The following is a 72,089-nucleotide window of genomic DNA, read 5'->3' as shown; positions in this document are numbered from 1 at the left end:
AAGACAATCACTTTACAATATTGTGTTGATTTCTGCAGATGTGGACCATTTTAAAAATCTATATTGAATTTCTTGCAATATTGTTTCTGTTATTTGTATTCTGTTTTTTTGGCCCTGAGGCAGGTGGGGTCCTATTTCCAGGGGTTAAACCTGTACCCCCTGCACTGGAGGTGAAGTCCTAATCATTCGACCACCAGAAAATTTCTGAATTAATTTATACTTAAATTTCAAGGTATGTGTGTATGCTCAGTTGCTCAGTTGTGTCCAACTCTTTGCAAACCATGGACTGCGGCCTGCCAGGTTCCTTTGTCCATGGAATTTGCTATTTAAAATGACTGAAAACTATAAGGACTTACTGTATAGTTTAGAGAACTCTGGATGTGAGAGTTGGACTGTGAAGAAGGCTGAGCGCCAAAGAACTGATGCTTTTGAACTGTGGTGTTGGAGAAGACTCTTGAGAATCCCTTGGACTGCAAGGAGATCCAACCAGTCCATTCTGAAGGAGATCAGCCCTGGGATTTCTTTGGAAGGAATGATGCTAAAGCTGAAACTCCAGTACTTTGGCTACCTGATGTGAAGAGACTCATTAGAAAAGACTCTGATGCTGGGAGGGATTGGGGGCAGGAGGAGAAGGGGACGACAGAGGATGAGATGGCTGGATGGCATCACTGACTCGATGGACGTGAGTCTGAGTGAACTCCGGGAGTTGGTGATGGACAGGGAGGCCTGGCGTGCTGCGATTCATGGGGTCGCAAAGAGTCGGACATGACTGAGCGACTGATCTGATCTGATCTGATTCAATACTCTGTAATGACCTATATGGGGAAAAAAATCTAAAAAAGAGTGGATATATGTATAACTGATTCACTTACTGTACATCTGAAACAAACACAACATTGTAAATCAACTGTATGCTAATAAACAATTTTTAAAAAGTGACTACTATATTCAACAAGACAGGACTGGTGCATGAGAATGGCATGTCATCTAAATATACGATGACAACATTTATTATGTGCTTTGAAATAGAAATGAAAAAAGTGCTTTGAGAGCTTATATCAGAGGCACCAGACCTCATATAGGGGAAGAGGAAGGCTTCCGTGGAGAAGAGGTGTTTGAGATCTTGAGAATCTCCTCAACTTCAACTCAATGGGGCCCTTCCAATATATTAGCATGAGGGGTCAGATGCTACTTCGTTGTACATGCCTTTAATTGTCCTTGCTTTCTTCTCTTTCTAGGACAACTCCTATCACCTCCTTGTTAGCTCGTTTGCCCCTGGAAAAACATTCCTATGCAAATAAACCCATAAGAGGAGCCCTGAGCCCGCCAACACAAATATTTCATCACCATATTTAGGTAAGTAAAAAGACTTCACCATATATTATTTAGAGGTTATCACAGGATATATGCAATTTGTGTGCTATTTTTTAACCTACTATAGTGTGAATATATTCTCATGTTATTAAAAATTCTTCCTAATTGTATTTTTTGCTGGCTATCAGAACTTTCCATCCTCTGGCTATATACCATAATATATTTCATCAACTTCTTACCTTCAGCATTTGGGCACTATTTTCTTTTATTGCTATTATAAATAATGCTGTGATGAACATTCTTGGGCATAAATCTGTGTTTACATTTCTGATTATTTGCTTAGGATAGTTTCTTATAGGAGAGGAGGATTGCTGAATTGAAAGTTATGAGGGTTTTGATTGTAAGGGTTTTCAAACCATATTGCAAAATTGCTTTCTAGAGAGTTTGTATCAATTAATCATCCCTTCATCAATGAAAGAGAATTACAGTGTATTCTGAGGTTCTCTTTTAAAATCGTATCAACCATGTCTACATGTTGCTACAGAGGCTTTATAACTATCATTTGTAGTGGCTGCATGAAGCTTGACTGCCGTGATGTGCTGCAATCATCCTCTTTAAGAAGAGGTTGCTAATTGATGCTGTTCCTGCTGAGCTCTTCCTGGTCCTGCCAAATGGAGCGCCTCCATCAAGTCACAGCTGTTTGAATCCATCTGGCCCTCCAGGGCTGTTCTGTCAACTTTCCACATCCATGGGTAGTATTTCTTAAGCACATACTTTCCTTTAATGATATTTCAAAAAGTGGGGGTTTCTTGGAGCAGAATCCAACCCACGTTGGTGACATGGGTCTTTGGCTAGGACAAAAGATATCTCAACTAGTGCATTCATTCTGCCTGATGCTGGTTGAAATGGATGAGAGCTGGAATGGGAGTCAGAAGATTTGGGATGAGACTGGACATTTTTTGGTTACATCTTGTGTGCTGTGGCTACCAACTGGAGATTTTCTGGTTTCAGTGGACAGAGACTTCACTCATACTACTTACAAAGAATAATTCACTGTGTCATGTAAATGAAGGTATCAGGGATGTTAGTTTCAGGTATGGCTGGATCCAGGGTTTCTACTAATGCTACAGCCTTGATTTGTTCTCCAATATCTTCATTCTGTATATCTCTATATTGGTTCAGTTCTCAGAACACCCTTCTTATAGAGGATCACAAAAGTTGTTCTCAAATACCCTAGTACAAGAGTCAACAAATCATGACCCAGGGTCAAATACAGTCTGCTGCCTAATTTTTTAAACTAAATACTGGGACAAAGCATGCTTATTTGTATATATATGGTTTATGGCTACTTCTGTTCTAGAGCAGCAGAGAGTTCAGTAACTATGACAGAGACTATTTTTGGCTCCAGAGCCTAAAATATTTACTATCTGGCCCTTTACAGAAAAGTTTTGCTGATTCCTACTGTAATAAAAAGTATACTAATCCTCAGTCTCAAAAATTTCTCCACACTTGATCAATTATTGCTCCCCAGCAATCCTTGGTTTCATACCATAGTTTTTTCCTAACCTCTTGAATCCAGAGGCCTGTTCTTGGAACTTCTAACTGGCTCAGGCAATAATCATTCTATACTATTTCCCTTAGTTCCACCTACCACAGAGAGGACATGTGTGGTCTTGTTCCTACTCCTGATCATACTTCCCAGCTCCTGCCAGTCAGGAGGAAAGGGCACCTAGACTGTTCTCTCACCCCCAGGGATTCCAGTTGTCCTCTCCTGTTATGGGGCAGCTTCAGCTATGAAGATACCATGCCTGCAGGAGTCTAAATGCTTCTTACTCATGAGCATGTTGAGTTCCTGAAAAATGGCTCATGGTGTCTGTCTTTGAATCTAATACATGGCTATGGAGGTTGCTTAGATCAGTGATTTTTCAAACCCCATTCATGAATCAGACAAAAGTAGATTCCTTTTTTATTATTACTATTTTGAGTGAAGTTCAACAGAAAAAAAAAAAGGTAATATAAGTGTTTGATGTGTGTGTGTTAAAGTCATTAGAATCTTAACTGCCCTTCAATCTCATTTCCCTTTCCCCAGAAGTCCCTTAACTATAACTCCAGTGTTAAACCTGACACCAGCCTTAACCCTAATCTAACCCTACTCTTACCTACTTTAACATTACCTATTCTTATCTACTCAAACATTACCCAAATCTAACCTACCCATAACATTAACCTTGATCCAAGCTCAAAACCTTAACCCTAAACCTAAATCTTTTAAAAAAAGTTATTTATTTTTAATTGATGGCTAATTGCTTTACAGAACTAAACCTAAATCTTTTTTTTTTTCAGTTTTATTTATTTTATTTTATTTTTTAACTTTACAATATTGTATTAGTTTTGCCAAATATCGAAATGAATCCGCCACAGGTATACCTGTGTTCCTCATCCTGAACCCTCCTCCCTCCTCCCTCTCCATACCCTCCCTGGGTCGTCCCAGTGCACCAGCCCCAAACATCCAGTATCGTGCATTGAACCTGGACTGGCAACTCGTTTCATACATGATATTATACATGTTTCAATGCCATTCTCCTAAATCTCCCCACCCTCTCCCTCTCCCACAGTGTCCATAAGACTGATCTATATATCAGTGTCTCTTTTGCTGTCTCGTACACAGGGTTTTGTTACCATCTTTCTAAATTCCATATATATGCATTAGTATACTGTATTGGTGTTTTTCTTTCTGGCTTACTTCACTCTGTATAATAGGCTCCAGTTTCATCCATCTCATTAGAACTGATTCAAATGTATTCTTTTTAATGGCTGAGTAATACTCCATTGTGTACATGTACCACAGCTTTCTTATCCATTCATCTGCTGATGGGTTGCTTCCATGTCCTGGCTATTATAAACAGTGCTGCGATGAACATTGGGGTACACGTGTCTCTTTCCCTTCTGGTTTCCTCAGTGTGTATGCCCAGCAGTGGGATTGCTGGATCATAAGGCAGTTCTATTTCCAGTTTTTTAAGGAATCTCCACACTGTTCTCCATAGTGGCTGTACTAGTTTGCATTCCCACCAACAGTGTAAGAGGGTTCCCTTTTCTCCACACCCTCTCCAGCACTTATTGCTTGTAGACTTTTGGATTGCAGCCATTCTGACTGGCGTAAAATGGTATCTCATAGTGGTTTTGATTTGCATTTCTCTGATAATGAGTGATGTTGAGCATCTTTTCATGTGTTTGTTAGCCACCTGTATGTCTTCTTTGGAGAAATGTCTATTCAGTTCTTTGGCCCATTTTTTGATTGGGTCATTTATTTTTCTGGAGTTGAGCTGTAGGGGTTGCTTGTATATTTTTGAGATTAGTTGTTTGTCAGTTGCTTCATTTGCTATTATTTTCTCCCATTCTGAAGGCTATCTTTTCACCTTGCTAATAGTTTCCTTTGTTGTGCAGAAGCTTTTAAGTTTAATTAGGTCCCATTTGTTTATTTTTGCTTTTATTTCCAATATTCTGGGAGGTGGGTCATAGAGGATCCTACTGTGATGTATGTCGGAGAGTGTTTTGCCTATGTTCTCCTCTAGGAGTTTTATAGTTTCTGGTCTTACGTTTAGATCTTTAATCCATTTTGAGTTTATTTTTGTGTATGGTGTTAGAAAGTGCTCTAGTTTCATTCTTTTACAAGTGGTTGACCAGTTTTCCCAGCATCACTTATTAAAGAGATTGTCTTTAATCCATTGTATATTCTTGCCTCCTTTGTCAAAGATAAGGTGTCCATATGTCCATGGATTTATCTCTGGGCTTTCCGTTTTGTTCCATTGATCAATATTTCTGTCTTTGTGCCAGTACCATACTGTCTTGATAACTGTGGCTTTGTAATAGAGCCTGAAGTCAGGTAGGTTGATTCTTCCAGTTCCATTCTTCTTTCTTAAGATAGCTTTGGCTATTAGAGGTTTTTTGTATTTCCATACAAATTGTGAAATTATTTGTTCTAGCTCTGTGAAGAATACTGTTGGTAGCTTGATAGGGATTGCATTGAATCTATAAATTGCTTTGGGTAGTATACTCATTTTCACTATATTGATTCTTCCAATCTATGAACATGGTATATTTCTCCATCTGTTAGTGTCCTCTTTGATTTCTTTCACCAGTGTTTTATAGTTTTCTATATATAGGTCTTTAGTTTCTTTAGGTAGATATATTCCTAAGTATTTTATTCTTTCCATTGCTATGGTGAATGGAATTGTTTCCTTAATTTCTCTTTCAGTTTTCTCATTATTAGTGTATAGGAATGCAAGGGATTTCTGTGTGTTGATTTTATATCCTGCAACTTTACTATAATCATTGATTAGTTCTAGTAATTTTCTGGTGGAGTCTCTAGGGTTTTCTATGTAGAGGATCATGTCATCTGCAAATAGTGAGAGTTTTACTTCTTCTTTTCCAATTTGATTCCTTTTATTTCTTTTTCTGCTCTGATTGCTGTGGCCAAAACTTCCAAAACTGTGTTGAATAGTAATGGTGAAAGTGGGCACCCTTGTCTTGTTCCTGACTTTAGAGGAAATGCTTTCAATTTTTCACCATTGAGGACAATGTTTGCTGTGGGTTTGTCATATATAGCTTTTATTATGTTGAGGTATGTTCCTTCTATTCCTGCTTTCTGGAGAGTTCTTATCATAAATGGATGTTGAATTTTGTCAAAGGCTTTCTCTGCATCTATTGAGATAATCGTATGGTTTTTATTTTTCAATTTGTTAATGTGGTGTATTACATTGATTGATTTATGATATTGAAGAATCCTTGCATCCCTGGGATAAAGCCCACTTGGTCATGGTGTATGATCTTTTTAATGTGTTGTTGGATTCTGATTGCTAGAATTTTGTTAAGGATTTTTGCATCTATGTTCATCAGTGATATTGGCCTGTAGTTTTCTTTTTTTGCGGCATCTTTGTCAGGTTTTGGTATTAGGGTGATGGCCTCACAGAATGAGTTTGGAAGTTTACTTTCCTCTGCAATTTTCTGGAAGAGTTTGAGCAGGATAGGTGTTAGCTCTTAAATCTTAACCCTAACCTTCATTCTCAAATTTAAGTCTAGGACTTTGAGTTTGATAGCGATCATCTTAGAATAATTTCATTAGCCATGTTATTCAGTGGAATTTCCTGGTAATTTTTCACTGAAAGAGGTTAGTCAGAAGTTACATAAAAAAGGAGGGATGAGAAGAGTCATATTTACAATTATAAAGGAAGTGCATTGGTTGCTGGAAAAGCTTAGTATTTCCACAGACACTCTCAGGTAAATAATTATTTTAAGCAAGCAACAAGCATGTTCCCTTTATATCAAGATGAAGATATCACTTCTGCCTCACTTTCAGACCATGTGTAGAGTCCTCATGTTGGGGAGAAGTGTCTATTTGTGTTTTGAGTCATGTTGGATTGGAAGGTTATTTACCTGAATCTCAATTGAAGCTGGTAGGACTACCTCCTGAAATTCATGGTTCTCTAACATCCAGGGTCAACAAAATCCATGTAAAGGGAAACTATAGGAAAGGAAAGAATATATTTGAGAAGGTAGAATAAAGGAGAGAAAAAGGATGGGATGGGTGAGAAGAAAGGATGAGAAATAACGAAAGAGACATCCTAAGTCCCAGTCACTAATCTCAGTCTGGTCGGATGAGTCCTCTGCTTTCAGTTCTTCAATGGTTGTGCAGTGTCTACAGGATAAAGCCCAGGTTGCTTGCCAGCACACACAATGAAAATCATCTTGTACCACCCTATTCTGGAATCCTGTATTTCAGTGCTACCCATGTATATGAAGTTTCCCCAACGTACCATGCTGTCATACTTCTGTTTATGCATGCTGTTCTCTCTTTCTGGAATGCTCTTACTCTTTTTATCTGTCTGGATAGATTCTCCATTTGGCTCCCTCTGACCCCCCTCCATGCTCCTTCGCTGTGCCCCAGGCTCACGTCAATCATAGCACTCTTTCCTTCATTTAGCAAGCTCTACTCTGTGCCAGGTGCTGTGTTAGATGGTGAATATTAACAGTCAGTATCTCAGGAGGAGGAAATGGCAACCCACTCCAGTATTCTTGCCTGGGAAATCCCATGGACAGAGGAGCCTGGCGGGCTATAATCCATGGAGTCAGAGTCGCAAGGAGTTGGATACAACTGAGCGACTGAGCATATACCATCTCAATCCCAAGTAGTTGTGGAAACAGATAAGTCACCAGGAAGTTACCCAGCCACACTGTGATATGGGATATTCAAGGGTGTTAGGCTCCTGGAGGAAGGCGGCTCCTCCAAGCCTGGGGCTGAGTGCTCTAGGAGGGTGAGTAGCATGATGAAAGAGTGTGAAGAGAGAAAGGCCTTGAAACCTGGAAGGTGTGAAAGCAGTTTAGGAAGATTTAGTCTGTGGCGAGAGTTAGACAGGAGCCAGGTCATAAAGGGCTTTGCCAGCTGTATTAAATATTTGGATTCTATCCTTAGAACTGCAAGAAAACCACTGAAAATTTCAAGCAGAAGATTCACACAATAATAATGTACTTTGGCTATATTTGTTTTATTTTCTTGTTGTCTCCTACACTAATAATAATCTCAGCTAATGTTACTGGAGGAGGCCATAAGAAAGATATTATGTTGAACTCTTCATACAGATTATCTCAGTTAAGGCTTGTCCAGAATCACTGCAGATTTCTCCAAAAATCACTGCAAACAGTGACTATAGTCTTGAATTAAAAGATGCTTGCTCCTTGAAAGGAAAGGTATAAGAAACCTAGACAGCGTATTAAAAAGTGAAGACATCACTTTGCTGACAAAGGTCAGTATAGGCAAAGCTATGGTTTTTCCAGTAGTCATGTATGGGTGTAAGAGTTGGACCATAAAGAAGGCTGAGTGCCAAGAATTGATGCCTTCAAATTGTGATACTTGAGAAGACTCGAGAGTCCCTTGGACTGCAAGGAAATCAAACCAGTCAATCTTAAAGGAAATCAACCATGAATATTCATTGGAAGGACTGATGCTGAAGCCAAAGCTCCAGCACTTTGGCTACCTGATGTGAAGAAGTGACTCGTTGGAAAAGACCGTGATGCTGGGAAAGATTGAAGGCAAAAGGAGAAGAGGGTGGCAGAGGATGAGATGGTTGGAGGGCATCACCAACTCAGTGGACATGAGTTTAAGCAAACTCCTAGAGATAGTGAAGGACAGGAAGCCTGGTGTGCTGCAGTCCATGGGGTTGCAAAGAGTTGGACACAACTTAGCAACTCAACAACAACAACAAAGCTTGTTACTATAAGATAGGTACTGCTGTATAAGATTATTATTTCATCAAAAAGAGATTCAGAGAGATTAATTAACTTGTTAAATGCTTCTACCCATTAGAATAATTCAGCACTTCTTAATTATCTAAAATTGAGATATTCATAGTAGCTACTTGAGAGAACTCAGAGTATATTTACTTGTGTGATCTTATTCATCCACTTGATAGTCTTAGAACTCTTGAAAAGGTGTAGTTTCCATTTCGTGAATGATGACATCGAGGAGGTGATTTGGCCAGGTACTCCCAGGTGAGGTCTCAGTCTCTTGGACACTCAGCTCTTGAGGATTGACCCTATATTTCATTAGTCTTCATGGTGTGGGTTCCAGTGCACAGAAAGTATCTGGCTATAATGGTTATGGTGAGCACATGTCTACACACAGGATTGGAAGAATAAGGTTCTTTTCTCATTCTTGGGTGAGGAAAATGCTGGAAAATGAGGTGGAAGGGAGATCCCATCTCCACTGTTGTACCTGATGTTGCTCCAGTCAGGAAGGGGGTATCTGTTCTAGTCGGAGAAGCAAAGTACCTTAGATTTGGGTTTGTGAGACCTGGTCATCTCTGAGTTATAGTGGCTGCTTTAGGGAAATTCCCCTCTTTCTTCTTTTAATTCCTTCTTCCTTTTTTTGTTTTCCTTCCTCTTTCTACTGTTTCTTCTTTCTTCATCTCCTTCACCTGTACCAGTGTCATCAACACACACAAATACAGCAGCGTCACAAACACTGTTCATCATGGTCTTACCACTGAATCACGTGTCTTTGGTGTCATTGTAATCATCATCATTATCGTCTTCTACCATGTCAGTCTTCATTAGCATCATTAACATCATCAGCATCAGCCCCCAGGAGCAATACTTCTACCACATCATCCTTAACACATCATTCTCTCATCATGGTCTTGTCTTTACATCATTGTTTTCGTCATTGTCCTGTTTGTAATCATCATCATCATTGCCACCATCATCACTCCCTTTAATGTGCCAGACACTGTGCTCAGCTCTTTGTACGCAGTATCTCAGATCATTCACAAAAGTGACTTTTGTGCTTGACTACCCCCATTTTACAGATGACAACCCTGAGTCTCAAAAAGGTGAAGTAATTTTCCCAAGGTCACACTGTCAACCTTGTTTCTTCTATAAAGTTGAAGACTATTCTATAGACACCAGATGTTCCAGTTTATTCTTAGGACTTAAGGAAATTACAAGGCTGAGCTCTTACTCTTTGTTAACTGAGGCTGCTATGAATCCCATGAAGGAGATTTAGAGTTCATATTCTCTGGTAACAGTTGTTCCCTGATTCAGAAGGGCTGTTCTTCTTTTGATTAACTGTTAAATTTATGTTTATGATTATTATTTCTAAATGGATGTTTAGAGTTGAACTGTTTCAGATAATAAATCAGAGCCATGATTCAAGCCAGGATTTGCCTGACTCCAAAACACCATGCTATGTGACTTCCTTGCTGATTAAACCAAACATAAGTCCCATGGTTCCCAGTTCATGGTTATGTATCTTACCTGTACACCTTGTTTGACACCCTAGAGTATTAAAATACTCCATGGCAACAGTTCTCCCTGGAAACCATACCTGAATGGATGGCATCATTTCCCAAACTCCCTTTTCCTCCTTTAGCCATCATCCAGCCCTTTTGAGGGTTAGTGGTAGTGGTGGTGTTCAGTCGCTAAGTTGCATCCAACTCTTTGCAACCCCATGGACTGCAGCATGCCAAGCTCCCCTGTCCTTCACTATCTCCTGGAGTTTGCACAGATCCATGTCATTTGAGTCAGTGATGCTATCCAACCATCTCATCCTCTGCTGCCCCCTTCTCCTTTTACCTTCAATCTTTCTCAGCATCAGGGACTTTTTCAATGAATCAGTCCTTCGCATCAGGTGGCCAAAGAACTGGAGCTTCAGTTTCAGCATCAGTCTTTCCAGTAAATATTCAGGGTTGATTTCCTTTAGGATTGACTGGTTTGATCTCCTTGTAGTCCAAGGAACTCTCACGAGTCTTCTCCAGCACCACAGTTTGAAAGCATCAGTTCTTCAGTGCTCAGCCTTCTTTGTGGTACAACTCTCACACCCATACATGATACTGTAATATATGGTGGAAAGATAGATGAGAATTCAAGTCCAGGTTCTAACACCACTGGCTGCCTGACTTGGAATAATTTACTTCCATGGTCCTGAATTCCTTTATTCTTCATCTATAAAAGAGAAATAATGCCAACTGCTTCATAGTTATGAAGTTTAAATGCGTCCATGTAAATTGTTTGACATGTATTAGATGTCAATAAGTGTTGACGTTAACTCATCAAAATGAACTCACCCTTCCTTCTTTTTTTCCTTTCAGAATCGTGCACTAAATGGCTGGTTGAAATCCTTAATATATAAGAAAGGGAGAGATAAAGCTGATAGATCTGAAATGGTTCAATCTGTGGCTAGCAGAGGGTCCTTTGGCAAGTTGTTTAGCTTGGCTAAGAATCATTTTTCCTATTCCTTTAACATCCAGATGTCTGCTATTCACTGATCATATACTTTGAGCCCCACGCCCTCAGGTAAAATCCACTCACACAAGACTCAAGCACATTTACTAAAGAGGTTGTTGGGGAGACATAGCAATGAGCTATCACAATAAGTTACCACATCACAAGCAAATTGAAAGCTTCCCAAGTGTATTACTATTATATTATGTCTGTGTTTTCCTTCTTTGACACCCAATTTAGTGCTCTGGATCCCCTCCTGTTATCAGAGCAATTCTTCTCTGCCCCAAACTTGCAAATTCCACTCATAACTGAACTTGATAAAATAAGAGAATCAATGATTAACTGTGGTCACCTTTTATCCAAGCCACTTTGGTGTTCTTCTCCTGTGACTTGCGCATAACTTTTTGGCCTCATTCACTACTTCAAACTGTTAATTAAATTGTCTCCTAAATAAATATAGTGTTTTCTTCAAGAGATGTTATCATGCCAGTGGATAAGTGAATAAAATCTTGCTTCACCTCCTTACATGTAAAATGAGGGTTTTGGTCGGATGTAGACAGCTTCATTGTTTAAATCTGCTTATACTCCATAAATTGTAGGTTTGGGGATAACTGGGGAAGAGAAATACCATGGTGGTTTCAATATTTGTTTAAACATAAGTCTCAGATGCACACCCTCCCAGGCCTGGTTATAATTTCATTAGAATTAGAGCTCAGTATCCATTGTTTTCATACAGTGTCCATGTCTATTTTGTTCCAGGTAGACATACAAAGGAGAAGGCAATGGCACCCCACTCCAGTACTCTTGCCTGGAAAATCCCAAGGAGTCTGGTGGGCTGCAGTCCATGGGGTCGCTAGAGTCAGATATCACTGAGCAACTTCACTTTCACTTTTTACTTTCCTACATTGGAGAAGGAAATGGCAACCCACTCCAGTGTTCTTGCCTGGAGAATCCCAGGGACGGGGGAGCCTGGTGGGCTGCCGTCTCTGGGGTTGCACAGAGTCGGACACGACTGAAGTGACTTAGCAGCAGCAGACATACAAATGAACTTTGGAATTTAGCCCCATCTATGACCTTATTTCTGCTTTTATCTCTCTTATCTGTTCATGCTGATTAATTAATTAAGCCATTAATTAACTACTGCATGTTTATAGGGTATATATGTGCTAGGCACTGTACTAAATACTAAAAATATCGGTCTTTATAATTTTGTGTATGTATGTGTGTGTGTGCATTAATCAAATAATTACACAATCAGGACACAATTGTGGTATATGCAGGAAGGAAAAAGCCTATGTGAGGAAACCTGTCCAGCTGGAGATGTCCGTTAGAAGTTTCCTGAGCTCCATACCTCCATTGCTTGTTTTGAACCCTGACCTTTCTCTCTGGACTTAAATTTTCAGTTCTTTAGGCGATCACAACAGACTCATTGTGTGTTCTGGAGTGGGGATGATGAAAACACATGGACAGATGGATATGAACAGTATAAGAGGCAAGTTCCCGGGGCTGAGACAAAGCAGGTGCTCACCTGGCCTGGAGATGATCCGGGAATGCTTCCTAGAAGAGGTGATAACCTGGGCTGCTTTGAAGGGCAGTTAGGAGCTAGACAGGCAAAACAGGGAAGGGGATGAAAGGTGGTCCAGGCAGAGGATATCATGTGAGTAAATGTTCAGGGAAGAGACACCATTGTGGAATAGCGTGTGTGTGTGTGTGTGAACACAGGAAGTTTCATGGAATGGCAACATCCATGGTGAGCAGTGAAGCTGAAAGAGGTAGCATTAGCCAGAACCTGGGGTCAGAGCTGAGCATTACTGTAGAATTCTACAGAGAACACAGAAGGACAGCCTCGACCGCCCAGACACTCCCCTGCTTCATTCCAGGCGTCTCTTTCAACTCTTATTTGTTGAGTTCCGTTTTCTCATGGCTCTTTGTCTAAATATCTCTCCCTGTTTAGCCAGGTAATCTGGTCCTTTTCTGACAGTAACAAGGATGTGTATCTTGGGAGAGACTGCCCCGAGTGGCCAGAAATACTCCGGGGGGTGAGACAGTGGCGAAGTGTAAATCACAGAAGAAATATTGAACTTTGGGAGCCAGCAAACAATAATATGCCACTTTATTCCACTCCTGCCGGAGGTTTATATATGTTACTGTCACTTTTATACTGTTCTCCACCACTGGTAATTTTCTCTCAATCTAATTTTTATTTCCCAAGGGTCTACCAAGGTTAAAAGTGCTCGAAAACCAATGACTATTCTTTTGCCAAGGGATAGTAAATTAAATTAACCGTTGCTGGTGGCCAACTCTGGTCAGAACTATTTATATGTAAATAGGTGAAGCCCCTCAAGGCTTTTTGCAGTTATTAGTTGTTCATTCCAGATGTTGATCATAGTACAATAGGTCATGAAGAAAACTCTTGGAACAGGGGGAGGCATATCCCCCTGGTCTTCCATTGTACTAGCTAGCTTTCTGTAGCTCAAGCACCAGGAGCCCACAAACCTTTTCTGCCTGCTTAATGAGTTAAGAGTCTGAGAGTGAAGCTAATCTTGATTCCGGACTGACAGTGAAAACAAGAACAGAAGGGTTAAACCCTATTGCATAGGCATAGGTTGGCATCGTCCCGGGCTCTGTCCAATCAGAAGACTCATAATTTGCATAGTGCTCCCTGGTTGGCCAGTACCGATTATAAGAGGCTCCTCCCTTCACGATTGGGGTGCGGCTTTTCCAGTGGGAGGGTCTCTTTTGAGGACTATTTATAGGCATATAGCGCTCTCCCACTGAGTGGCACCATGCTTATGGAAAATACAATAGCCTGATATTCTAACTTGGTGTTTTTGGTTGGCTTTTCAATATTAGAGGATTACAGAGGATTGCTTCAAGTAGCAAATCCCAGAGCTTCATTCCAAACCTCATTCCCTTCTCCTTCTTTTCCAGTGTCAAAGAGACTCAACACTGGCATTCCTCTTTAAGCTCCCACCACCCATAGTTATCCTTTACTCTGTGGAACCAAATGATTTCTGGGCTGTTTTCCTAATTTATAGCCTGTTTCTATGCTTGCCAGTCCACTTGAATGGCTCATTAAATCAAGCTCTTCAAGAGAAGGACTTTAAAGAAGGAAAGAGGGGGCTTATTTGTTGAAATAAAAGACAGAAGGTAGAAATTGTACCAGTATCTCAGCCTTGCCTCTGTTCTGCCATTCCTGCCGCAGGGCGGATGACACTTACAGGTCCTGGCAGGTCTGCCTCTGGGTTGGGCATTGCTCTTATTAATGGCACCATTACTTAGCTGAATGGTTTACCAATTTCTCCATTCTCTCCAAAGGTATATCCTGAGCTTGTTGAGAGAAGTAGGACTACTTTATCTCGGCTCCTGTAGAATTGTTTTCCTTTGAATTCCCCTTAGACACATGTTGATTTTCACCAGAGGTTGACCTTTGCTTCGGGGAACCCAATAGTATTCCCATTGTTGAGAGTTTTGCCCATCCTACCTCCTGTGGTCCTGTCTGAAGCCCTGCATGAAAAAGTTTTAAAATTAAATCCAGGTCCTTGTGTACAGTCCTGCCAAAGGAGTACGTGAAAGCTGAAATCGAGCCAGCATCTGCTTGCTGTGCTGTTTTCTTTGACTCTTCCTGGAGGAAGAGATGTCTTCTTCCTTGCATTAAGGCTCAGTAAGCTTGCCTGTTCCCACCAGGGGGCACTTATTTTATTTTCAAATTGCATGTAGGCATTCTGTACTCAACAAGAGGAGCGTGTCCATGGAAGGGATGTGTGTGGAGGAGAGGGTGTTGGGGGGATGTTACTAGCTCTCCGAGGCGCACTTTACAGGTTAGTGGTGGTGCTTGCCCAGGAAAATGTCTGTTCTCCCTATGGAGCCAAATAAGGGATGAGGTTCCCCCGATGTCTTGATTGCCAGGGGTCTCAGAATCAGTTTGTATAAATATGCAGAGTTGAAATGTAAGTCTCTGCGTGATATTTTCCCCAGGTTTGTCCTAACATCTGAGTGCTAATCGTGCCATTCAGTTTTACTGAATTGGTATCCTGTATACTCTTTGGCAATAATTAAAGAAAAAAATAACTGATGCTGTGGCAAAAGTCAGTAGCCTGCAGAATGAAAGGACCAGGTACTTTTCAGCACAGGACGGTTGAAGCACATAGGAAATGCTTTCACCCTTCTTCTGCTAGCTCCCTACAGCAAAGTCACAAAGCAGTTCTCACTTTGCTCCAGGGTGTGGCCATTCTATGATAAACAGGGCATAGAGTATAAGTCTCACAGCAGATTACCGGGATGAGGATGTTGATAAACTCACATTAAGACTGAGTTTGTTGGGGGAAAATATTTTCCCACAGACACCATGAAGTTGTTTCAGAAAGAACGACGGCAGGAGAGGAAGCCCATTCTGTCACTGTCCTACCTGAGAGAGTGACCGCTGTGGACTAACCACCTCCTTCTTTCATCAGAACAGTAAAGAATGTTCCCCAAAGCAAAATTCCTGCCCAAATTGCTTTATACACCGAGTCAGTATCATTTAATTGTACATCCTTCTGTACAAATCAAACAAACCAGCCAGATACATATGTGAATGACTGTATTCATACAGGCAACGGAAGAGCGTTTATCTCTATACTGGAGAAATTGGTATAAACGAACTGTGAGCAAATCCTCCTTAAATGATGCACACGTGTTAGGCTGCAGGGCTCATAAATTAGCCTTTTGGAGAGTCCAATCATAATCGAATATGCTTACTATTCAGACATTGTAATCTGAGCATTAAAGATCTTGAACAAAGATCACGATCTTGGAAGGTATTAGATAAAAGAAATACTCCCCCAGAATTGCATTTATTAGCTCCTGATTTCTGATTTATGTTTCATTAGCCTGTGGTGATAAGTATGGAACCGTGGAAAAGAAAAGCACGGATCCTCACTTTGGAACATTAAATTCAGATTTTTGACGATAACCTATTTTTGTGCTGCTATTAGGGGAGCGCCAGCTTGTACCCACATCCAGTTATTAATCTGTGAAATGTTTTCTCTCTTGTGTGTTATGTTCTTTCTAAGTCTGCTGCACTTAACCGTCACCAACTAAGTGGGTTATTAAATGGGAGCAAGAAATGAATCAATCAAGTATATTCAAATGCTCCGTCTCCAGCATTGTTCTTTGACTTCATTATTTAGGCATTAAATTCCATGCAACACTGGATGTAATTGTCAATACAGAGGGGCTTGATTTGTGGGCGACGAGTTCTTTTTGGCAATTACAGCTTTAGGTTTACAAGCACACCAGAAATCCTTGCTGCATGATAATACCATTAGCATGGATTCCATAATCATGTCTTTCAGGGGATCACAGCTAGCTGTGTCGGGGGAGCTGACATTTTCATTAGAGAATGAGTTGGTCTTTGTAGTAGTTCATGAAACTCTTTGCACACCTAGCCACTGGTGACACTGCTTTGGTGTGGAAAGACACCTTGCTCAGCACCATAAGGCAATGGATCTTACTCTATTTACCCAGCTTAGTCAGAAAGAAAAACATGATCATGCATCATGTTAAGAGCCAGACTGCCTGGGTTTGAATTCTGACTCTACTGCTTCCTAGCTGTTTAACCTTAGGCAAGTTAACGTCACCTCTCTGTGCTTCAGCGTTCTCATGGGAACATGGGATAACAGTAATAATAGTATTGTCTCAGTTTTAGCTTCCTTGGAAGCAGACACTGAGACAAAGATTTGGGTGCAAGTAATTTATCTGGAAGGTTCAACCAGGCTCCTCTGCCTATGGAATTCTCCAGGCAAGAATACTGGAGTTGGGTAGCTGTTCCCTTCTCCAAAGGATCTTCCTGACTCAGAGTGAACCGGGGTCTCCTGCACTGCCGGCAGATTCTTTACCATCTGAGCCACCGGGGAAGCCCTAATTTACCTGGAAGATTCAGAAAACATGGGTAGGTGAGTGGAGAAGTGAGACAGGGAAGGGAAGGCAGTCCTAAAGGTGGTATCATTCTGCCTATTGCCAGTGAGACAGCAGTGAAGTCACTCCGGGAGGTGCTGATGGACACTGTGTGATATGCAGCTCAGAGTTATCCTTCTGGTAGGAGGAGTGAGCTGGGGTATTAGCTGTTGAAGGATGTTCCCAGGGCAGGGGAGCTGTGCATGGAACACGGAGGGATGAAGCCAACCTCAGCAGCCCAAGAACCCTGGCAAAAAATCCAGGGGCCGGAGGCTGGGGGTTAGGCTCACATGCCCCGCAGTGCTCCAAGCACCTACCTCCTCGAGTCATTTAACAGGCTCACCGAGCCCAGCTATGATAAGCCAGTGTAAGCACTTACTACCCCTACCTCCTGGGCTGGAGTGAGCACTGAACGAGACTGGGTAAGTAAAGCCTGAACCAGCACAGCGCTGGCAGAGATAAAGTGCTCTGCAAGTGTTTGTTAAACAAAATACCTACCTGTATTGATCTCTATGTGCCTTTATTTCATTAGCTTCTTTAATCCTCTCAACTAGCCCTTGAAGGTGAGTGTTAGTATCACTTTTTTCTGGAAGAGGTCACAGGAGATAAGTTAGCAATCAGAGCATAAATTTGGGGTCTCAGCACAGGAAGCACTATGGTTGAATCTGGCTTCTGCTTACTAGCTGTGAGATCCTGGACAAGTGGCTGAACTCTTCTAAGCCTCAGTTTCCTCATCTGTGCAATGGGTGCAGTAAAAGGACTTTCTCAAAAGGCTGTTGTGACCATCAGAAAAGATTAATGCTTGTGAAGATCTTCAAAGTGCCTAATAATTAGTAGCAAGAGCAATCATTGTCATTATTATCAGGAGTAGATGTAATAGTAAGAAACAGATGAAAAAGAATGAAATAATACAATTTGCAGCACCATGGGTAGACGTAGAGAATACTGAGTGATGTAAGTCAGACAGAGAAGAAATATCGTATGGCATCCCTTATGTGTGGAATCTCAAAAGAAATGATACAAATGAACTTACAAAATAGAAACAGAAATAGACTCACAGACTTAGAGAAAGAACTTACGGTTGTGGGGAAGGGGGGGAAGGTGGAGGGAAGGATAGGCGGAAGGGATAGTGAGGGAGTTTGTACACACTGCTGTTATTTTAAATGGATAACCAACAAGGACCTACTGTATAGCACATGGAACTCTGCTTGATGTTATGTGGCAGCCTGGATAGGAGGGGAGTTTAGGGGAGAATGGATACATGTATATGTATGGCTGAGTCCCTTTGCTGTTCACCTGAAACTATCATAACATTGTTAATTGGCTATACTCCAATACAAAATAAAAAGTTCAATTAAAATAGTAAGAGGCAGACCCAAGATTTGAACCTAGGTCTGTCTGACCATATCTTATCCCATTGGTTCTGACTAGATTACCTGATAGGTATCCTTTAGAAGGGCTTCCCAGGTGGCACTAGTGGTAAAGAACCCTTCTGCCAATGCAGGAGACCTGAGAGACATGGGTTTGATCCCTGGATGGGGAAGATCCCCTGAAGGAGGGCATGACAACCCACTCCAAAGGAGCCTGATGAGCTACAGTCCATAAGGTCACAGAGTCGGACACGACTGAAGTGACTTAGCATGCACACACACATCCTTTAGAAGGAATGGTGGGCAGCTTCTACAATGGCTCCCAGTGGTCCCCATCTCCTGGTATTCGTGTTCTTGTATGATCCTCTCCCCTTGAGTGTAGGCTGGTCCTAGGGCCTGGCTTCTGATGAACAACACAGCAGAAGGGATGGGATGGCATTTCCAAGATTAGGTAACTAAAAGGTTAGGTTGCTGCTATCCAGCCTGCACTCTCTTCCTCACTCGCTGACTCTGATGGAAACCCGTTGCTATGTTGTGAACTGTCAGTTGGAGGATGGAGAAGCCCCCTGGCACCAGTTTCTGCCCACAGCTAGAAAGGAACCTGAGGCCCTTAGTCCAGTACCCCCGAGAAACTGAATCCTACCAACAACCACGTGGGTGGTCTAGGGAGCGGAGCCTTCTCTAATCAGGCCCGAGATGACTGCAGTCCTGGCTGATATCTTGACAGCAGTCTTGTCAGAGCCTGAATTAAACAGCTCAGCTAAGTGATGCCTGGATTCCTTGCCCACAGGAACTGTGAGTTGATAAATGTTGTCATTCGAAGCACTAAGTGTTGGGGTAATTTCTTATGCAGCAGTAGATCACTGACTAATACAGAAGGTATTAATTTGTTCTGAGGTTTCTTCTACTTCCAAGAATTGATAAAAGTTGATGTCCAGGCGTAGGGGTCAGTCAGTTTGGTCAGTCAGCGGAGTACAAATGAAAGCTATAGTCCTTGGGTCTGGCTTCTCAATGTCCTAAAGGGCAGTTCCTTTTTGTTCTAATGGGACCTCGAGAGATGAAGGTCAAAATAATGATATTATGGTACAGCTCAAAAATGGTGCTTTACACTGGTAGCTTTTAAACCTTTTTGATCCATGGAACTCTTCGTTTGAATCAAATTTTGCAGGAGAAGGTCCACCATGGGAACTAGGAAAATAAGATGCTGTCCTAGTGGGAGGAAGATGGAGTCTGGGGCCTACTTGGTGTCTAAAGGCTCCCAGAGTGCACACATGCTAAGTCACTGCAGTCGTGGCTGACTCTTTTCGACCCTATGATCAGTAGCCTACCAGGATTCTCTGTCCATAGGGTTCTCTAGGCACGCATACTGGAATGAGTTGCCATGCCCTCCTCCAGGGGATCTTCCCGACCCGGGGATCGAACCTGCATCTCTTACGTCTCCTGCATTGGCAGGCAGGTTCTTTATCACTAGCGCTACCTGGGAAGCCCAAAGTGCTCCTGAGGAGAGGTCTAAAGCTGCTGCCTAGGCCGTGTTCCTCTAGAGAGACACAGATAGTGAGATACAATAAGCACAAGCCAGCACAGCTGCTGAGCAGGCAGGAAGGATATTGTGTCAGGGAGTCCGAGAGCCAGGAGGGCCGGCTTTCAGATGCGAAGACTTCCAGGCAGTCAAGTCTGGCACTGTCAGACAGAATACAGACCTGTGGGCTCTACTGTCTTGTCTTATGGTAGGAACCTTTGAAGGCTCTGGTAACGAGAGTGAGAACAGACAGTCATCCCTTGGGGTCTGCTGGGGGTGGGGTAAGGGGTGGGATAGGGATCAGTTCCAGGACACTCAAGTCCCTCATATAGAGTTTGCATATAACCTATGCACATCTTCGTGTGTCCTTTAAGTCACCTCTAGATTACTTAAATCATCTCTGGATTACTCACTTATAATACTTAATACAATGTCAATGCTATATGAATAGTTACTGTCATGTGGCAAATTCAAAGTTGTGCTTTTTTGTACTTTCTAGAATTAAAAAATTTTTTTTTGATCCGTGGTTGATTGAATCCTCAGATGTGGAACCTACAGATACTCAGGGCCAACTATATAAGGCTTCATTTGGAGGGTTGAATATCAACAGGGAGGGAATACATGGCTGGAAATGGAAAGGCCCTGCTTCCTATTTTAGAATGTGAGTAACTTCACCTGCTGAAGATTGCCCTGTGATGGGAAATATAACACATGGACACTTCAGATAAAGATGTGATAAACAGTTGGATGTAAATGTGTTTCTTAAGCTTGCCTGATGATCAGAGCTATGAGATAGACAGAATTTGATTCTCTAGGGAAGGGCCCTGAGATGCTGTAGTTTGAACCAGTGCCCTGGATGAGTACCAGTCCAGTGGAGACACAGGCATTTGATACAGGAGTACTTATTCCTGGTTTAATAGGCTCACCTATAAAACGTTTAATACAATGACTAGAAGGTGTAAGGCACTATAGTGGCTCCAGGAATGCAAAGAAAAATGATACGTGGTCCCTACTTTTTGAAGTGAAGTGAAAGTCACTCAGTTGTGTCCAACTCTGCCTCCCCATGGACTATACAGTCAATGGAATTCTCCAGGACAGAATCCTGGAGTGGGTAGCCTTTCCCTTTTCCAGGGGATGTTCCCAACCCAGGGACTGAACCCAGGTCTCCCACATTGTGGGCGGATTCTTTACCAGGTGAGCCATAAGGGAAGTCCAAGAATACGGGAGTGGGTAGCCTATCCTTTCTCCAGGGAATCTTGCTGACCCAGGAACTGAACCGGGGTCTCCTGCATTGCAAGCAGATTCTTTATTAACTGAGCTATTAGGGAAGCCCCTGCTCCTTAGGGGCCCACATATGGGTCTGGAAATAAAAAAGCAAGCATCTTTTCCAATGTGGCAGGATGAGATAGATCTATGACAGAGGGAATAAAAAAGCAAAGGCAACTAATACATACGATTGTCCCTAACTCACCTAAATTATTTCTTTGTGGTTATTTAAAGTGAATATAATATAATTCAAATATGTCCTTGTCCACTCCTTCTTGGGGATATCCTTGTTCATCTGATTATTCCAAGGATTTCAATGGCTGCACCTCCCTGTCCTCCTGGAATTCTAATTAGCAAGTCAAGGGGAATGGGCTGGATTTTCACACATCCTTTCCCCAAGAAGGACTTCGGTCACACAGTCTCAGTTTTCCTGCCTGCTGTGTTCCTTCCTCAGACACAAAATTACCACCAGCTCCAGGAAATGAGCCCCTTGAAGGAAAATGATTAGCCTTGGCCTCAAAGTCCTTGCAGAAGGTTTGCAAACAATACAACTAGAAAGTATGAAGAACGGGGTGGGTTGCCTTCTCTTTTAAAAAATGATTGGATCCCACTGTCTTCTGAAGATGAATATTTCTGCTGGGCAGATTTGCTTTGTAAATTACAAACTCAAGTGGCTTTTTTTTCTTCTTGCTGCTTCAGTGAACCAGGAATTAAACATATTTGAAATCAAATAAAATGTGAGGGCTCTTGACGGGTTGGAATTCTGACAACGCTGGGGCTCAGATGTATAGGAAGAATATGACAATGTTGACACAATTGTTCCTGATGTGCTTGTGGGGATCTTATGGGGGACAAGGTGCTGTATTAGTGATGGAATGATATAGTAGTGACTGAGAGAGACAGGTCGCTATCTTCAAGGGCTGAAAGTTGAGGGATGACATAGATTTTATATAAATCATAAGAAATAGAATATATATAAGTGCTAAGATGAAGAAAGCAGGCAGTCAACAAATTGAATGTCTGTCTACTCAATAATGCCAGGCTTGTTTCTAGCAGTCACCAAAATAGACAAAAATCACTGTCTTCATAGAAGTGTTTATTTCTGGGTGTATATGTGTCTTGTGGGAGATAAGTGCCATCGTTTTCTCATTTATTTTGATTGTCAAATGGTGAGTGTTGTGAAGACCATGAAGAAAGAGAGGGTAAAGAATGTGTGTGTTTTGTTTGCCTACACGCACGCATACATTTGTGTGTTTTGTGCAAATACATGTTAATGTGTGTACATTTGGTGGAGAATATAATTTTAGATTGGTGGGTAAATTTGTTTTCTCTTGTTGCTCTAGTAAGTTACCATAAATCCAGTAGCTTAAAATAGCATAAGTGCATTGTATCACAGTTCCAGAGGTCAAAAGTTTAAATGGATGCAGCAGGCCTGCATCCCTTCTGTAAGCTCTCTGGGGGAATCCATTTTATTGCCTGTTCTAGCTTCTGAAGGCCACCTGCATTCCTTAGCTCACGGCCCCCTCCTCCACTTCAAAGCCAGCATCTTAGCATCTTCCAATGTCTTTCTTTCTCTGACTCTGACCCTCTTGCCTTCCTCTTATAAGAACCCTTGTGATTACATCGGGCCCACCTTGATGGTTTAGAACAGTCTTCTCCTGCTGAGATTTAACTTAATCACGTATACAAAGTCCATTTTACCACATGGTGCAACCTGTTTATAGGTTCCTGGGATTAGGACCTGGATGTCTTCAGGGGACCATTATTTAGCCAACCACAGTGGCTTAGAAAAGCCTCATGAAGGAGCTATTTGATCAAGGTCCCGAAGGAGGGGAGGGTGAGAATAAAGCAGATTGCTGAGGGCAAGCAGGTTATAAGAAGAGGAAATAGTAGGTGAGTCTGGAGAGTGACTGGAAGGTTTGAGGAACAGCACAGGGTCCAGTGTGGCTGGAGCAGAGTGGAGTGATGGGGAGAGTGATGCAAAAAGGGTTAAAGAAATCATGGGACTCAATTATGCAGAATCTCGGTATAGGAACTGGCTTTCACTCAGAATGAGATGGGATCCAGTGAACCCATTGAGTATTGAGCTTCAGAGCTGCATGTGGGTAGAGCACCTAAGTCAGACTTAGAGGAAGGAAAATATAGACTAAGATCTGTGAGCTTCCCAGAGAAATCAGTATGAATTATAGATAGCAGTTATTGAGTGCTTTATGGCTTCCCAGGTGGCCCTAGTGGTAAAGAACCTGCCTGCCAGTGCAGGAGACATAAGAGACGGAATTTTGATCCCTGGACCGGGAAGAGCACCTGGAGGAAGAAATGGCAACCCACTCCAGTATTCTTGATGGGATAATCCCACAGACATGGGGTCGCAAAGAGTCGGACACGACTGAAGTGACTTAGCACAGCAACACACACATCTTCTATTCCGATAAGTACCTTCTAGACCTTGTAACACTCATGGAAATTGTTTACCCTTTAGATAAGTCCATAATGCCTCAGATTGTCTTGAGGCAGACAGATTTTTTGTTATTTTACAGAAGGAGAAGCTAAGGTTGATAAGGATTAGTATTAGGGCAAGTTGCTAATAAATATGACGAAGCCAGAATTTGAGCTTGGGGCCTTCATACTCTGGGGTCTAGATTCTTGTATCTATTGTTTTATTTGGCTGTCTCCCAGTTGAAGGAGGAACATGGGTCAGCCTAAAAGACCACTGGTACTTAGAAAGGAGTGTTGCAGACCTGATTCAAGAAGGAGCTTGCTGGGATTTCTCTGACAGTCCAGTGGTTAAGAATCTGTGCTTTCAGGCAGCATGCGTTCAATCCCTGGTCAGAGAACCAGGATCCTGCATGCCACACAGCACAACCAAAAAAAAATTTAAGTAATAATCTTAAAAAAAAAAAAAAGGACCTTGCTTTTCCTGTTGGTTTTGAAAATTTGAGAGCTAGGTGTGAAGTCAAGGAAGCAGAAGCATCTCAGGAAGGATCAAGAACCACTGTTTCGTGACCCATGTATCTTTTCATGAATTGGGATGCCAGCTGGGGAAGGGGCCAGAGGCAGGCACTTCTCTGGGCAGCCCAGGTGAGTAACGCTGGGGAGAGTGCCAGGTGTATTCATTTATCGAGTCCTGACTGTGCCAGGAGCTGGGGACTCATCATGCAACAGGACAGAAGGTCTTTGTGATCATGATCCTGCTCTTTGGGTGGAAGACACACAACAGTATAGGATGAGGAAAAATTCTGATTAAGTGATAACAGGGTACTGTGATGGAGAATAATTCAGGGACAATTTAGATGGTGGTCAGGGAGGGTCTCTCCATAGAGATGAGCTTTCCTTGAGACTGGAGAATGAAAAGGCAGCATCTATGGGAAAAGCCAAAGAAAAAGTGTTTAGAGGGAACAGTGCATGTGGAAGGTCTGTGTTGGGGATGAGTTCGGAGTGACTGAGGAATGGAGATTGGTTCCCATGTCTGGGGCTGAGTGAGAGAGGCTGGCGATAAGCAAGCAGATGTCAACCTGAACAGGCCTTGTAAAGCTTGATCATAAGTTTGGAGTTTGTTCTCCATGGGATTAGAAGATCAATGGTGGTTCAGGGCAGGGCTCTGCCTTAATCTGATTTACATTTTAAAAAGCTGGCTCCGGGTGTGAGGTAGTCTGGAGAGAGCTTGGGGTGGAGTGATACGTCAGGGGAGGTTAGGGAGACGTTGATGGATCACGAAGTAGGGAGAGGGGAGAAGAAGGAAGCAGAGGTGATTCTAAGCTTTTGGTTTGAACTAGGTGGATGGTGATGGTGATTGGAGAGGACCAGAGGAGAAAATTATGTGAAACCGGGGGAGGCAGGGAGCAGTAAAGCGAAGAATTAGGGGTCTCAGATGGAATTAGAAGGCAAGATGGAGGAACTTCCGTGGCGGTCCAGTGGTTAAGACTTTGACTTCCGGTGCACAGGGTCAGGGAGCTGAGATCCCACATGCCTTGTGGCCAAAATACCAAAGCATTAAAAAAAAAAAAAGAAAACAGAAGCAATATTGTAAGAAATTGAAGAAAGACTTTAAAAATGGTCCACCTCAAAGAAATCTTAAAAAAAAAAAAAAAAAAGACAACAAAATGGAGGAGTCAAGGTACATAGAGACACCCAGGCAGAGATAGCTGAGCTGAGCAGGATGAAGAGTGGGTTGAAGCTATGGTTGATTCATGCTGATATTTGATAGAAACCCACACAATACTGTAAAGCAATTATCCTTCAATTAAAAAAAAAAAAAAAAGTGGGTTGAAGGAGGCTAAGGTGGCCACCCAACAGGGCACTGCTGACCCATGCTCTCGACATCTGGCATTTTTAGGGAACTGAACTTACTTTTGCCAGCATGCGGGACTCCACCGAGCTGCTTGAAGCTCATCAAGGACTCTACCAAGGAGTGGATGTGGTAGGGAAAGAACTGGCAGTTTAAGGCATTTGGAGACTAGAGAGTGATAAAATCTACCTGGAAGATGCGTATGAGCCCTTCCAGAGGTGAGTTGGGGACCATTCCCACACAATGTGGAGACTCAAGTAAGCAGATATCCAGTGAGCTTAGCACCCCTTTGTTTTGAGATGGAGAACAGACTTTCAGGATGAGGGAGGGGAGTTGTTTACAACACAATAAGAACATCAAAACAGTAAACCTGGGTAGCAATTTGGGCGTTCCAAAGCACTTGCTGTTTTTCACTGGGGCTATTTTCCTTTATTTAACAGACTCTTGATTAAAGTATAATATATATTCAGAAAAGCACATTTACATAAGTGAGCAGCTCAATGAATTTTCAAAAACTGAATACACTCATATAACGATCACCCAGACCAAGAATTAAAACAGCTTTTGCCAAAGCACACTAAAATGACTATTTCTTTGAGGTCTCTCATGTCCATGCCCCAAATCAAGCAACCAGCCCCACTTAAATCAGTCAGCCCCAATGGGGTATGCGTGGAAGGTCGGTTCCCTGTGCCTTCCGGGTCAGTCTGAATCCCTCATCCCTTGCCTGTGTTCTGTTCACTTGCAGCTCACCTGACTTGCCCAGCTTTCTCAAATGAGATACCAGCGGGACTTCCTTGGTGGTCCAGTGGTTAGGAATCCATCATCCAAAGCAGGGGACACTGGTTCAATCCCTGGTTGGGGAGCTAAGATTCCATATGCCTAGGGGTAACTAAGCCTGTAGGCCACGACTACTGAGCCCCAGCACTCCAGAGCCCATGTGCTGCAATTAAGACCTGATGCAGTCAAACTGAATGAATACATTGAAAAAAAAAAAAAGGAGACACTAACTTTTCAGTTTCTTGGGTTCTTTCATTGATCAAGGACATAGCCCCCTTCACAGAGCCTCCTCCTTAATCAGCTTTATCCCAAACATGTAGATATGCGTATTTTACCTCTTCTTTGTTTCAGGTAGCTGGAAGCACTACACAGAACCTAGAATTTTTAGGACAAGCCTTCAATTTTTAGGTCTGAGAAGATAATGTGGGTGAAGAATGAACTGAATGAAGAATGAGGTATTTTAATTAAAATCTTTTTGGAGGGAGAGAAGTCAAAGATTCTTTGGTGTGCCAAGGAATGCAAAATGCTTCTGTGGTTTCTTCTTTTCCTCAGATTTGAATATCCTACAAGGCAGGGGGCATGGCATGCTGGCACCTGGTGGGGAAGACCAGGGGCCCTGGAGTCAGTGAGACTGAAGTTTAGGTCCTCCCTCTGATTCTTGCGAAGTGTGTGAACTTGATGATATTTTTTTTTACTGAAATTCTCCAAGCCTCTGTTTTTCCATCTTATAAAAAGGATATCATAACAGGTACCATTTCAAAGGAAAGTTATGACAGTTAAAGAAGAGATCACATGTAAAGGGTTTGGCACAGAATGTATTACCACTAGACTGATTATTCTGATCATTAAAGGGATAATAATTGCCATTAGAACAACGTTAAAATTACTGCTGGAGCTGTTATTATGGTTATTATTACTGTTGCCATTTGGCAGGTGGTGAAACAGACCCAGATTAAGTGACTTGTCCAAGGCCACAGGGCAACGCCTGTCCCTTGACTTTTAAGCCAGCGCTCTCTGTGCTCAGCACGTTTCCCTAATTAAGCCCACCCAGGCCCCCTTCCCAGCCCATCTGGTCACCAACGGCAGCTCTGATGAAGCAACAGGGGCAGCTGCCAGCCTGATAAGAGAGACTGGCCAGCCCTGTGTGCGGGCATCATTTAATTAGATGACCTCTGAAGCTGGCTTTTCCAGTCTACCGTCCGGCCTCCAGAAGAGCAGCATTAAGGAGTTAATGGGGCTTGGCGGAGGCAATGGGCCATCTGTTCTTAATTACCCAAAGTGCACAAGGCCGAGGGCAGGCTGGCATGAAGGTGGCAGGGCACTGCCAGCCTGGCTGCCCTCTGTCAGCTGCCTGGCCTCATGCCTCCCTCCATCCCTGGGTCCTCAAGTCCCTCAGTTTCCCTTCTCCTGTTTCTCCTGCCTCTGAGGCGGAGAAGCAGAAGTTCATGCTCAGGAACTGCAAGTGATGGGAGTAAGAGATGGGGTAACTTGCATTTGGTTCTCCAGATGCAGAGCCTGAGGCATGGATTCCTGTGCCAGTGACTTTTGGAAGATGAAGGGCTGAAAGGGGAGTGATGGAAGCAGGATGGGGCAGAGGAACCAAGCAGGATGGAGGTTAGTGTCACACTGGGGAGCTCTGGAGCTTGAATCCAGCACAGAGTTGGTCCTGCCTCAGTGCAAGAGGCTGATGCAGTTCCCTGGAGAGGACGGTGGGCAGCTGTGTGTTGCTGTCAGTGGAGACTCACAGCAGGTGGAGGAGGGGCGCACCCGCCAGAAAGGAAAGCTGGGTGGGGTACCAAGAGAAGGCTACCTGGCAGACCCTTGAGAAAGAATCTCCTTTGGAAAGGAAACAAGCCTGTTCTCTGCTTCCTTTTTCACCCCTGACAGGAAGGGGAAAAATTATGTCCCTCACTCCCCAAGCTTTGATCCGTATAAAGGCCTTTCTGCTTTTCCTCCGAGGCAGATGTTCTAGCTGTTGAAGAGGATGGACTTTGCATGCAGGTGTGGGTTTGAGTCTTGGTTCTTGTGCCCACTAGCAGCTGACCTTGGGAAACATACGTGACAATTCTGCTCAGTCTCCTTGCCTGTAAAATGGGAATAATAGTATTTGTTACCTTTTGGGGCTTTCTGTGAAGACTAAGTGAGGTGGTGCTTGTAAGGTACTCAGAACATGTCAGCATTAACTAAGAATTCCTTAATTGACCTCTCCTCTTTCTTTCTATTATTATTACTGTTGTTGTTGGTGGAAGTGGTGGTGTTGCTATCCCCTGGCAAGGTAATGGGCTTGGTCTGGAGTGGGACACAATTCCATTTAGGAGAAGAACCAAGACCCATTCCCAGATGATGCTGTGATTTTTTTTTTGAGATAGTCATCAAAATTTACATTTGCCAAGAGGCACATGAAAAGATCTTAATGTGTGTGTGTATATACACTACATCTTGTATACAAAGGAATACTACTCAGTCACAGAAAAGAATGAATTTTTTCCGTTTGTAAGAACATCATTGGGCTTGAAAGCTGTCATGCTTAGTGAAATAATTCAGACAGAGAAAGGCATATACTGTATATTATCACTTATATGTGGAGTCTAAAAAGTAAAACAAACTAGTAAACATAACAAAAAAAGAAACAGACTCACAGATGAAGAGAACAAACTGGTGCTTACTAGTGGGGAGAGGGAAGCAGGGAGGGGCAAGATAGGGTGGAGAATTAAGAGGTACAACCTACTATGTGTAAAATAAGTTACAAAGATAGATTGCACAGTGCAGGGAATATAGGCAACGTGTTACATTAACTATAAATGGAAAATAATCTTTAAAAATTGTAAATCAAAAAGAAATTGAAGATCACTGTGTTGTACACCTGAAACTTACATAATATTGTGAATCAACTAGACCTCAATGAAAAATCCATGTGTGCATGTGTTGGGGGCTCCTTGGTCTTCCCCTGTGACCCCTCAAGAGGAACTGTGATGGAGTAGAAAATACGTAGTCAGACAGCCCCAGGATTCCTGGGGGGGGACTCTGTCTCCTGTAAGCTGTGTGGCCTTAGACACAGATTTATTATCCATAAAATACCCAGCTAGCAGTGGTGTTGTGAAGAGTAAACAAGATGATGCCTCGAGCCTAGGTCACGTGCGCTGTGGAAATGCACAGTCTGGGCTTGTCTGGTGTTCTGGCACATTGTAGTTGCTTAAAATAGGTTTCTCTTCTCACAATAATGCTGGTATATTGTCACTTCTGTCTTGGACTGCAAACCATTTTGCTGATCTCTGGTCTCAGCCACAGTTTCCAGCCTCTTAGATTCTGAAGCCTTGGAATCAGGTCTCTGCTACAGTGCTTCTGATCAAGGCTTTGGCTGCTCCAGGCTACTGGGTGCTCAGGTATGGGACAGAGTTGGGTTTGAAGCCTTGCTCTGCCACTTTGTGAGTTGCTTACTTAATCTTTTGGATCCTGTGTCATCTGTAAAATGGAACCAATATGTTCTTCTCAACATTGTTGTACAGTTTAAATTAGACAGTGCAGTTTAGTCCAGGAACTATCCCATGATCAAAGGAGAACTAACACCGAATGATGTCATTAATGATCTCAAGGAAGAACCCCATCCTTGTGGCCGTTTGGTCAGGGCTTTTTAGTGATTCTCAATAGTTGAGTCAACATGCAGAGCTGCCGTGGCCACCTCCATTTGATGGCTCCAGGCTGGATCCATTTACACCCTTAGATCTTGGCTCTTGTGTCCAGCTTTCTGGTGTACACCACGGGCTGTGAAGATGAGCTGAATTGTGAAGGAGTGAGTGTCGCATGCCCCTGTGATTATGGTAGGGTTTGATGCGGGATCCCTGCGGTCTGATGGTGGTGTTTGGAGACGAAATGTCGGGCTTGTGAGTGGACTGTCGGGTACCTTGGCCAGTGTTACAGCTTGATTGTAAATTCACTGCAGAGCTCCTCGTTGCTGTTCTGAAAATGATATCCCTCCCTCCCTTCCCTTTGTCTGGCAGGAGCTGAGGTTGCCATTAGTGCTGTTTACCAGACATTTCCAACTTCCTCATTTTCAGTCCTTGGCTAGGCCTTTATTTCCTCATTTACTTTAAAACTGGATATGGACCTGAGACTTCCTGTGGTCCCAGTAAACCTCCACTGACAGGTAAGAAAGTGGTGTTTGCACTATCCACTGACATCTGGGGTTTGCTTGTTAATTCAGCATCACTGATGTATCCTGACCCACACACCTGATGGATGCTTTCAAGACCCACAAAGCAGGGGACTCTGCCCGGTTTGTTCACTGTCCTAATCCCAGGACCTAGCATAGTGCCTGGCACATCTAAGCAGTTGATCAATCCTTGTTGAAGAATGAAAGAAAGGCCTTAGGACCACCAGATCTGTTTGATCCTGTTTTTATCACTCATCAGCTATGTGAACTTTGGCAATTCACTTAACCTTCATAATTCTTAAATTTTCTAATTCTTGCAGTGGGAGTGTTGTTCCTTGCAATGTTACTGTAGGATTTATTCTGATAAAGTGGAAGTTTCTGGCACACAGTGGGTACCTAATACATGATGGTTAACAAAAGTCTTTTGCTTTGAACGGAGAAGGAAGATGGATGCAGGAGAGTGGACTGAACCTATTTAAGTATTTCTTTCTGTAAGAAGGATTAGGGTGGGAAGGGGCTTGTGGGTTGCACTGATGAGGGAAGGAGACCCCAGTGACAAACAGGTCTGAAAACAAGGAGTTTGGGGAGGGGAATGATGGAGGAGATTCACTTAGATATCGCTCTCTCCAGAGTCCAAGAGAACTAATTCAAATGGCACAAAACATCCCCAAATATTTGAGCAGAAGCCATAGCTAGTACGTTTTTAATTACCCTGCCAATAAAGGTTCCTGGGCAGAACAGTCTTCGATGCATAGTAATGTTTTGCAATGTTTTTAGTAATTGGGTTAAGATAATTTATTAGAGTCCTGACTGGATGTGTTTCAATAATTGCTAAGACTGGAATATTAGCCTTCCCTCCCTGAATGCAAATCACTCCCCAATGGGCCAAAGCATTGGAGAATAGAGTTCTGAATATGGAAATCATTTGGAGACAAATTCTGAGGGCTGACCATAGCGCCAATGTGAATACTGACTTTAAATTGCACTTGGAGGCTCCCTGAACTGCAAGCCCTGTGTTGGGGGCCTGTTCTGCTGGTGGGGTCACAAGCTGTGGCAGGGTGACCTCCTACAGTTTCTGTTAAAGGAAACCTGAGTGCAGATGGGAGGCGAGGAGGGTTGGCCAGGGCCCCGCTGAGGTAACAAGTGGCATGAAAGACAGAGCTAATGGCTGAAACAGAGATTTCCCTCATCTCTGTTTTCTCTGCTGAGCTTGTTGGGGAGAAAACAAGCTAACCCTCTTTAAGAAAAATAATCGGCAGAAGTATTAACAGAGGAATTGAGAGGATGAGGGTCTTGCTGGGGGGTGGGGCATGTCTGCAATCAAGATTTAAAAGTAATAAACTTCCTAAGGTTAATTTGGTTTTTCTGGCAAGAGCACAGCACTAGGAAAAAGAACCCAGTAAAAGTTTTGCATTGTTGGAAATAAGAATAGCAGTGGGAGTTGCACATGTGGAATGTTGATAGTGCCAGACAGGGTCCTGAGCACGTTGTTGTGGGCAACTCACTTAATCCTCCCTGCAGTGCAATGAGGGGAGGTGTTATTATCCCCACCAAGAATTTGCATCTTGGAGAAATGAAGCATGTTGACTAAGGTCTCCCTTTTTAACAAGCGGAGGAGCCAGAGTTTGAACCAAGATCTTGGAACCCTGAACTCCCGCACTGGACCGCCAGACCCTATTCCAGCCACCACTTAACAGTCACTGTGTTTTGGGTCCATTACATGCACTGGTACATTTAACTGTTGAAATGTTCATTCAGATGTCTGTCACTGCAGTTTGGAAGACAAGGAACAGAGGAGTAAGATCTGTGGATGTCTGATTAGTGGTGAGGTTGGTGTTAATGAGAAGGGTGGTAGTGACTTAAGTAGGAGTGGGAAGGCATATTGGGTGTGAGAGGCAGAGAAAATTTTAAAAAGTTGTAGACCTAGAAAAATACCCATAGACCTTACTTGCTCATTCATAAAATGAGCCTGATAATTGCACCAGCTTCAAAGGTACTTAGCGCCATGCTTGACACAGAAGTGCTTAAATATTGGGTATTAATATTGCTCATAGGGGATAATAATTGGGATATTCTTAATACTTAAGAAATGTGAAAGCACAATAATTGTTCACTTCCATTTGGAAAGTTGATTAACCTACATCTTCAAAGAGTAAATAAACCTTTGTAAATATATTCCAAGCACAGGAAAAACAATTAAGACATAATAGCCAACTGTAGGTCCACAGGAAAGGAATGAAAGTCACTGTATCCTGATGTTGATTGCGAAATAACCCGAGTCTGACCTTTATTCTTCCACTTTTAGATCTCTTGGGGCTGCCTGGGGGTAGATATGTTCATGGAAGGCCGTGAAAAACACAAGTAAGAATGGGGTTGCTGTGCAGAGTTACACTTTCCATCACCCTGAGTGTGGACAGCATCTCCTGTCATCCACACAAGTGTGCAAGATAGGTAAAGAGGAGAGTACGATGCCCACTGTACAGCTGAACAATGACATTTAAAGAGGACAGAGGACTTTCTTACGATTACAGAATGACCAAGGGCTAGAGGCTCAAGCCTAAAGTCTTCTACACTGGGGACTTCACTGGAGTTCCAGTGGTTGAGAATCTGCCTTCCAATACAGGGGGCACCGATTCCATCCCTGGTTGGGGAATGAAGATTCCATATGCTGCAGAATAAGTAAGTCTGTTTGCCACAACTGCTGAGCCCACGTGCTCTAGAGTCTGTGCTCCACAACTGGAGAAAGCCCCCGTGCCCCAGTGAAAGCCCCCATGCCCAAAATGAAAAGTAGAGTCTTCTCACTTTGGATCTCCTGAACTTTCCTCGTCCTTCCCAAGAATCCTGGGAGCGGGAAGTGGGAGATGGACTTGTTGGAAGTGTCATGAATCTATCACCGTCCCCATTGTTGCCATCACCATGGGACCCAGTGTGAAAACTGACACCATCACCACCTTCACAGTCAAGGCAGTTCTACCAGAGGATCTCTCATATCAGTTAAGAGGTTGTTCATCAGTCCCCTTATCCTCCCCCAGTGAAGAAGGAGAGTCTGTACAAAAAGAGGTAGTTACAGCTTCCCCCAAAGTTTCCTAATAGATAATAAATTATGAAGAGAACATTCTTTGCTGTGTAATTAATGGAAATTTACCAGTTTTAAGCTTCCTTTGGGAAATTTTCCATGTCAAATGAATTTGTCAATGGGGCTCGAGAGGGAGGCTATCATAAGAGTTCCAACGTGTTCTTCTTCATTAGTCGGCTGCTGGAGGTTAAATTTTTAGTCACGTCTTTGGATGGCTTTGATCTCTCATGACAGTGTTAACTCTATTTGCTCCTTGGTATCACTCCGGTATTTTAAAATAGTCTTTTGAGATAGCCTTGCTAATTATTTTGCTGGAAGTTTAATTAAATCTTGTCACAGAGGAATATGCTGTCTTGGGGAATGGCTGCTAAACATAAGTCAAATTGCTAAGAAAAAGGCAGGCAGAAAAGATCTATATGCCTACAAAGAGTCGTGCAGAAGATAGATTTCAATATGAAAGGACACGTGATTGATCGAAGTTCAAATCCGTTTCTTTGAACTATTCCAAGATTGTTTTAATTTATATTTGGAACCAGATGTAATCCATCAATTCATGTGTTTATTTAGTTCTACTCTGGGATCATAACAATAAATAGGCAAGATCACCTCCTTCATGGGGTGCATAGTTATGGTAGGGGAGGAATACAGACAGAAGCGTTGTGTTTTGAATATAGAAAGTCAGATGTACAAGAATATTCATTGGGGGTGGTGTTGGTGATGGGAAAATTCTGGGGGAAAAAAGCCTTCTAAAAGAATGAGGTAGGTTCAATGTATTATAAGGAATGTTCTCCAAGATATATTTAAGAAGAAATAAAAGGAACTGAATAGTATAGAAAAGGGAGTGACAAAGTTTTTCTTGAAAGGTCAGGTGGTAACTATAATATTTTATGATCTGTTATGATCTGTGCTTTTCTCATGTGAAAGTATCAGTAGACAACATATAAAGGGCTAAGCATGTGTTTCAATAAAACTTTATGCATACTAGAATTTGAGTTTCAAAAATTTTTTGTATGTCACAAAATATTGCTCTTTTTTCTCCCTAGTCATTAAAAATTATAAAAATCATTCTGAGTTTGCTGGCCATACCAGAAACAGGAGGCAGACTGGATTTGACTTGGAGCCATAGTTTTGCATACCCCTGATGTAGAACTCTTGAGAGTCCCTTGGACTGCAAGGAGATCCAACCAGTCCATTCTGAAGGAGATCAGCCCTGGGATTTCTTTGGAAGGGATGATGCTAAAGCTGAAACCCCAGTACTTTGGCCACCTCATGTGAAGAGTTGACTCATTGGAAAAGACTCTGATGCTGGGAGGGATTGGGGGCAGGAGGAGAAGGGGATGACAGAGGATGAGATGGCTGGATGGCATCACTGACGCAATGGACGTGAGTCTCAGTGAACTCCAGGAGTTGGTGATGGACAGGGAGGCCTGGCGTGCTGCGATTCATGGGGTTGCAAAGAGTCGGACACGACTGAGCGACTGAAGTGAACTGATGTAGAATATGTTGTCACTTGTGTATAGATGCACTCTCACACACCACACACACTTATACCTATACACGCCAAATATGATAGGTGTAATGTGTTTGAAATACCTCTTGAGCAAACCTCAGCACATTTAAGAGAAGGGAAATTAACCGCATCTGACCACAATGACATGGAACTAGAAATCAGTCACAGAAAGAGAAAGGAGAAAACATGATTACCTGGAGACTAAAAATCATGCTACTAAAAACCAGTGGGTCAATGATGAAATCAAGGCTACAATTTAGAAACACCTTGAGAAAAATGAAAACACAACCATACAAAATCTAGAGCGTGCAGCAACAGCAGTTCTTAGAAGAAAGCACATAGGGACACAGACTCTCCTCAAAAACAAGAGAAATCTCAGATAAACAACCTTGCATACCACCTAAAAGAATTAGAAAAAAGAACGAACAAAACCTAAGGTCAGCAGAGGAAAGAAAATCATAAATATCCGAGAGGAAATAAATAAAACAGAGATTGAAATACCTCTTGGGGATTCATTATTCCTTCAGAAGCCAATTTCTTTCTTCATGGCATCCTTTGGGTTATGAAGCTAAGCCACAGGGCTTTTGTCCTGGAGGAGAGAGCCACATGGAATGGAACAGAGAGATTCAGTCTTGAGTCTCAAAGTGATATTTCTTTTTTGCCCCAATGAATGGCAAGAAAACAATCTTTGAAGCCAAACTTCACTGAGATGAAATTTTGTATATTTTTTGTTTGCCCTTTCTAAACTCCAAAAAGCTGTTTACACACCAGGGTGCAAGCCTGGCCAACTGAGAGCATGGAGTTTCATAGCCAGTCATTGTGTCCTGCTTGCTGGAGGTGCTATAGGAAGCCCCTGTGGTCCTGGAAGGAGCAACAGAGATGATGGGAAGGAGAAAGACCTGTGTGTCTCAAATGCATGCTTCCTGATGGATACACCAGAAGTAGCATTAGAATCAGGAAGATAAATCTGGGGGATCTTTCAGAGCTTGGTGGGGCACTTTCCTGATTTCCTGCAGTGCAGAGTAAATATTTTCACACCCTTGGCATTTGCCAGAGAGGAGTATGGGGGAATGGATTCCCTGAAGCCCTGTGTCCGGAGGTCCCCATGAATTCCAGCAGGGGGATGTGAAGATGCTGGGGGAACTTATGGACCATCTGGGGTCAGAGCCAGGAGGGCTCAGAATATACAGACTTGGCAACAAGAGGCAAATGGCCCAAATTACAAGTGGGTCCCAGGATGACAGTCCAAACGTTGAGAGATCCGCCTTCCCATCTAGAGATACCAGAGACAGACCAGTCCCGGCCATACTGTTGCAGGTTCCAGAAAAGTCCAGAAGGATGTCAGGTGGGCCTGAGGGTTCCGTCTCCTACTCCTCTGAGGACGCGTACACATTCTTCTGACCCCGGGTAAGTTCTTGTGGAAGACAGCAACAGTTTTGTATGGAGTTTGAACCTCAGACTTGATTGAATACTGTTCCTAAAAAGTCTGAACCAACTGTTTTAAACTTCCTGATATGAGGATAAAAAACAAAACAAAACAAAAAACTGTCACATTATGTTAATAAGGCCTAGGCCAGTAATGGCACATTGAGTGGCCTGGCAGTGAAATCTTTTCAGTCCTGGGAATGATCAATTCCTAGCACTATGGGGCAAAATGGTCATGAAATGCCCTTCATACCATGGTCAAATCTATGATCCTGAAGGGACCCTACCAACTGAAAATTGGCACTTGCCTTCCATCTCTGTAAGGATTAAATCATGAGCCACTGCAGCTGCTGACCTTCAACATCCCCTGAAAGGAGTTCAGGGTGGCGATCAGGAACGAGGCACTCTGGGGAAGACGGGCAGAACAGGCCTTCAGAAGATTTTGTGAGTCCAAATTCTTGCATCTTTTCATATCCAGAAAAGCACTAAAATCACTAGCGTGACATCTGCTTTGGCTGTTGGGGAAAGAAATGCTTTGGAAGTAAACACGGAATAACTGTGACAGTATTCTGCGTCAGACTCAGAAACCACCAGCTACCCTCAAAGCAGTGTCTGCTGGAGTTGTAACCGAGCAGGACGTCATGGATAACTCTGTCAAATTTAAGATTAAACCTCGTTACTGAACCTTTGTTCCTTTTCTTGTTCAAAACTTGTTCTCCTCAAGATTGAGCATGTCAAAGAAAAGGGGGAGAACTGTAACTGAGCAGGACCCAGTGGGGCTTTCCCAGGACCAATGTTGCCCCACACCCTCCACTTTAGCTCCTCTCTGAAGTCCCTTGATAGCAGCATTTGATGAACATTTCTAAGCTGTTTTACAGATATGAAAACCCCACCAAAGGGAAGATGTTAACTACTTGATGACCAAGAGCACGTAGCCCCCAGACCTCCCAGACTTCAGGGAGCCTAAGGACTGATAATGTTAGCCCCTGTGACAGCACCCTGCTACCTCACCATCAGCCAATCAGAGATTTGTGCATGAGGTGATCTGACCCTATGATCTGCCTCTCTCACCTGGCCTTTAAAAATGCTTTTCCAAAACCCTTCAGGGAGCTCAGGTTTTTGAGACCCTGAGCCACCCTTCTCCTTGCTTGGTCCTGCAATAAACCCTTCTCTGCTCCAAACTCAAAAACAAAACAAACAATCCCGCCTCCCCCCAACACCTGACACATACACTGTTTTTCACATTACTGGTGGAATGGGGCTCTGAGCAAGACTAAGTTGGGGAACATAAAGTTTGCTAATTTTAAAACAGATTTTATTTTATTTTTGAAACTGTTTAGGTTTACGGCAAAGTTGAGAGGAAGATACAGAGATTTACTGTACACTTCCTGCTCCAGTGCACAGCCTTCCTCGTGATCAACACCACTCACCGAAGTAATACATTTTTTAAAAATAAGGTTGAACCTATACAGTCATCAAAATCATCCAAAGTTCATAGTTTACCTTAGGGTTCACTCTTGGTGGTGTACATTCTGTGGGTTTTGACAAAAGTATAATGACATATCCCTGGTGGCTCAGATGGTAAAGAATCTGCCTCATATGTTGGAGACCCAGGTTCAATCTTTGGGTCGGGAAGATCCCCTGGAGAAAGGAATGGCAACCAACTCCAGTATTCTTGCCTGGAGAATTCCATGACAGAGGAGCCTGGCAAGCTACAGTCCATGGGGCTGCAAATGGTCGGACACGACTGAGCGATTAACACTTTTAACTTTTTTCACTTCATAATGACATGTATCTACCTTTATAATATACAGAGTATTATCAATGCCCTAAAATCCTCTGTGATCTGCTGATTCATCTCACCCACCAGCTGTACCCATGGCAATCACAGATCATTTTGTCATTTCTGCCTTTTCCAGAATATCATATAGTTGGAAGCTCACAGTATGAATGAAGCCTTTCAGATGGGCTTCTTCCATTTTGTAATACACATCAAAGATTCCTCTAGGTCTTTTCATGGCTTAATAGTGCATTTTTTTCATGCTAATAATATTTCGTTGTTTGCATGAAATTTAGGTTATTTATTCATTCACCTGGGGCTTCCCAGGTGGCACTAGTGGTAAAGAACCCACCTGCCAATGCAGGAGACATAAGAGACTTTGGTTTGATCCCTGGGTCAGAAAGATCTCTTGGAGGAGGGTATGGCAACCCACTCCAGTATTCTTGCCTGAAGAATCCCATGGACAGAGGAGCCTGGCAGGCAGGCTACAGTCCTTAGGGCTGCAAAGAGTCAGAGACAAGTGAAACAGCTTAGCACACAGGCATTCATTCACCTGCTGGAAAGTGAAAGGGAAGTGTTACTTGCTCAGTCATTTCCAACTCTGTAATCCCATCAGCTATAGCCTGCCAGGTTCCTCTGTCCATGGAATTCTCTAGGCAAGAATACTGGAAAAGCCCTCACCTACTGAAGGACATCCTGTTTGCTTTTAAGTTTTGACAATTATGAATAAAGATGCCATAAACCTCCACATGCAAGTATATGTACAAACAAAAGTTTTTGACCCCTTTGGGTAAATACCAAGGAGAGTAGGGAAAACAACTAGACCATTCAGGTATGACCTAAATCAAATCCTTTATGATTATATAGTGGAAGTGACCTATAGATTCAAGGGATTAGATCTGATAGAGTACCTGAAGAACTATGGATGGAGGTTAGTGACATTGTAGAGGAGGCGGTGATCAAGATCATCCCCAAGAAAAAGAAATGCAAAAAGGCATAAGAGTTGTCTGAGGACGCCTTACAAATAGCTGAGAAAAGAAGAGAAACTAAAGGGAAAGGAGACAAAAAAGATCTACCCATCTTAATGCAGAGTTCCAAAAAATAGCAAGAAGAGATAAGAAAGCCTTCCTCAGTGATCAATGCAAAGAATTGCTAGCAAAGTAATGCTCAAAATTCTTCAAGCAAGGCTTCAACAGTACATGAACTGAGAATTTCCAGATGTTCAAGCTGGATTTAGAAAAGGCAGAGGAACAAGAGATCAAATTGCCAATATCTGTTGGATCATAGAAAAAGCAAGAGAGTTCTAGGAAAATACCTACTTCTGCTTTATTGACTATGCCAAAGCCTTTGACTGTGTGGATCACAACAAACTGTGGAAAATTCTTCAAGAGATGGGAATACAGACAACCTGACCTGCCTCCTGAGAAATCTATATGCAGGTCAAGAAGCAACAGTTAGAACCAGACATGGAACAATGGACTGGTTCCAAATTGGGAAAGGAGTACATCAAGGTTGTATTGTCACCCTGCTTATTTAACTTACATGCAGAGTATATCATGTGAAATCCCAGGCTGGATGAAGTGCAAGCCAGAATCAAGATTGCCAGGAGAAATATCAATAACCTCAGATACACAGATGACACCAGCCTTATGGCAGAAAGAGAAGAGCCTCTTGATGAAAGTGAAAGAGGAAAGTGAAACAGCTGGTTTAAAACTCAACATTCAAAAAACAAAGATCATGGCATCTGGTCTCATCACTTAATGGAAGTAGATGGGGAAACAATGGAAACTGTGACAGACTTTATTTTCTTGGGCTCCAAAATCACTGCAGATGGTGACTGCAGCCATGAAATTAAAAGATGTTTGCTCCTTGGAAGAAAAGCTATGACCAACCCAGACAGCATATGAAAAAGCAGAGACATTACTTTACCCACAAAGTCTGTCTAGTCAAAGCTCTAGTTTTGTCAGTAGTCATGTATGGGTGTGAGAATTGGACCAAAAAGAAAGCTGAGCACCAAAGAATTGATGCTTTTGAACTGTGGTGCTGGAGAATACTCTTGAGAGTCCCTTGGACTTCAAGGAGATCAAACCAGTCAATCTGAAAGGATATCAACCCTGAATATTCATTGGAAGAACTGATGCTGAAGCTGAAACTCCAATACTTGGGCCACCTGATGCGAAGAGCTGACTCATTGGAAAAGACCCTGATGCTGGGAAAGATTGAAGGCAGGAGGAGAAGAGGATGACAGAGGAAGAGATGGTTGGATGGCATCATCGACTCAATGGACATGAGTTTGAGCAAGCTCTGGGAGTTGGTGATGGACAGGGAAGCCTGGCGTCCTGCAGTCCATGGGGTTGCAAAGAGTTGGATATGACTGAGGGACTGAACTGAACTGATAAGTTTTTGACTCCTTTGGGTAAATACCAAGAAGTGCGATTCCTGGATCACATGGTGAAAGTATGGTTAGCTGCATAAGAAACTGCCAAACTGTCTTCTAAGGAGTTCTACCACTTTGCATCCCCACCAGCAATGAATTAGTATTCCTATAGCTGCACATCCTTGTCGGTGTTGTAGGTTTCGGTTATTTTAATAGGTATGTAACAGGATCTCTGTCTCTTTAGTGTACATTTCCCTGAAGACAAATGATGTGGAGCCTCTTTTTATATTCTCATTTGCTACTTGTCTATCTTCTTTGGTGAGGTGTCTGTTGAGGCTTTGACCCACTTTTTAATCAAGTTGTTTGCTTTCTTATTGCTGAGTTTTAATGGTTCCTTGTATGCTTTGGATTATAGTCTTTAATCAAATGTTTCTTTTGCAAATATTTTCTCCCAGTCTGTAGCTTGTCTTCTCACAGGATTTGAAGTTTTTAATTTGAACAAAGTCCAGCTAATCAGTTACTTCTTTCATGGATTGTGTCTTTGGTGTTGTATCTAAAAAGGCATCACCAGACCCAAGGTCATCTAGATTTTTGCCTACTATATCATCTAGGAGTTTCATAGTTTTGTGTTTTCCATTTAGATTTATGACCCATTTTAACTTAATTTTTGTGAAGAGTGTGAAGTCTGTATCTAGATATATTTTTTAATTTTTTTGCCTGCCCAGTTATTCCAGGACCATTTATGATGAAACTGTCTTTTTGCCACTGTTTTCTCTTTTCTCCTTTGTCTAAGATCCATTGACTATATTTGCTGCCTTTTTTGTACATGTAAGTTGTAGTGGCCAAAGTTTGATGCTCCTATACATAATGCTTACACTCGTGTCTCACACCTCTGAAAGTATAAATAAGGTTTGCAGTTGTCTCTGGGATGTGAATCCTGGGGATCAGGAGGTGAGAGAGGACTTACTGTTTACTTCTTTCTCATACTACTTAGAAACGATTACTGTAGTCCAAACAAGAGGTGGCAGTAGTCTTTCGTATCATAGTTTGAAGCTTGGAATTAATTCTTTATGTGAAGGGTGTGAGCAGAGCAATGTCCTGGTGAAGGTTGTAACTGAACAGGTTGCCTGATCATTAATTGATTCCAATTTTAGTGTATATGTTGCTGAAGCGAGCACCTAATCACTAATTGAGAAAAGAGCTCAGCAGGGGGAATACTGGAGACAGGAAGGTCTTTTAGGAGGCTGTTGTCATCATCCAGGAGACAGAAGGTGAGGGTGGGAACTGGGACAGGAACAGCTGTGTGAAAAAGGAGGACAGAGATTTTCGCGGTAATAGGAATAAGCTCAGACCCACAGAAGACAAAGAAGAGGTCAAAGAAACAGTAGGCGTCACAGAAATTGTAAATGGAGAAGAGACAAAGTAATCAGATGCAGTGCCCGTCTCTTTTATGGTTGTGTGTATTACCCATCTCTTACATTGAAAGTAGTTTCAATCTATCTTTACTGCATCTCTGGAAAATGCTAAAAAGGGGTTATGTACATATTGTACAACAAAATCATCAGTCAACTTCTTTCCCCCTCCTCTCCCTGTCCTTCCTTTCCCTGCCTTAATTCCTCTCTCCGTTTCCCACCGCCACCAGCAGGCACAGCCGTGACCCCAATTCCTCATCATTCCTTCCAACCGTCCCCAATCTTTCTCTTTTCAAACTTAGTCTTTCTCAGCTTTTCTCCTCCTTGTCCCCTGACTCACATTTTGGATCTGTGCCGTTTCTGATATAAGTTATTCTAGCCTTCCTGGCTCCTTTCTCTTCTTTAGTTTTGCTAAGTGATTAGAACAGGCCGAGAGTCAGAATCCCTGGGTGTGCCTCCTGGCTCCACAACTCACCAGTTAAGTGACTCAGGCAAGAACTGTAACTCTCTAAACATCTGCATCCTCACGTGTGGAAAGGGGACAAAGGATCATAGCACCTCTTTCACTGGGTTGTTATAAGGATTAAATAAGATAATACTTATAAAGTTCATCACAGTGCTTGACATACTACAAACTTGGATTAAATAGTAACAATTATAACAGTTGATACTGCCTTGATTCACCCAAGAAATGCCCAGATTTAATCAGCAGCTGCTTGGGCAAAAATAAATAGTGAAACTTCCAAAACAAAATTAAACAAACAAAGAAACAAACAGAAAAAAAAAAAAAAATCTCCAAACAGAATGACTGCAAAACCCTTCTTATAACATGGATCCGAGAAAGACTTTGAGTACTCAAAGAGTTTGTGTTTATTTTCACTTAAGAATATCATATGTGTGGGATCTAGAAAAATGGTATAAATGAGCCTATTTTTAAACTGGAAATAGACACATGGTTGTAGAAAACAAACATATGGACACCAAGGCGGGGAGGGGGAAGGGGTTGGATGAATTGGAAGATTGGGGTTGACATATACATACTACTAGGTATAAAACACCCGTCAGGTCATAGATAAAGCAAGGGAATTCCAGAAAAGCATCTACTTCTGCTTCATTGACTATACTAAAGCCTTTTACTGTGTGGATCACAACAAACTGGAAAATTCTTCAAGAGATGGGAATACCACCTTACCTGCCTCCTGAGAAACCTGTATGCAGGTCAAGAAGCAACAGTTAGAACCAGACATGGAACAACAGACTGGTTCCAAATAGGAAAAGGAGTATGTCAAGGATGTATATTGTCACCCTGCTTATTTAACTAATATGCAGAGTACATCATGCAAAATGCCAGGCTGGATGAAGCTCAAACTGGAATCAAGATTGCTGGGAGAAATATCAATAACCTCAATATGCAGATGACACCATCCTTATGGCAGAAAGCAAAGAGGAACTAAAAGAGCCTCTTGATGAAGGTGAAAAGGAGAATAAGGAAGCTGGCTTAAAACTCAACATTCATAAAACTAAGATTATGGCATCTAGTCCCATTGCTTCATGGCAAATAGATGGGGAAACAATGGAAACAGTGACAGACTGTTTCCTTGGGCTCTAAAGTCACTGTGGACAGTGACTGCAGCCATGAATTAAAATATGCTTGCTTCTTGGAAGAAAAGCTCTGACAAACCTAGATAGTGGATTAGAAAGCAGAGACATTAGTTTCCTGACAAAGGTCCATCTAGTCAAAGCTGTGGTTTTTCCAGTGGTAATGTATGGATGTGAGAGTTGGACCATAAAGAAGGCTAAGCACTGAAGAACTGATGCTTTTGAACTGTGGTGCTGGAGAAGACTCTTGAGAGTTCTTTGGACAGCAAGAAGATCCTAAACCAGTCAATCCTAAAGGAAATCAACCCTGAATACTCATTGGAAAGATTGATGCTGAAATGGGAGCTCCAGCACTCTGGCCACCTGATGTGAAGAAGTGACTCATTGGAAAAGACCCTGATGCTGGGAAAGATTGAAGGCAGGAGGAGAAGGGGATGACAGAGGATGAGATGGTTAGATGACATCACTGATTCAGTGGACATGAGTTTTAGCCAAACTCCGGGAGATTTTGCAGGACAGGGAAGCCTGGAGTACCTCAGTTCATGGGATCCCAAAGAGTCGGATAGGACAGAGTGACTGAACAACAACAACAGGGTATAAAACAGATAGCTATGGAACAACTGCATAGCACAGGGCACTCTACTCGATGCTCGGTGGTGACCTAAATGGGAAGGAAACCCCCAAAAGAGGAGATGTACGTGTACATACAGTTGATTCACTTTGCTGCACAGCAGAGACTAACACCACATTATCAGGCAGCTCTACTCCAATAAATATTCATAAAAATATATCATAATGACTCTTTCCCTGTATTGCCACATAAGAAATGACTCCCAAACTAGCAGTTATAAGCAGCGCAGTTTCTGTGGGTGAGGAATCCAGGAATGGCTTAGCTGGACCCCATGCTTCAGAGTCTCTCACAGTCTGCAGTCAAGTTGTCAGCTGGAACTTTAACATCTCGAGTTCAGCTGGAGCAGAGTCTGCTCCCAAGCCCACTCAGTGTTTCTTGGTGGGATTTTCTTCCTCATCAGCTGTCAGACAGAGTGTCTCAGCTCATTGCTGTCTATTGGCAGAGGCCATCCTTTCCTCTCTGCAGTGAGCAGACTCTGCTCCCAAGCCCACTCAGTGTTTTTTGGTGGGATTTGCTTCCTCATCAGCTGTCAGGCAGAGTCTCAGCTCATTGCTGTCTATTGGCAGAGGACATCCTTTCTTCTCTGTAGTGTGGCCCTCTCCACCAGAGCAAGCTTGTGAGAAGAGCCAGAGAGAATATGAACAAGATGGGAACCACAGTCTTTTGTGACCTAATAACCGAGGTGCAGCCCATCACTCTTGCCACGTTCTGTTTGTTAGAAGAGAATCTCCCGACTTGGCTCACACATAAGGGGAGGAGATCATTAGGGGATTATGTTGAAGCTTTCTTCCATTGTCCCCTAATCTCTTCTCCTGTGTCCCATCCCCTAATCCCAGTTGTCTTCTAAGAATACATCCCACTGCACCTGGATCCCACTGCGCCTGATCACTCACTGGATATTATTGTCAAATTTCAGGAGCTTCTCCATCCTGATCTTCCCTGGTGCCTCCCTGGAGTCTCCTTCTCTCAGTGTAAATCTGGAGATTAGGACAGTGTCAGTCCCGCTGCAGAGAGGGGCAAGGTAGTCTGGTGCCATTGGTGATTGCTCAGTGTTCTGACTCCTATTCTGAAAAAAGTGAGGGAATTGACATCAGGGTGGCCAGTTGAAAGGCCATTTGCATGTTTCTGGAAGATGCTACAATGAAATTTCCCTCTTCCACAAAGATCAGAGATGGGAAAAATGAAGAATGCTCATAGTGAGGGGCATTGATTATGGAGAATTATGTATATTAACTGTCTATTATCATTACTGGTAATTATCATTGTATTATGAGACTGCTGGTGAGGAGAGAAGATGGGCTTGTCTTTTCTGAAATTAGACTCATTTTTTTCGCATTGGGGCTGCTGCTTTGAGACATTTCCAGTGAATCCAGCATCAGGAAAGAGGAATTCCAAATGCAAATTTAAAACTGGAGCTAGGGCTTCCCTGGTGGTTCAGTGGTAAAGAATCTACCTGCCAATGCAAGAGCCATGGGTTCGATCCCTGATCCGGGAAGATCCTATGTGCCTCAGAGCAACTAAGCCCTTGCACCACAACTATTGAGCCTGGGCTCGAAAGCCCTGGAACTGCAGCTACTGAAGCCCGAACGCCCTACAGCCCATGCCCTGCAACAATAGAAGCCACTGCAAAGAGAAACCTGCGCAACACAACTAGAGAGTAGGCCCTGTTCACTGCACTGAAGAAAAGCTCACACAGCAACGAAGACCCAGCACAGCCAAAAATAAATTAAAAAATAAAATTATTAAAAAAAACAAACCCTGGAGCTAAAGTAGGGACAACTCAGTGTGCCTCTGAGGCCTCTAGTCAGACAACAAAGGACTTAGACGTGGTTTAGAAGAGACAGCAGGAAAGCAAGAGAAACCTAAGGCATTCTAATAAGGAAAAACTACTACTGTAGTTCTCCTTCGAATAATACTAATTAATCTGTGCTCTCAGGTATAAGCAATAGAAAAATTCAGACAAGACTTAAATGAGACTTTTTTCACATGTCAGAAAGTCTAGTGGTGTGTAGCCACTGGTGTTGTTTCAATAGTTCAATAATAAGAGGCCAGAATTTTGTGATTCCTCTTCCCCCATGGCCACAAAATAGCTGCTGTGCTCCTAACATCAGATCTGGGTCCAAGTCAGGAAGAAGGAGACAGGGATGGCGCCAGCTGCAATAGTTGCTTTTATCAGGAAAGCAAAAACGTTTCTTACCTGTCCCTTCTCTCAATACTAGGGTTGCACCAAGATGCAAGGAGATCCAATTGAGTACTTAACTTTCTTCTGTTGTAACAGTGGGAGAAAGTTAAATATTCTGCATCCCCCTGTACCTTGATGCAACCCTAGTAATGTGATAGTAGAAAGTGGCAAGAGAACATATACTAGTATGCCAGGCTTTGACTCACTCTCTGCCTATTGTCCAGAGCCTGATCTTTTGATTATGATGCAATATTGCATGATTCTGCAAGTATTTACTGAGAGGCTCCTGCCTGTCAGCCTCTGTGTTGGGAGCAAGGAACATGAGAATTCCTGTGCTTGAAGTGACATTGTAGAACCAGGGTTGAGGCAGGCAGGGAGGCCTTGTTGCAGGGACTAAATGAGGGCACCTTGGTCAGTGCTTAACGCGTGCTTATCATGTCATCATTTGCCAGATCAATGGTCATTTCTTTTGTCTATTTTTTTTTTCAGATTTTAGTTTTTTTTTTTAAAGCTTTTTACATTTTTAAAAAAGCTTTTAAGGTATAATTTACATATTATAAAATTCTCCTATTTTAATAGCACAATTATAAGTTGTAAATATATAGAGTTGTGTAACCATCATCACAACCCAACTTTAGAACACTTTCATCATCCTGAAAATATCCCTTCTGCTGTTTTGTGGTCACTGCCATTCCTATCCCCAGCCCCAAGTAACCATACTTTTTGTTCTGTCTCATGGATTGAGCTTTGCTGTATTTCATATGGAATTATACAATATGTGGTCATATGCATTGTCTAGCATCTTTCACTCAGCATAATATTTTTGAGGTTCATCCATGTTGTAGCATATTTCAGTGCCTCATCCCTTTTCATTTCTGATTTGTATTCCATTGTTTGGGTATACTTCATTTTGTTTATTTCTTCTCCATTTGTTGGGATTTGGGTGGTTTTAGATTTTTGGCTATTTTTGGTAACACTGTTGTGAGCATTCATCTGAAAGTTTTCTGTAGGCATATGTTTCCACTTCTTTTGGGTCAACACTTAGAAATGATATTGCTGGGTCCTTTCTACGTATGGTAAATTTCATTCAACATTGTAAGAAACTGCTACTGTTTTCTAGAGCAACTGAATCATTATAGATTTCACATATATAATAGCATTATATAGGGGTTTCCATATCTGATTGCGTCTTACTAGCAAAGGTAGAACAGAGTAGAACTCTGGTTTCAGGATCCAGTCTCTCTGATCTACTATTATGACTTGTGTGGCTTTGAATAGGCTATTGCCTCTGTTTTCTGCTTTTAAAATGGAAATAATAATACCTGCTTTGTATGGTGGTTGAGGGGACTAAATCAGATTACTGGTCCAGTGTCTATCATGCAGCCCTTCCCAGGTGGCTCAGTGGTAAAGAATCCACCTGCTGACACAGGAGCCATGAGTTCAATCCCTGGGTTGGGAAAATCCCCTGGAGTAGAAAATGGCAACTCACTCCAGTATTCTTGCCTGGAAAACGTCATGGACTGAGGAGCCTGGTGGGCTACAGCCCATGGGGTCTCAGAGTTGGACACTAATGAGTGACTGAGCACACTCACAGGTCTATCATACAACAATGTTTGTATTAGCTCTTGTCACTGGGAGTAAATCTATGTGCTCATTGGTTGGTTTGTTTTGAAAAAGTATTCTTACCTGTTGTAAAGTTCAGTTCAGTCTCTCAGTCATGTCCAAATCTTTGTGACCCCATGGACTGCAGTACGCCAGGCCTCCCTGTCCATCACCAACTCCCAGAATTTACCCAAACTCATGTCCATTGAGTTGGTGATGCCATCCAACCATCTCATCCTCTGTCATCCCCTTCTCCTCCCGCCTTCAGGTTTCCCAGCATCAGGGTCTTTTCCAGTGAGTCAGTTCTTCGCATCAGGTGGCCAAAGAATTGGAGTTTCAGCTTCAACATCAGTCCTTCCAATGAACGCTCAGGACTGATCTCCTTTAGGATGGACTGGTTGGATCTCCTTGCAGTCCAAGGGACTCTCAAAGTAGACAAAAAAAAAAACCCAACCTTCTATATTTGGATTCAATAAATTAGTGCAACTTGCCCCATTTGGGGAAGTGATTTGGTACAGGCTTCTAGTCTTGAGGACATACAAGGTATTGGGTTGGTAAATCTCTCTGGAAACAAAGTGGGTGACTTCATGTCTGACCCCTGCCCCAATTCCTCCAATTCTGCAGCCACATTCTTGGGCTTTTTTTCTGGGATCCCTGGGGGCTGTGTTCCATTTTTCTGTATCTGTTTTTCCCAGTACAGTTTTCTGCCCTTTCCCAGGTGGTTCACAGGGAACCATCTGCCTTTCATGATCTCTGCTCATCTTTGACCCAGGGACGACCTCCCCCCACCCCCCATCACTCAGGAAGTGCCATTGTACCTGAGTGCCAAAGTCATTTCTGTGCGATACGATAGTTAGAAAAATTGTACTGTAGTTCCTGAAACATAAAATGTGTTCTGCAACCGACGAGAAATAGAGCATCACGTGGCTCCAGTCATTTGGAACAACTGATCATGGCCTATCACGTGAGCTCATTGCCGCACACGGCTTTCAATTAAAGCAAACAAACCAGAAGAACCAAGAGAAAAGTCCCAGGAAAAAGCAATTTGCAAGTTGTTCAATATTTGTTTTGAATTTCTACCTTATTCCGAATGCCATCTTGAAACAAGAGCACGATTTCCTCTGTCTCCTGCCCCCTGTTTCCTTCCCTCCCTCCTTCTTTCTCTTTTTGCTGAAGGTGAGAGGGTCTGTCTTGATATCCTGAGGGATGTCCAACTGATGAACGTCTAGCTTGTTTCCAGCACACAGACTGTGTCACCTCAAGGTCGAATAGGGTTGCTGGCTCTTTCTTCCTTTAAAGAGGATTACTGCAAGTTGCTGTTTTAAAGAGACTCAGAGAATTCCACTTTGGGTGCAAATGCAAGAGAGCTGAGTTCCAGGCTCTGAGATGGTCCTGCTGGGGGTGCAGAGTTGGGTTCATGCACTCCCTTCATCTGTATTGTCCGTGAGTCTGTAGGCAGATGTATCCCTTCACCTCCGAGGGCAGGTCCAGTCATTCTCAATGGGACTTTTTTTGGCATCACTGCATCCCCATCTACATTTTTAATAAACTCACTGGTGACTAATATAAGGGGGTAGTTGCAAATAAATCCCTTTGAGAGCCAGGGGCTTGGAGCCTCCCTCCTCACTGTGGTCCACAGACTGACAAGGCTGGCATCACCTGGATCTTGTTAGAAAGACAGCTGGGACACTTGTAGGCACAGGACACTTAAAAAACACTCTGGAAGCAGTGGTCTTCAGCTGTATCTTTGGTCTCACCCAGGGGCTTGTTAGAAATGCAAATTCTCTCAAAGCATCCCACCCTCGGCTTCTCCCACTGAGTCCAAAAGTTTGTTCTTTACATCTTTGTCTCCTTTGCTGTGCTGCATGTAGGAGCATTGGTATCATCTCTCTAAATTCCATATACATGCCTTAATATACAGTATTAGTCTTTCTCTTGCTGACCTACTTCACTCTGTTTAATAGGCTTCAGGTTCATCCACTTCATGAGAACTGACTCAAATGCATTCCTTTTCATAGCTGAGTAATATTCCATTGTGCCGTATGTAAACCAGATGACCAGTGCAAGGTTGATGCATGAAGCAGGGCACCCAAATCCAGTGCTATGGGACAACCCAGAGCGATAGGAAGTGGAGGGAGGCGGGGGGGCGGGTGTCAGGATCAGGGGGACACATGTATGCCTGTGGCTGATTAATGTTGATATATGGCAAAAATGATCACATAGTATAAAGTAATGATCCTCCAACTAAAATAAATTAGTTAAAAAAAAAGAAATGCAAACTCCCAAGCCTGCTGAATCAGAAACCCTAGGATGGGTCCAGCCATGGAGATTTTAACAAGCCCTCCAGGGGATTCTGACGCATGCTCAAGTGTGAGAATCACTGATTTAGAGTTTTTTTTTTTTTTTTTTTAACAAACTGATTTCTCTCCAGGTGTGCTAGGCTGTATCTTGCATTTATATCTGTGAACACAGTAGTCTGACCTTTCAATTACTTCATTCACTTCCATATGCCCAAGTGCTCGGACTCCATGAGTAGGAGACAAGAATTAAGTAGGATTGATGGGCTCTAGCCCAGCAAACTCAATTGGTTTGTCTTTCCCATCAAGGGAAAGTATCTGAATGGCAGTTTTCTCAGAGAAATCTTGCTCCAGGGTGAAAATAGACACGTTGGAAAGGAAGGCATTTCCCCCTACTCTTCTGGGTTCTTCTGGCTGGTCTAAGGATTAAACTGACATGAGACAGAGTAACAGGAGAAAACCAAACAAAAGTTGAGTAACACGTGTGCATGGGAGAGACCCCAGGTAACTGGGTAGCTTGCTAAAGTGGCCGAAATCATCACCTTGAATACCGTCTTTAGCTAAAGACAAAAGGGGACGTTGGGGTAGCAGTTTTTGACTTCCAGAGGGGGAAAGGCAGTTTATATGGAGATGGAAAAACATTTGTTTGATAAATTTGTTTGGTAAACAAATGTTTGCTGGGTTGGGCAGAGACAGTGGGACACAGGAAGAAATTTTAATACAGGCTTGGCTAGGTTCCTTCCTGCCCACACACCTGCTTTGTACTATTGTGGAAAATAGAGCCCACTGGCCCAAACCTAAAGCATGGACTTGGAGACACGAGGTGCAGCGGGAAGCGAGGCTTTAATGATGGTCTTACAGGATGGCCTCTGGTGGGCAGGCACAGCCATGGCAGTTACAACAAGCATTTTATATTTTGGCATGCAAGGTCCCTCCGCCGGTTCCTCATTGGTTGAGTACTATGGGGTGAACATTCTTTCTGAACATCACCTAAGTTCATTCCCCTCGTCTTTATGGGCTGGCCCCCTCCCTAACATCTTGTCTCCCCCTTTCCTGTGCACTTATTCCCGCTCTTATGTTTTGAATTCACCAATAGAATGAGCCTGTGTGAAAACTCTAAGCATTCCACTCTCCCTTTGTTTGCCCAGACTCTCCCGCTTTGTAACCCTTATGGCTGTTACATCAGCAAGCTGTCACTCAAAAGGTAGCAATCCTTGAAAATGGATCACTTTAAGTTTTTATTTCTTATACTATCATGATATATGGTGATGCTTCCTTCCTGGAACAGGTCCTCTATCTACATTCTTTTTAGGCAGTAAGGAGAAGGTCAAAGGTTCTTCCTGAGTTTGGGGGAGTGTCTTAAAAATAATCAGTTTTGGGACTTCCCTGGTGGCCCAGTGGCTAAGGCTCCATGCTCCCAGTGCAAGGGGGCAGAGTTTGATCCCTGCTCAGGGAACTAGATCCCGTATGCCACAACTAAGAGTTCACATGCCACAGCTAAAAAAGATCATGCATTCTGGAACTAAACTATCCCACAAGCAGGAACACAGATCCTACCTGCTGCAACTAAGACCTGGTACAGCCACATAGTTTTCAAAGTAATAATTAGCCTAAATTAATCCTCATGCCAAAGCGATGCTGGTGGCATGCTGTAGGGCAGTCTGACCGTAACCTGGTATGATGTGGCATGCTTCTTAGGGCATGTCTTCAAAAGGCTGATCTCATTTACCCAAAGAGGAGAATGCTGTTGCCTCTCTCTCCTAGCTGGTAGATCTCTTGTAAATTCCAAAAGGATGTCTGAATGCATAAATACTTGGAGAAGTGAAAGATGCTTTATAAATACACAAAATTATGCATGTTATGAGTGGAATGTCGAGTAGGATGGAAGAAAGAATTGGAGCTACATGTCTTGAGGGAAGGGAATTTAAAGAAAAAATTATCTCCATTATGTGTTTAACACTGACAAAGATATGGTCCCCCACAAAGTTCGTGCCTGAAATTAACTCTATTTATTTATATAATTGGGGCTTCCCCAGTGACTCATTGGTAAAGAATCTGCCTGCAATTCAGGAGATGCAGGAGACTCTGGTTTGATCCCTGGGTCAGGAAGACCCCCTAGAGGAGGAAATGGCAACCTGCTCCAGTATTCTTGCCTGAAGAAACCCATAGACAGAGGAGCCTGATGGGCTGCAGTCCATAGGCTCACGAAGAGTTGGACATGACTGAAGTGACTAAGCACACACACATTTATGTAATTACTTGTATGCATTTTAAGGTGTACAACATGATGTTTTGTGTATGTACACATATGCATAAGTGAAATGATTACTATAGTGAATCTAATTCACATTTCTATCTCTTCATCTCATTCCCAATTTTTGCCATGTGGACTTTGATTTACACCTGATAATCAGGTAGGGGCAGTTTTACAGCTAGGCACACAAGCTCTGCCATAGACTCACTACATCAGAATTTCTGGTGTGGGGTCTGGAAACCTGTCCTTAAATCAGCATTCTAGACTATCCTGTTGGAAACTACTGCGTTAGCCTCTGGGTGTCAGGGATTCAAGCCTGAGCTGTGTCATTGCTCTCCTGCCCTGCCAGAAATCACTAATCAATCACAGCTCTCTTCATTTTGGCCCAGACATGGCCTCTGGGTCCTTCTGAATGCCAGGCAACCACTTCTGTTAATCAAGGTAGAATGCCAGAGAACCTTTGGTAGGGAAACTAAGAGAAATCTATTTTCTTGGAATGGGTTAGTTTCATCTCAGTTTTGGAGAAAGGGGACAAAAATTGGTTTTGGTTGTGGGTCAAGTTAAAATAAAACAGATTGAAGTTAGGATAAGGTCCAAGGATATCTTCATGGCTCAGGGATAACCAAAGGGGTCAACATGGCCCTGCTGGAGGGAGGGGTGGGTAGCAGAGAGAGAACCTTCTGAACTGTAGGGAGGAGGGGAGAGAGACACAGATGACCATCCACTTTGTCATGGATTCTGGTCCTCTTGCAAGAACTTTGGTACCAGTTATGAACTGAACATGGTCTCCTTCCCAAATTCATATCTTGAAGCCCTGATTACCAGTGGGTTGTTTTAGGAGGTAATGAGGAGGTAATTTAGGAGGTAATAAGGTTTTAGGAAGAAGCTTAAATGAGGTCATGAGGTGGAGCCCCCGTGATAGGATTAGTGCTCTTATAAGAAAAGAAAGAAACACCAGAGCTTCTTCCCCCTCTCTCTCTCCATCATGTGAGCACACAGTGAGACAGGTGGGGATGTCTGTGACCCAGAAGTGGGCCAAGAACTGAATCTGTTGGCACTGTGGTCTTTGACTTCCCAGCCTCCAGAACTGTGAGAATTAAATCTCTGTTGTGAAAGCCACCCAGTCTATGGCATTTTGTCATGAGATGACTAAGGCAGTGCTGTTAGTGCATTAGACAGAGCAGAGAGGTGAAGACCATGGCCTCGGGTTTGCTGCTTTGCAGCCTCCGAGCCTTGTTCCCAGACGGTGGGGGTGAAGGTGAAGAATCTTTTCTAGATGAAAACATTCTTTTAAAATATTTATTTATTTCTGTACCTGGCTGTGCTGCATCTTGGCCGCAGCATGCAGGATATTTAGTTGCAGCATGAGAACTCTCATTTGCGGCATGTGGGATCTAGTTCCCTGACCAGGGATCAAACTCTGGGCCCCCTGCATTGAGAGTGCCGAGTTTTAGCCACTGAACCACTGTGGAAACCCCTAGTGAGAAGATTCTTGAGAACACAGTCCATCTCCTTCCATTTTATAGAAGTAGAAATTCCTGTCTGGGGAGATGATGTGACCAATGTAAGGTCACAAAGCATATTTGTGGTAGAGCCCAGATGAATATATATGGTTCTCAGCCTCCAGCTTATTGCCCTTCCTCTTCCTTTCTCTGGTGCTCAGAGTGTTTCTGGAACCTTCAGCTGTATTTGGATCTCCAGCACCACTCATACAAAACTTTCCCAAATAGCACTGAAGTGGACATTTGCTAATCACAGTCTCCTGGAAACATTCACAGTGAGATTAGAGAGGGAGTTGTACAAGGCTCCATGGTCTCCATTGGGACTGAAAATGGAACCTGCAGAGTGGGAAATTAAAACAGGGTCTTTGGGTAGAGAAAAGAGGGCGAGAAGAAGGCGGCTTCTCTTATCTTCCAGCCACATGTGAAGTCTGTCATCAGAGCTTCAGTTTTTGATAAGCTCAGCACGTCTTATTGCTGCCTCTGACACAGGCATTGATCATTTCTTAAACTGTGCTCTGGGAGGCACCTCCCCACCCCCTTGCCTTTGGATGCCCCTTGCATCGCCTTTTCATCCCTCCCCCTTTATTTGCTGATGTTGACTGTACGTGCAGAGAAGGCAGCTTTCAAAAATACATCTTTTTAATAACTTGTCTTCCAGGAGAGGAGGAAAGGGGTACTCATCTATGCTTTGGTGGGTTGCTGAGATGTCTAACATCTCCTCACACAGGGAGCCTCTGACAAAGAAAAATGGGCCTTGCGTTTGATACTTACATCCAGCCCAGTCAATGAGGCTGGATTGTGGATACAGCAGTGGAAAGGCCTGGATCAAGCAGCCCAGTTGCAATGGATTCCACGGAAGACTTTATTTTATTTTATTTTTTTTTCACAGAAGACTTTAAATAACTCTGATGGGCCACGCAGATGCTGATATCATACTTTCATTTTCTGTTGTTTTCTCAAGAATTAAAAATCCTAGTCAAACATCTTATCATCAGTCAGGGTGGTGACTTGAAAAAATTTGATGACTCCTCAGCTTGTGTGACCAACTCTGAAAGCAGTGTATTACTGTTCCATAATAGTAAGGCATACATACAATTCAGTTTTATGCTCTTTAGGGATGGGAGTGTTCAGTGCTTAGTTTGATTGATCAGGTGGGATGGAAAGATTTCGAGAGCTAATTACCTTCCACACGGGAAACCCTTTATTACTTGGATGACCTTTTTGGAAACCAAGGACAACTAATGGCCCTTCTCAGATTTTGCTGGAAGAATAGTGTAGCCAGAAACAGCGGGAATGGAAAGAACGGCTTTGGATGGAAGCATGAATGATTTCATGTGTTGTTTCTGCCTTTATATGTGGTTACTGCTTAATATCTACAGAGCACTTTAGGTTTACTGAGTCATTCTACATTTTCCACTTAGAGATTTTAAACATCTTTGAGATCTTGGTAGTGTTGTTATTAATGCTTCCAACTGACAGATGAAAACCTCAGGGAGGCCAAGGGACTTGTCTAAGATCACACAGCTGGCAACTGGCTGAGTTGTGAATTCAACTCAGGGCTTCTGAATTATTTTGTTGTAAATCCCACCATTTTTTCCCCTCTAAGGTGGCTATTAATTAAGCTTTTTGCAGATGTCCTCTATTTATGAAATGGAATGGGCTCAGTAGTGAAACAGATATTAAGGAAAATGGCCGAGTATTCTTCAAGAAAGCCCAGGAAGAGTCATGGGTGGCTGTGCAAGTTGCTTACTGCACAGTAGTAACACTGAAGTCCAGCCTGTGATCTCTTTGTCCAGCCCTGAGCACTAAAGTGAGGTATGTCCACCTAGAGCAGGACATGGCTCGGCTCTGACCATCAGACACAGTGTGCCTGTTGCATCGCATGGTGTATCTGCAGGGATGAGGCAGCTACTTTCTAATTTGCAAAAAGATTCCATATGAGCTCTAAATCACCTTCATTGTTGTTTGGCTGATAAGTTGTGTCTGACTCTTTGTAACCCCATGAACTGCAGCACGACACGCTTCCATGTCCTTCACTATCTCCCAGAGTTTGCTCAAACTCAAGTCCATTGAGTCAGTGATGCCATCCCACCATCTCATCCTCTGTTGCCCCTGTCTCCTCCGGCCCTCAATCTTTGCTAGCATCAGGGTCTTTTCCAATGTGTCAGTTCTTCACATCAGGTGGCCAAAGTATTGGAACTTCAGCTTCAGCATCAGTCCTTCCAATGAATATTCAGGGTTGATTTCCTTTAGGATGGATTGGTTTGATCTCCTTTCAGTCCAAAGGACTCTCAAGAGCCTTCTCCAACACCACCGTTGAAAAACATAAATTCTTTGATGCTCAGCTTTCTTTATGGTCCAACTCTCACATCCATACATGACTACTGGAAAAACTATGCTTTGACTCTGTGGACCCTTGTCCACCTTGCTCTCTATTAAATACTGAGGCCTGAAATGCTCAGAGTTCTATTTAGTGATGGAAGTTAAGATTGTGTTTATCCTTCAGTAGGGTTAGAGGAGACTTGCTCCTCTCTTAAAAAAAAAAAAAGGATTTAGGTTGGATGATACTAAAAACTTATTATTTGCTCCTAAGAAATATATGTTTCTTTTCCTAGACATTTGTTTAGAGGTGATCAGGGCTCCAGAATCCCTCCCAAAGGGCAGTCTGATCAAGCCTGATCTCTTTTCCTCAAGCTGGAGAAAGGATTTTGAACATGAGTTAGACTGGCCTTGATATAGCCCTTCCAGCTTAGTGACTAACCTTAGACATTTAGAAGTATGCTGTGAAGTTGTTTAATGCCTTGTCTGGACCTTTGAGGGTGGAGTCTGCTGTGTTTTTGGAGTGGGGATTTCTTCTGAAGGAAGGGTCTGTGCCATGGTCAACATCCTGGCGTGGAAATTGGGAAGGCCTTGGGCTGAGCAGGGGACCCCATTGCATCTGGGGCTGGGCAGAGTAGGGACTCCATTTGTAGGCTTTTCACTAGAGAGGCAGTGATTCTAGTGGCAGCCGTGAGTTCTTCTCTGTGAAAAATTTTGAAGTCTTCCCCAATTTGGTAAAGATTTGTTAAAATTGTATGACCTAATCTTGGTTCTGCTTCAAGAGGGATGTTAGTAGAGGGAATTCTCTCCAAGGTTAAAAAATAAGAGTTGGCACCGATTTTACTGAATAAATCTGATCAAACACATCCCTCTAAAATTTGTTCCCAAAGCTCTTTGACCCTTTAAAAGGGAATGACTGAGGGAGCCTCTTGCCAAAACGTTCGCTTTAATGTTAACATACTGGAGAGACATCATGCTACCATGTTGGAGACAAGTTGGTCTGGTTTCAAACACCAGCTCTGTAACTTACAGGCAAGTGATTTCCTTTCTGAGCCTCAGTGTCCTCCCCTGAAACATGACCATGTTAATCTCCACCTCAAAGATGTGCAGTGAAGCTAATCTTTAAGAAAGGAGCCTAGTGTCAGGCACACAGAGGTGCTCAAAGAATCTTAGCTCCCTTCTTGTAAGAAAAAAGAGGTCTTTTAAGATAAAAACAAAGAGTTCTCAGTGTTCTTCAGTCATACCAAAAAAGTATAAAGCTAACTCCATGTCAACTAGGGATTTGATTGCATTTTCTATGAAGAATCAGAGAGTAAATATGTTCTACTTTGCAGTCACACCATCTCTGTTGCACCCACTCAGCTCTGCCACAGTAGGAGGAAGACAACCAAAGACAATGGATGCACAAATGGGTGTGACTGTGTTCCAGTAAAACTTTATTTACAAAAGACAAGTGGAAGACTGGATTTAGCCCTCGGGGTAGGGTTTGCAGACCCTTGACCTGGGCAGTATTTGTCTCAGAGCCTGTGTTTTGGTTCATAAGCTTTGTCCACTCTCCTAATACCCTTTCTTGGAGTCATCTTTGTTCTCTGTCCCTTTTCTCTTATGGGCAATGTACACAGTCACTTAATAAATGAGGATGTCAAGGAGATGCCTAATTTTCAAATAAGCAGAGAGGGTACATGGCTAAGCCCCAGTGCACAGCACAGTGGGTGCAGAGCTGGCCTAGCACACACTCCCTCAGCTCTTCCTCCCAGAATCCATCTCTTTATTTAACGCACTGACCCATCTTGCCCCCTTGCAAATCAACTGGATTTGAAATGGCACCTTTAGCATATTTTTAAATCTTTTGCCCTACTTTTCCACATTCATCTGTGGATGGTAGAAAGTTTTCAAATTAAGTGTCACTGCTCAAAGTCAAAAATTAATTAATTAGTCAGTGGCCAGACATGTGCAATGCCCAGAATGCTTATCAGTCAGCCTCAAAAGCTTTGCTAATTAGAAAGAAGTCAGGGTGGAACCAGGCAGATCAAAGAGCCCAGTCCCTCTCTCTTAGAACTTCTATCACACTGGTCCTGGAATTCTAATCAGTTCCACCATTTAAATAAATTCTATGGGCTGGGTCTTGTTTTGTTGAGTGTACAGTGTGCAAGTGGGGATTCATCACAAGTGTTTCCAGTTTGCAAGTACCTCTACGTGGAACACAGCCTTTAATAAAAGAGACTTCAATGTGTCCTTCCAAACACAACCCACAGGGTAGGTACCATATACAAATTGCTCAACTTTCTGAAAGAAAGAAAAAAAGAAAGAAAGAGAGGTCGCTCAGTCGTGTCCGACTCTTTGCGACCCCATGGACTGTAGCCAACCAGCCTCCTCTACCCATGGAATTTTCCAGGCAACTTTCTGAAGTGCAATGAAAACCTTCGCACCTGAAACTTTACCCTTCTTTACTGTAAAAACTTTTGCTCAGTGTCTTTGTTTGAGCAAGCATATGCATAGAGCTTGACAGGCATTTTTTTTTTCAGCTTAATAAAATTTTATTTCATTAATCAGTGACAGCACTTTAAATAACAACTTTATTGAGGCATAATTTACATACTATAAAGTTCACCTATATTAAGTGCACAATTGAATGATTTTTTTTTAGCAAATTTACTGAGTTGTGCAGTCATCACTACAATTCAGTTTCATAAACTTTGCATCACTTCAGTAGAAACCCTCATACCCATTAACAATTAACCCCTATTCCTAACACAGATCCTGGCAACCACTAAGTCTACGCTCTGTCCCTATATGCTTACCTTGTTTTTCATTTATTTATAAGCAGAATTATACAATGTGTGGTCTTTTGTGCCTGACTTCTTTCACTGAGCAAAATGTATTTACAGTTCACCCATGTTGTAGCACGTATCAATATTTCATTTTTTTAAATTGCTGGAAAATAATTCATTGTACAGCTCTACATTTTATTTATCCATTCATCTGTTGATGAATTTGGGGGTTGTTTTCAGGTTTGGGTTATTATGAATAATGCTGCTATGAACAATCACTATGGCCGTATGTTTTCTAAAGGTGAAATTGTTGGCATATATGATAAATTTGACCTTTGAAAAACTGCTAAACCTTTTTTCCAAACAGCTGCACAACTTTACGTTCCCATCAGAAAAATCGAAGGGTTCTCACTGGTCCAAGTTCTCACCAACATTAGTTATTGTCTTTCTTTTGGTCGTAGTCATCCAAGTGGGTATGAAACAGTAACTTACTGTGGTTTTAATATAATAATGATTTGATAGCAACTTAATTGAATAGAATGAATTTTACCAGTATATCTCACTGTATCTTTGGAAGAACATTAGGGCTATGAGATGCCTTATAAGTAAAGGGGTTCTCTGGGCCATAAGTTTGGGAAATACCACCAGTTATTTCTACCTCTGTTCATTGTTTACTGAGTTGAGAGCACCGGCAAGTTCTGTAATGGGGAAACTTGTCAGAATTTATTTACTCAGCACTTCTTAAATTTGTCTGAAAATAGAAAATTTGAAACCATGATGGAAACAGATTTTAGAAAGTGCTAATGGTGCTGGAGAAGACTTTTGAGTGTTCCTTGGACAGCAAGGAGACCAAACCAGTCAATTCTAAAGGAAATCAACGCTGAATCTTCATTGGGAAGACTGATGCTGAAGCTGAAGCTCCGATACTTTGGCTACCTGATGTGAAGAGCTGATTCATTGGACAAGACCCTGATACTCGGAGAGATTGAGAGCAGGAGGAGAAGGGGACGAAGAGGATGAGATGGTTGGATGATATCATCGACTCCATGGACATCAGTTTGAGCAAATTCCAGAAGATAGTGAAGGATGTGGAAGCCTGGCATGCTGCAGTCCACAGGGTTGCAAGGAGTTGATATGACCGAGTGACTGAACAACAACAACAAATGTCTTCCTGTTCCTCAGACTCTGTCTCCCTGGAAAGAGTGGACAGTGGGCCGACCCGTGTCTCCATACTGCAATCTTTGTCCTGCAGGAAGCTGACTGACTCAGAGAGGAGACCAGGATCCCCTTTATCTTCCTGGAGTTCTATTTCATTTCCCAACGTCACCCACACTACCTCCTCCAGCAGTGTTAGATTTCTGCAAAGTGTGGACTTAGAGGAAGAGAGTGGAAAGATCTGGCTTGTGTAATACAAAGGAAGGTTTTTCTGTAGGTCTTGACATTGTTTTGGTAAAGGAGAGAAGTGAAAGGAGGGTATTATCATGTCACAAGCTTCATTGGGCTCATTAGTATCAAGGAATGGCTTAAACTGGTGATTCCCCCCAAAATATGTCCAGCTGGAACCTGTGAATATGAACTTATTTGGAAAAAGGTCTTTGAAGAAGTGACCAAGTTAAGGATGTTGAGGTGGGACTCATCCTGGGTTAAGATGGTCCCTAAATCCAATAGCATGTGTCCTTTTAAGAGATAGAAGGAGAAAGGACACCACAAAGCCTGGGGAAGTTATGCTGCCACAAGCCAAGGAATGCTGGACTCCCCAGAAGCTGGAAGAAGCAAGGACGCATTCTTCCTTAGAAACTTTGGAGGAAGTGTGGCCCTGCAGACATCTTGACTTTGGACTTCTGGCCTTCAGAACTGTGTGAGAATGCATGTCTGTTAGTTTAAGCCTCCATGCTTATGATCAATACGGCAGCTCTAGAAAACTGACATAGACCTGATGCATATGGAGCATCATGACAAGATGGTTAATGGGATGGGAGAGTTCAAGTCCTTTTTTCCAGCCTACATGGGGCACTGAACCCAGATGGAGAAGCAGATAACATTGGACAGATCTGAGAAATCATAGGTCAAAATGCAGACTGATTACCCTGGAGGAAAAAAACGTGAAAAGGGGGCATTCAAGGAAAAAGTAGAAGCAGAGGCAGAAAGAGGAAGGGGGAAGAAAGAAGAGACAGAAGAAAATCAGTGAACCTATCCTTAGGACCCAAGAGTAAGTCTAGTGCAGGTTAGAGATTCTTAGTCATATAGACTGAGAAGCGGAGGGTCCCAGAGCTGATGCCCAGTGGAGAAGGTGGCACATCTGAGAACAAGTCTGGGAAACACAGTCTGGGACTATCGATGGCTGCCTTTTGGTTGCCTGCTTTTCAGAACCTGGCTGACAGCTTCTCTGTGCAGAGGAGGAGGAGGTGGTAGTGTCATTGCTGTTGGTGGATGGGGTTAGAGTATATGAGATGGGGTGAAGGCAGTTATTTGTTCCAGAAGTAAAACTCTCATGTTCTGTTCTGAGAGATTCTTATTTATGGCTCTAATAGCTGCTTAGGAATCACCTCCAGTTGGCTAATTATGACAGTATTTATGTTTATTTATCATAGCTCCAGCCACAGGGTTATGTGCTTTATACACATACCACATTTCTCTCCCATCATAACCCTATGTGTTTGAGTCACTCAGTCATGCCTGCCTCCTTGCGACCCCATGGACTGTAGACCACCAGTCTCCTCTGTCTGTGGAATTCTCTATGCAAGAATACCGGAATGGGTAGCCATTTCCTTTTACAGAGGATCTTTCTGACCCAGGGATCGAATCCAGGTCTCCTGCATTGCAGGCAGACTCTTTACCATCTGAACCACCCGGAAAGCCCTGTGAGGTAGGTATTATTTGTGTCCCCTTTCTTTTAAGATGAGGAAACTGATGCTCAGACAGATTAAATGACTTGCCCAACATCCAATAGCTCAGACAGATTAAATGACTTGCCCAACATCCAATAGCTCAGACAGATTAAATGACTTGCCCAATATCCAATAGCTAATACAGGAAAGGCAGGATTCCAGTCTCAGTTAATCTGATTCCTTTGCCAAGGTGTTCAACCGCTCTAGGCTATGAGACCAAATTTCCCTGGATCCTGTGGGAGAAAGGAAGCTGGGTCCACTCTAGCTCCAGACTTCTTACTCCAGACCGAAGAAAGTTCACAACAATACAGAATATTCACAGTGTTCTTACTGAATAATCTTGGTGCTTTGATTTATATATGGGCATAGATGCTGACTACAGGGAGGTGCTTCTTGTTGTAATTATGATGGTGAAGCACTGGGTGGGGTAGAAAATTCAGACAGTCTGGAAATCCAGTCCTGGCTCCAATAAAGACTGAGTGCCTATGGGAAAATCACTGGCTTTCTTATTTGTAAAAAGGACATAGCTCTCTGATGCCTAATTTGCATAGATGTTCTGAGTTAAACAACTATATCTATCCATCTCTCTATCTATCTACTTAGCAAAGAGCTAAACTTTCATCAAGTTGGCACATAGCAGACACTGAAGAGATGATAGATCCTAATGTTACCCTTATTTTCATTTTTGTTATAACTTCAGCAGGCTTACGGGATGGATATTTGTGCCCTCAAAGTTTAACTAAAATTACTGACCCAAAGCAATGCCCCACATATTTAAGGGGCATTAAATAAAATGTATTTTGAGGCTTGTTAGTTTTAAACATTACTACTGACTTTTTTATCTGGCTGAGCAACCTGAAAATGGAATAAACATTAGAAGCCACATGAAGACAGTTGACAGCCCCCTGTGTGCCTCAAAGTATGTGAATTTTGCTGATGACTTTTAAGCATGACTTGGAGAAAAAATTACCCATTACAGTGGCTTCTCTAACTTAGGTTAAAGGCCTTCCTGGCTCAGGAAGGCAGTGCCCTGTAGCCACCAGCTTCCGTTTCAGGGCTGGAGAGATGATGAGGGGAGGGGGAGAGGGAGGGCAGGTCAGGCACTCTGGCAGGTATGGCAGAATCGAGTTGTAAATAACTCAGGGAATGTTAGCGAATGGGACGAGTGGCATTTGAAATAATAAGCGAGCCCTCTCTGAGCAGTCACTCCGCCTAACCTTTTGGAAAATTACACTGACCTGCATCTTAGCAAAGGGTATTTATCAAAAGGAGAGCTGGCTGTACTTGCAGAATCCATGGTGAGGAGGTATTTACAGCAGGAGGTTTGACACGTGAAAGGGCTTGGTGACCTTGGGGTGAGCCCTTGTGGTCTTGGAATTGCTTCCTGTTCAGACTGGTATTTTGGGGAAGACCTATCGTGGAGGGAGCAAACTCAGACATCTTTTTTCATATTAGTGGAGTTGCCATAAGCAGAAAGAACCTTGGTCAACAGGAAGGGAGATGTTCCATATAACTCATTGGCTGCTACTCAACTCTAGCCAGTTGTAGCTACGTGGACCTGAGACCCCACGTTGTACCACCTTCTGTTTATTTCCTGTCCCCCTCTACCTTTACCCCTTCTAGCCTAGAATCCTAGAATGTACATGTCTCCATTTAAAACTTTGGGAAATTATATTTTTTTAAACATCATGTAGGCCAACTATGTGAGGCTCACATTAAATGTGTCCCTCACCAACTGGTAGGAACCAGTTTGCGAACTTTGATGTAATGAACTTAAGCCAATGCAAACTAGGAGGTGCTTTGTGGGCATGCCAGAACAATGTTTTTCGAACTTCAGTTTGGGACCCATAGGAGGTCATGACATTGGTTTAGTGAGGCATTATTGCCTTTTTCATTTTAAATAAAATAGAATGTCACAATGTATCACCTGTTATGTTGATGACTAGTTTTATGCGTTAACTTGACTGGGCTAAGGGACGCCCAGAGAGCTAGTAAACATAATTTCTGGCTGGCTGTGTGAGGATGTCAGTGGAAGAGATCGACATCTGAATCAGAAGGTTGTGTAAAGATCTTCCTCGCCAACGTGGTGGGCATCATCCAACCACTGTGGCCCCAAATAGAACAGAAAGGTGAAGGAAGGGCAAATTCATCCTGTTTTAGCTAAGGCAGCCATCCTTTCCTGGTTCTCAGACGTCCAGGCTCAGACAGGGATTTACACCATCAGCTCTTCTGGTTCTCAAGCCTTTAGACTTGGACTGAACACACCAGTGGATTTCTTGGTTTCCCAGCTTCCAGATGGCAAATTGTAGGACTTCTCGGTCTCCACAACCACTTGAGCCAATTCCTATAGTAAACCTCCTCATCTTTCTATCTATCCATTTATCCATCCATCCATCTATCTCCTATTGGTTCTGTTTCTCTGGAGAACCTTAGTATGTGCAAAACCCACAGATTTATATCACATCTGAGTAGAGCTGCAATAGAACAAGCAACCATCACATTTAACCTCCCTCCTTCTCCCCAGATGACCTTTGAGGTTCCTCAGAGAAAAGTGTGAAAACGATGGGTCTAGGGAATTTTAGAGGCTGTTTCTACCCTTGGTACTGTGGTTGGAACTCAATGATGGTACTGTGCTGTTTCATCAAGGAGCAGTGTAACTTAGTCATGAGCATGGGAAACCACCTTGTTTGGCCCAGATGTTTGGTGAGAGTCGAGTGGGCATGGGCTTGCAGCCCTACAAGAGCAGACTTGGAATGCCGAGCCCTTCCAGGTGAGCAGACCCTGAAACATGGTTCATGGTGTCCCCAAACATAGGAAACCAGTTGTGTACACTTATATTGCCATTTTATTCATGAGAAACGTGAGATTCACCTGAGACAAACTGCTGCCTGTCAGGGCAATCCTTTCTGCAGATTTACCTGTGCATGTTAATCAGGAGGTGTTTGACAGAACTCAGGAACAAAAGGAACTGGATTCTCTCGACTGGCATTGCTTTCTGGCGGTTGGGGCTGTGAGGATGATTATAGGAGGGAGGGTCAGCGTTGCTCGGACATTGCCTGGTTGGAGCCAGCCCCTTCTTCCTTGAACAGTGGTGATACATAGCCTTTTAGGATGTAATTTCCCCCTCCTTATTTTATAGAAAGAAAATGAAAGCTCTGAGAGGTTAAGTGTGTGGAAATAGCAACTTGAACGATGTCAGAAGTAATTTCTGTCCATCTCTCATCTTTGCCTCTGGGCTGCACATTAGCATAAAGCTTTATGCAGCCCTCTTATTGCAGGCAAGTCTTCTCCCTGTCATTGAAAAAGTAGATGCCAGCAGATCCCATTTTTTCTTCCCCCTCACACAATTTTAACTACCTAGGGAGAGCATTTCTGATTTCCTTTTTCTTGATTCCAGAATTTCTAAGGATTGGAACTGGTTGGCTCAGCTCATTCTGGGAGCTCACCACTGTTCTGTCAACTAAGGCAAGGAGTCCTGCAGCGCCAGGTCCTAGCAGCTCCAGTCGAAACTGTACGGATACAGTTGGGGGAAAGGGTGATTCCTTTTTTAAGGATGGGGGTTGGGAGATAGTGCTGGACAGGAAAGATAAACCCACAGATATTGGCTGTAAGAGTCATAGTCATTCATAGTGCATTATTTTCTCAAAACCTCTCTATGGGACCGCATTCACTTGTGAATTTACTTTATTCATTCATTCATTCAACCATTATTTAGTCACCATCTAGAAGGTAACTGATATGTTGCAACCTGTCTTGTGATTCTAAAACATTGAGTCAAATTAGAATAAAGACAGAAAATAAGGAGGGATGTGATGGTGCCAAAGAGAGAAAACAGTGCATTTTTCTTCAAGTGCCTAGTATGGTGTGTTTTATCTGTTTAACTATCTCCCTTCACCAGACTGGATATTCCATCAGGGCAGAAATGTCATCTTACTGATAATTATAAAATCCTCTGAGAGTCCTTAATACATAGTCAAGTGTAAACAGGATGGTGGAGGGGTTATGAGCAGTGACTCTGAAGTCAGATGTTGTAGGTTCAAATCTTGGCTTCACTGCTTCCTTGATATCTGACCCTGGGAAAGTTACTTAACTTCTCAGTGCTAAAGTTTCCTCATCTATGAAGTGGGGATATTGAGAGCTACTACCTCACAGGGTATGTAAGTATTAAATGAGCTTATATAGGTGAAATACTTCAAAGAGCTCCATGACACTTAGTCAATGCTGGATAAATCTGAGTTCTCATGACCTCTTGTTCTTTGAAGAAGGAATAGGAGAATCCTGATTGGAGGAAATGCTTGGCTTTGGAGCTGATGCAGGGCCTTCTTTTCCCCTCTCAGTGCAACAAGTCACAGACTGAGCAGCATTCAGAACATTCTCCAAGCTCACAGTGTCACACAGAATGTATTTTTCTCGGCTGCCCCTTCACCTGGAGGGCAAGGAGCAATGAAGCAATCAAGCTCCAAATAAAAGTTGCAATAGAGTTTTCTTTTCCCCTTCAAAGAATCCTTCAGCTGTGGCATTGTGTGCAGTTTCTGCATAGGGGGTATTGATAATGTGCCATATTTCATTATATTCAGTGCTGTATTTTGTGAACAAAGTGAGAAGATTTGCTAATGTGCCTGGGGGACGCGCTCTCTGTTATCCAAATGGAGAGTATCCAGGCGGAAAGGCCACCTGTGGATGGAGCTGGGTTACATTCAAGAGGCATGCTCCAGCTGGGCTCATCTTAAAGACACCTTAGCTTCTGCACACAGCAGTTGGAATGTGTGTGTGTGTGCACGCTCAGTCGTGTCTGACTCTTTGCGACCCCATGGACTGTAGCCTACCAGGCTCCTCTCTCCGTGGGATTTCCCAGGCAAGAATATTGAAGTGGGTTGCCATTCCCTTCTCCAGGGAATCTTTCTGACCCAATGATCGAACTTGTGTCTTCTGCACTGGCAGGCAGATTCTAGGGCTGCTATTGGAAGTTAACCTGCCATTAAGTATAGCCTCTTGGAGAGTGTTTTTCAAGTTTTAACAAGCCTACAGATCACCAGGACCTTGTTATAGTGCAGAGTCTGATTCAATAGCTTTAGGTAGCATCTGGGATTCTTTCTGACAGGTGCCTAAGTGAGGCTGAGGTTGAACCATGCACCACACTTTAAGTTCCAAGGATGTTGCTTACCCTCGGTCGTCCTGGCCTATTTATATCCTGTTTATTTATCCTAACATTGCTTGCTCAGATTAGCCACATTGTAAGGTTTTATCATCCTTTGTTTCTCTCATCATATATTCAACAAATGTGTATGGAGCACTACCTCTGTTCCTGGTTTGCTATGACACAGGAATGCATTCCAAACCAGTGTTTCTCAGCCATGGCACTATTGACATTTCGGGCTTTGTTTCGGGGGCTGTCTTGCACATTTTAGAATGTTTAGCATTAGCATCCCTGGGCTCTACCCACTAGAGGTCAGTAGTGTCCCCTCCCCCAAGTTGTGACAACCATAAATGTCTCCAGACATTGCCCAGTGTCCCATGGGAGACAAAATCACCCTGAACGAAGAATCACTGGATCAACTCAAAGTTGTTGACCTGTGACAACTGTAACTACTCCCGTGTAAAGTAAATACTTGTTCCAACATAATGCTGTATGTACAAAGTGCTGTCATGTATGGTCTTGTCTGAGCCTTGTAGGACATGCAGTTTCCCCCAATGAAGCAGCTGCTGTTTCATGGTAGAGTTTAGACTTGAACCCAGGTCTTCTGGGATTAAACTCCGAACTCTCCCCACTCCCCCACACTGCTTTCTTTGTGATTCCTGCCTGTCTTTGGTTTAGAGGAGCTGCTGGGCATTCTTGGTTTGGTGATTTTCTCTTTCAGCTTATATTAGTAAGACAATAATTACAGTATTTCTTCATATATTTAAAGATGTAGAATAGTTCAGTGATTAAGAGCCCTCTGGAGCCAGCTGGTGCCACTAATAGGTATTAAAAAATTTTTTTTTATTGAAGTGTAGTTGATTTATAGTGTGGTGCCAATCACTGTTGTACAGCAAAGTGACTCAGAGATACATATATATATATTCTTTTAAATATTCTTTTCCATTATGGTTTAATCACAGGATATTGAATATAGTTCCTTGTTATTCTAACTCTATCTGTTTGGGCTGCTATTAACAAGCATCATAGACTGAGTGGCTTAAGAACAGAAATTCATTTCTTACAGTTTTGGAGTCTGAGCAGTGCAAGCTCCTGGTGCTGGCAGATTTGGTGTCTGGTGATAGCCCTCATCCTGATTCATAAACTTTCATCTTTTCACTGTGTCTTCCAGTGGTTGGAGCGGGTAGAGCACTCTGGGTGTCTCTTTTATAAGGGCACTACCCACATTCATGAAGGCTCTGCCCTCATGTGACCTAATCACATCCAAGGGCCCCACCTCTTAATACCATCACATTGTGGATTAGGTGTTAATGTAAGAATTCAGGGGAGACACAAACCTTCTGTCCATAGCTGTCTGAGTCTGCCCTAATCATATATGCAATGGGGATAAAAGCAAGTACCTCATAGTGGTGGTGATGATGCTGGCGGGAGATAGAGGGGTGCTTGAGGCTCTTGTATGTACATGGACCGCTTTGCTACTTGCTTTGTATAACCTATTGGTTTTCTTCACTGTTTAAGACTCTCATGGTGGCCGGATCCTACCAATCTCTATTCCAGGATTCTGACTGATGGGTTCCCCCACAAAGCACATGATTCCCTTTGTATTGGTAGCTGCCCAACTCCCTTAAACACTTCCTAAACTGAGTGTCCAGTTACACATTGAATGAGAACGTGGCCTGGGGCTAGCAGAGCTTCCTAGTCTTCCTGCTTGAAACTGAAGACAGTTGAGCTGCCATCTAACTGTAGGAGTGTGAGGCCAGTAGGTTTATGGGACACAGAAGACAGGAGAGGGGTGTCTGGGGTGTGTTCAAAGAGGAAGTTTTGCACAGTGGTCCTAACAACCTCTGAGGCCTTGCCCTTCAGTAAACTGGGATCCATCCAGTAGGTGTTGCTCTCTGATCAATTGTGTTAGTCCTTCCTAACTATTTATCTAACTATCTGGGGCTTCCCTGATAGCTCAGTTGATAAAAGAATCCGCCTGCAATGCAGGAGACCCCAGTTCGATTCCTGGGTTGGGAAGTTCTGCTGGAGAAGGGATAGGCTACCCACTCCAGTATTCTCAGGCATTCCTTGTGGCTCAGCTGGTAAAGAAACCATCTGCAATGCAGGAGACCTGGGTTTGATCCCTGGGTTGGGAAGATCCCCTGGAGAAAGGAAAGGCTACCCACTCCAGTATTCTGGCCTGGAGAATTCCATGGACTGTAGAGTCCATGGGGTTGCAAAGAGTCAGACACAACTGAGTGACTTTCACTTTCTTGGGGAGGACTGAGGAGTCGAGAGAGTTTGGCAGCCTCCCTCCCACAAGAGCAGAGAGTTGTCCTCTCTGCTGTGAGCCAAGGAGGAAACGTGGGATAAGGAGAAGGGTCTGCCCTTAACATTCACCTTGGTTTTTAGGAGTGAGGGAAATGACCTCATTTTCCCTTCACCCAATTCAGTTTTCATCCCTTTGGCATCTTGTTACTATTCACTCACTCGATCATTTAATTGCTTCATCCAGGTGGCTGGTGGGATCACAACTGCTCCTCATTGGACCCCCTCTGCTTCCAGCAATTATCCCTGTCTCCCCCTGGAGCAGCACCATATGCCAGAGTGGAGCTTGTAGAGGACCGGGGACAGGCTTTTGGGGAGGTTTTAATTTAGTGTCGTCATCGACAGTGGTGCCCTTGTGTAAAATGCTCATGTAGAATACACGTACATGCAACAAGAAGTTTTTATTGTCTTTGTTTTTAATGCTATTTCATTTTTGTTGTGCATTTCCCTGCATTTTGCTATTTTCACTTAGCAGTACCTGTGTAACTGCTGAAGAATTTTAATGCTATACTAAGAACAAAGGAAGCTATTGGAAGTTTTTGAACATCGGGGTGTATTTTGTTCTTTAGAAGATTATTCCAGATTAAGTCCAGCAGCATCTGTGATGAAACATCCCTAGACCCTAGCCTCCCAATCCCTGCTGAGACCTCCTGTTTTCAATTTTTTATACCAACACCTTAGGTTTTCTAGACAACCCCCCCAATGCCAACTTCCCTCATCTCAAATATTCTCATACTCAGACTATCTGCCACCCACCCACCCACCTCTCCCCAAAGTTCCATCACTCACTGTTCTCTTTGTACTCACTTGTAATTTCTATATCTGAAGAACTGATTTGCTTTTAACTTTACTTCTTTGAAGTCCTAGTCCTTTGAATTATTTTCACTTCTTTTATTCTTGTGGAAGATTCCTAATGGTTGTTTTCATGAGTATCAGCAACAGGGAATTTACTCCCAGCAAATACATCCTGCCAGTGTTGTCCCAGTGAATGGGTGAGTTTAGAGTTTAAAAGAATCTGAGGAATCATATAAGATAATTGCCAAAACAAGGCAAGAATTCATTTTTAGAGCTGCTTAATGGTCATCAAATGGACACTTCTAGGGACTGGGAACTTACTATCTCTAAGCCATTGTATTTTATCATTGGACAGTCTTTTATTTTTAACCAAATGAATTGAATTTATGTCTAATTGTACCCAAGGTACATTTATTTTATTTTCAATGGGCAGTTTTGAGTATTAGACTTTTCCCTTATATTTTCCCTTCTTCTAATGGGTCACTCTTCTCAACCTCTAACTTATGCTTCTAAAATCAGAGTATTCCCATTTTACTTCTTAATATCTAATTGTAATTTTCTCAAACCACAGTGACTGTTTTCTCCTAAGGCCTTAGCTCAGCTTTAAGTTTTTATAGTTTTATTGAGGTATGATTGACATACAGTAAACAGCACATATTTAAAGTGTAGAATTTGATGAGTCTTAACCTATTCATACACCTGTGAAACCATCATCACAATAAAAATAATGACTATATTTAATCACCTGTTCCAATTTCTTCTTGCCTCTTTATAGTGTTTCCTCCCTAACCCTCTCTATACACCCCTAAGGAAGCCCTGATCTACTTTTTCAGCCCTGATCTACTATAGATGACTTGGTATTTTCTGTGATTTTATAAAGATAGAAAGTACATACTCTTTTCTTGCCTAGTTACTTCCACTGAGCACCATTTCTTTGAGACTCATGCATGTTTTTGTGTTAATCAATATTCATCACTTTTTATTGCTGAGTAGTATTCTAGTGAGGGCTTCCCTGGTCACTCAGCAATAAAAAATCTGCCTGCCAATGCAGGGAACCCGGATTTGGTCCCTGGGTTGGAAAGATCCCTTGCAGAAGGAAATGGCAACCCACTCCAATATACTTGCCTGGGAAATCCCATGGACAAAGGAGCCTGGTGGGCCACAGATCATGGGGTCACAAAGAGTCGGACACGACTTAACAATTAAACAATGAAACAACAGCAGTGTTCTAGTGAACAGACACACCACGGTTTGTTTAGCCGTTCACTTGTTCAAGGTCATCTGCTTATTTCTAGTTGTTGGCTGTTACAAATAAAATTTCCATGAACATTTGTATAAAAAGTCTGTATGAATATATGCTTTTATTTCTATATAAATACTTAGGACTAGAATGGCTGGATCATACAGTGGGTTTATGTTTAACTTTGTAAGAAGCTGCTAAATTGTTTTCCAAGTCATTGTGCCAATTTGTATTCCTATCAGCAATGTATGTGAGTTTGAGTAAACTCCAGGGGTTGGTGATGGACAGGGAGGCCTGGCGTGCTGCAGTCCGTGGGGTCGCAGAGTCGGACACGACTGAGTGATTGAACTGAACTGAACACCAATGCATGGCAGTTCCAGTTCCTCCTCATTTCCACTACTCCACTTGTGTATGGCTAGTGTTTTTGCTTTTAAGCTCTGCTTATTTTCATCCTGTGATCTTAGAATACATTGGACAGAACTTTACTTTCCCAAAGAGCTGTGACAGGCTGTCCACCATTTTTTATAGTTTTAAAGTGCCTGATTATATTGAATTATCTAGCCAACAAAAATTACTGGGACCTGATACCT

This window comes from Bos mutus, chromosome 25 (assembly GCF_027580195.1).
Source record: "Bos mutus isolate GX-2022 chromosome 25, NWIPB_WYAK_1.1, whole genome shotgun sequence".
Lineage (NCBI taxonomy): Eukaryota > Metazoa > Chordata > Mammalia > Artiodactyla > Bovidae > Bos > Bos mutus.
Note: the sequence above shows the minus strand (reverse complement) of the source record.